The sequence below is a fragment of the Abramis brama genome, assembly GCF_963993115.1.
Source record: "Abramis brama genome assembly, chromosome: 14".
Lineage (NCBI taxonomy): Eukaryota > Metazoa > Chordata > Actinopteri > Cypriniformes > Leuciscidae > Abramis > Abramis brama.
Window position 1 is genome coordinate 8575750 of NC_139976.1, and position 72089 is coordinate 8647838.

The 72089-nt window shown below is 36.9% G+C and overlaps 5 protein-coding genes across 6 annotated transcripts in view; 1 reads left to right on the top strand and 4 right to left on the bottom strand.

Annotated features, from left to right (window-relative positions):
* The window catches only part of fbxw10 (F-box and WD repeat domain containing 10), a gene marked incomplete at both ends in the record, with an annotated part of 12396 nt that extends 9362 nt beyond the window's left edge, over window positions 1-3034 (bottom strand). The window contains 2 exons of the mRNA XM_084135362.1: window positions 1313-1540; window positions 2506-3034. Of these exons, the coding sequence (XP_083991488.1) occupies window positions 1313-1540; window positions 2506-3034 (757 nt within the window). The remainder of the gene's footprint in view (window positions 1-1312; window positions 1541-2505) is intronic.
* Window positions 3035-7475: 4441 nt separating this feature from the next.
* unc13d (unc-13 homolog D (C. elegans)) lies at window positions 7476-23522 on the top strand. The gene is made up of 34 exons (XM_084134870.1): window positions 7476-8024; window positions 9574-9618; window positions 9729-9776; window positions 10554-10610; window positions 10691-10798; window positions 10911-10970; window positions 11218-11284; window positions 11373-11550; window positions 11623-11667; window positions 11763-11834; window positions 11983-12052; window positions 12267-12371; window positions 13188-13280; window positions 13498-13598; window positions 13739-13856; window positions 15265-15386; window positions 15491-15581; window positions 15850-15906; window positions 16020-16117; window positions 16419-16470; window positions 16575-16705; window positions 16856-16976; window positions 17107-17259; window positions 17371-17466; window positions 18073-18279; window positions 19668-19742; window positions 19839-19918; window positions 20004-20109; window positions 20365-20436; window positions 20969-21052; window positions 21128-21248; window positions 21687-21810; window positions 22923-23119; window positions 23264-23522. Exons 1-34 carry the CDS (start codon window positions 7962-7964, stop codon window positions 23365-23367), a joined length of 3321 nt encoding a protein of 1106 aa, XP_083990996.1. The 5' UTR covers window positions 7476-7961; the 3' UTR covers window positions 23368-23522.
* Window positions 23509-36815, bottom strand: unk (unk zinc finger). The gene is made up of 15 exons (XM_084134871.1): window positions 36560-36815; window positions 34837-35046; window positions 34573-34749; window positions 33692-33822; window positions 33436-33571; window positions 32200-32317; window positions 30083-30167; window positions 29706-29926; window positions 29285-29350; window positions 29022-29190; window positions 28124-28222; window positions 27801-27986; window positions 26529-26713; window positions 25684-25944; window positions 23509-25053 (listed from the first exon to the last, which is right to left on the bottom strand). Exons 1-15 carry the CDS (start codon window positions 36709-36711, stop codon window positions 24916-24918), a joined length of 2334 nt encoding a protein of 777 aa, XP_083990997.1. The 5' UTR covers window positions 36712-36815; the 3' UTR covers window positions 23509-24915.
* A 747-nt stretch (window positions 36816-37562) lies between these two features.
* On the bottom strand, window positions 37563-47469 carry LOC311096335 (uncharacterized protein). 2 transcript variants are annotated; one of them, XM_084135399.1, is made up of 16 exons: window positions 47250-47469; window positions 46140-46244; window positions 45634-45709; window positions 44426-44582; window positions 44306-44351; window positions 44149-44207; window positions 43980-44015; window positions 43833-43885; window positions 43502-43634; window positions 40209-40426; window positions 40070-40115; window positions 39866-39931; window positions 39701-39760; window positions 39534-39622; window positions 38561-38655; window positions 37563-37748 (listed from the first exon to the last, which is right to left on the bottom strand). In XM_084135399.1, the coding sequence occupies exons 1-16, from the start codon at window positions 47284-47286 to the stop codon at window positions 37714-37716; spliced, it is 1311 nt and encodes a 436-aa protein (XP_083991525.1). In that variant the 5' UTR covers window positions 47287-47469; the 3' UTR covers window positions 37563-37713. The 2 variants fall into 2 exon arrangements, with proteins under 2 accessions (XP_083991525.1, XP_083991526.1); XM_084135400.1 differs by lacking the exons at window positions 37563-37748; window positions 38561-38655 and having other exon boundaries at window positions 39533-39622; window positions 39846-39931; window positions 47250-47422.
* Window positions 47470-53127: 5658 nt separating this feature from the next.
* LOC311096297 (galanin receptor 2a) lies at window positions 53128-55474 on the bottom strand (the record flags this gene model as incomplete). The annotated part of the gene is made up of 2 exons (XM_084135363.1): window positions 53128-53869; window positions 55128-55474. 2 exons carry the CDS (start codon window positions 55472-55474, stop codon window positions 53128-53130), a joined length of 1089 nt encoding a protein of 362 aa, XP_083991489.1.
* Between the last annotated feature and the right edge of the window lie 16615 nt (window positions 55475-72089).

Here is a 72089-nt window from a genome sequence, read left to right on the forward strand (position 1 = left end):
GGCGGACCGCACTCGGACACATTTCTAACCGGCATGCATCTCGCGCTGATCACCGGTGATCGATTCTGCGCAGATTTTGCTCATCTCAAACAAGCCTAATTTCTGGTTCCCGTAGTGACCGCTCACGTGGTGTTTGCATACTTTACCACAGCTGCAGTGAAATAAATGCAATATTTGCCAAATAATACACAGATGTTTCAGAGACATTTTCATTCAATACTTTTATGTACTGTTTCACACAGCGTCTGTTTGAACAAGAATAAAGTTCAACATAAGCTACTATCAATGAAGTGGAGTCTACGTTTTTTAAGCAGTTTTAATTTGATAAACATGACACAATATAACATGACAACGACACGAAAAGAGTTTTCACTGTTATAATAAACTGATTTGAGAGCTTTAGAGGAACTAAAGGTGTTCGAATAAACACGAAACACATGTGATCGTTGTCATGCGGTGAATCCGGCCAATCGTGGAACAGCTGTGTCGTCATCAGCCCTCCTGCAGCCCAGTGCAGCCGCTCTTGAGAAGCTGCGCTGGCTGAGTTCTCCGGCTACTTTCGAATCGCTCTCGCGGTATTTTGATGGCATACGTCACAGTCACGTGGCGTCGGCGCTGTATCAAGTCGGACAAAATTTCTAACCGGCATGCACTGCTTCAAGTCAGCCGCCGATCGGTCTGCGCAGAGCTGCATGAAGTCGAACAAGCCTAATGTCAATATGCAGCCATGTAGATGATGACGACAGGACGCAAGTACGTCATGAAAAGCTCGCATAATTGCAATGTGAAACCAAACCAAAACTAACCAAATGTATACAATGTATCAAAACATGAACTCTGGTTCGGACCTTGGTGTGGACTTTCAGGTGTGAAAGGGCCCTTAGGTTCAGTTGCCAGGTCTAGTACATTCTAGATAAAGTATCTTTTTGAGTCAACCTAACCCTCTTTCTTGTCCACAGGCAATAAAGTTGTTTCCATAGCAGCACAAGGCTAGACTATTTCACAGGTCTGAAAAGAACAACACAGTGACGCTTACAAATGACATGAACTAAGCATGCACTCAATATAACGACGAGTGAAACAAAGCATCTGAATCAGTCAAGCTCAACTTATAACACCTGAGAAAGAGAAAAGAAAGAGGGGGAGGCCATTGTTTCTGTTTTGAAAAAAAAAATTGTTTCACTTTTTTTATTGCTGGGAACAGTGACAGACATGCAGAATTCATGTTAGAATTAAGTCCAAAACTAATCTGTTTATACTTAATTCTCACGTTTTTTTTTTTTTTTCTCACAAGTGGGAAAACTAGACTTACCCAAAATTATCTTTGCAATGTCGACTGGCAGTCTTCGAATAAAATCTTTATGACGGCTGACCCCTGACAGAGATTTTGAAGACCTGGGGACGACGGTGAGGGCAGGATCAGGATCATCAGAATTGTCGGAGTCTGAATCTCTGCCTTTTCTTTTGTTCCAGGGGTCTAAATTCTGCATGTCCAGCTCAACCTCATGACAGATACTCTTGAGAGATTTGGCATCCATTACTGTAATAAATGGGTGACTTCAATAAATTCAACCACTTACAAATATAAATGTAATTTACTTTTAATTTAATTTAGCCTACTTTTTTAAATAAATATAAAATATCCAATAATTTATGGAAAAGTCAAGGTGCTCCTCATTTGGGAGTCACACTTGTGATCTTCGCGGTCAAAAGAAACCGAAATGTTACTTTTTCCCCCAGTAACATCAATGTAATATTATTTTAATATATTTTTTCTGAAGGATCATGTGACACTGAACACTGGAGTAATGGCTGCTGAAAATTCAGCTTTGAATCACACAGGATGAAATAAATTACATTTTGAAATACATTCAAATACAAACCAGTTATTTAAGATTTTAACAATATTTCACAATATTCCTGTTTTTGCTGTATTTTTGATGCAGCCTTGGTGAGCATAAGAGACTTCAAAAACTTTCAAAAAAATATTACCGACTTCAAACTTTTGAAAGGTGTTATATTATCATGAGCAGAATCATGGCCTGGTTTCAATTATAAATATAAAAATATTTACTTTAAAAAAAAAAAATCCAATCTGAGAGATCTGCAAAAATATCTATAATCAGGCAAGATGATGTTTAAAAGGATAGTTCTGAAAATTCATTATTTACTCACTGAACTTTTCTTCTGCTGAACACAAAGAAGATAGTTTGAAGAATGTCGTAACCAAACTGTACTTGCAGAAATAGTTGTGAACAAGTAGTGGTGAACAACTTGAGGGTGAGTAAATTATGACAGAATTTTCATTTTTGGGTGAACTGTCCCTTTAAAAACCTTCAATGCATTTGATAAGAGCTGAAGTACTGTGGTAGCCTACTTCATCTAACGTTACAAGCATTGATAGATTCATGTAAGTGCCATTTATTAAAATGCTTTTTGTTTAAATGTGATTATTGTGATGCCTTTTATTAAGATCATTGTTCAGTTGGTGATGTGCATTCTTACCAGCATTGCTGAATTGAAGAAATTTGTTTTTCTCCCAAACAATCAGGATATTCACCAAGTTTGCTAACATGTGCAATAGAGGGGTGTCACATAAAGACAAGAGACCCAGCACATACTTGGACTTGGTCCAGTCTGGGCTCTTCCTAAACCATTCCCAGGTTTCCAACATGTCCATTCCATGCAGTTTTGTGTCCAGAGCTCCAGCCATCCTCCATATGGTGTCCTCGGGTTTGATGGGCAGGGCTCTGGACCTGGAATAGGTGAAATCTTTCCCTGAAGTCACTTGTAAAACACTCTGAAGATGCTCCAGGATTTCAAGATTGTGGCACCGCACAAGGATACCAGTGAGAAACCTCCTCTGAGATACTCCTCCAGTCTTTTTCACCCACTGGCTGTAGTGGTGAAGTTTCTGAGAGAGGACACACGACTGACAGCGACCACAAATGTTGAAATCCTCACCCTTTTTTTTACAAGACCATTCGAGCACTGAGTCGCCAGCTTCTCTCCTTAAACATTTGACTTCAGTCATCTTGATAGTCTAGAAATGTGCAGATTCATTAAAATGTGTGGTTTTAAAACACGAATTAGGTAAGGAATTATAAATAATATAAATTATTCGATCCACTAAACTGCCTCAAACGTCAGTTACACCCTCATAGACACTTCAAGCAAACTTACAACTCTTGTTGCCGAGCAACAACAACAGAAGCACTTCAGTTCACAAAATGACATCCTACAAGCTAAGTTACCTTCGTTTACATTTAAGAGACGGGTTTTTATATAAACAAAAGAAATGTAAGACGGTAAAGTTAGCCAAAATGCTGCAATACAACGCTCTGAAGTTGTAGCAGTTTCACCCATAGTTCGAATTACAGGGACAGAAATATCAGTTTTGGGGGGGTCAGATAATTTTTCTGATATTGTGAAAAAAATATAATTACAGTTACAATACAAGTCAACTCCTATTTTCACTGTAGGAACATTTTAATGTAAAGCAATTTCAGACACCCCTATTGTGGACCGTACCATTTTTAACCACCGTGGCTAGAAGCAACTGAGATAGAGAACGACTTCAACTTCTCAAGCAAGTGTCAATGTTGAATGACAAAACGCTAGTTTCATAAAGTATCATTCTTTTCAACATTCCTTATTTGTATATTCAAAAATATTTAAAATAATTAATTTAATACAGTTAAATTAATACATGCCCCCGGACCCCCCTAGAGATACCGAGCTCCACCAACAGAAAAATGTGGGCATTAGGCTTTATGAAATAGGCAATAGGCTTCTTGTAAAGGTATTACTTTTACTAGTAATTAGAATGGTATTTCAGTGCACTTAACTTCTAACTTTTGGAAGTTGATCAAAACAGTTTTCTTTTGGATATATAATAACAATGCCTACTGCCTAATGCCATTCTGTAGCCTACTGATTATCAGTTTGTCGCATGTTTAGACCTTGTATGTGTGTTGCACAGCACATGTTGCACTTGGCGATCACGGTGGGGATTGATATGGTAGTGAACCATGATGGTCATAGAAGAAGTGAAGGAGCAGTACCCCCCAATTATGGTGGGGTAATTCGCACTCTGGTTTCACCAGTGTTTTAGTTTCAGCCCAGTAAGACCTAATTGTTTACTTTAGTTCCCGTGGAGTAGTGATGGGCGATACTGCAAATTTCGGTATCGATCCGATACCAAGTAAATACAGGGCCAGTATCGCCGATACCGATACCGATACCAATACTTTTTCATTTTAAAAGCATGCACTTGAACTTGTATGCACTTTCCTGTGCTAGAGCAGTGTGTCATGATTTATGAGGTGAATGCATCATTAATATGCTAAATCTGAAAACGTTTTCATGACTACTAGGCCTAAATATTTTGTGATTTGTGCTCTCAACTCGCCTGTAATTAGTCAGTGACTTTTACAAAACTACCCTAATTATAGTACTAGCCTACTAGCCTACTGTTCAAAAGTTTGGGGTCTGTAAGATTTGTAATTCTCTTCTGCATTTATTTGATCAAAAATACAGTAAAAACTGTAATATTACAATTTAGCATAGGCTATCTGTTTTCTATGCCATAGTAAAGTGTAATTTATTCATGTGATCAAAGCTGAATTTTCAGCATCATTACTCCAGTCATGATGATATTTCATTTTAATATGCTGATTTGCTGCTCAGGAAACATTTCTTATTATTATCAATGTTGAAAACAGTTTAATATTTTTGTGGAAACCATGATACATTTTATGCAGAATTATTTGATGAACAAAGTTGAAAGAACAGCATTTATATGAAGTAGATTTTTTTTTTTAACAGTGTAAAACCCTTGACTGTCACTTTTGATCAATTTAATGCATCGATCCTTGTTGAATAAAAATATAAATTTCATTAAAAAAAAGTCTTGCTTACGTCAACATTTTGAACCGTTATGTACACTTTTGGTTTGTTTATTGCAAAATAACTCCCGACTGTTTCTCTGTCATCTAAGCAAGGCTTCGTTTCCCAAACGCACTGGGCCTGTGAGCTCAGCGAAGCACCAGCATCGAACGCTCTCTCTGATTGATTGGTTTCGTCTTGTATCCAGATGACTAGAAGAAAATGTTCTATCCTACACAATTATCCGCTAACATTCGCTTATTTTTCCACTTAGAAGCTTATTTTACGCACTGAATTGCGTGCTAAATTAATAAAAAATTACTGGTAAAAAAACACACTTTTGGATCGATATTTTTATGTGAGGATCGATCCTTTTCGATACCACGTCAGTATCGAAGTATCGATACTTCAGGATCGATCCGCCCATCACTACCGTGGAGAGATTATTTGTCGATGATGGCTGTTAATAAGTGTTCGTGGAAGAGTCTCTGAGTATGAAAGGTAATCTTGTTAATTATGATTTAGCAACAATAGATAATATATGGTATTTGATAGTGGCTACCATAACCTATGATTCATCCCAGTAACGCGAATCTTTTCTTTTGAATCCCTTCACTAAAATAGATTAATTCAGAATCGTTCAGAAATACGCCATGAGGTGAAGAGGCATTGAGACTCCAGTGAACCATTAACCACAATCGAGAGTTACAAAACACTTTAGCTTTAGTTAGCTTTAACTTTTATTAAAATTCTGCTAAGACCATCAAGGAATAGTCTTTCCTTAAAAAAATGTTAAATCACATGTAATTAACTCAAATGTGTATGGTCATCAGTCATTTTACACACTTTTCCAATCCAGCTCGTTGATGAACGATGTCTCATACTGTATGTCTATGCTCATTTCAATCAGTGCCGCTCCGAGTCTCCTTTAGATTCAAAATACCGACTCGTTCAAAAACGGGTGCGTATCGGTATTGACTCAGTAACGTTAGCAATAAAATGCTCACTCACAGGACGCCCACGAGAAAAGACACCGACGGTTTGTATTCGTAAACGAGACTTAAGAAAAACAAGCGGAACATAAATGTCGTTAATAGAAAATAGACTCTATCAGCAAGCACCAGTAAGTACAGATATGTTGTTGTTGTTGTTTGTTAATAGGCCTAACGTTACTTTATCTGGTTATACAACCAGGCCTGGCAAATTCTGAAGTTTACACAGAAATTACTGCACATTGTCACGAGCCTCTTTAATATTATAGATGAGTGGGACGATATCTAGTAATATTTGTGAATTAATTCGAGGATTAATAAATTGTGCGCCGCCCGGGAATCGAACCCGGGTCGCAAGAATGGGAATCTTGCATGATACCACTACACCAGCGGCGCATACTATCAGAGGGTCAATACTTTTCTAGTGAGTCCACATTTAATTTATTTTAATTTCTATTTAATTCAATCAGGAATATATAATACTGAATTGCTCCAAACATCCAACACAATGAACAAGACAACATGCAATATGAATTTCAGTACGACTATAACACGCAATATAGTACATGCAAAACATACTACTACGACTAAGTTACTGTACCACACATTCAGGATGGAGAGATAAACATGAAATCTAAATAAAAATATACATAGTTTTATTATTATTTTTATTTAAATCAAATGTATGAATAAATAAACTGTCAAACTTTTACGCCTGGTTTTATCTTTAACTTTGTTTGTGTTTTGTATCGTGTTGTCCAGGGTACAAATTCGCATCTTTCTTAACAGCAGAAGTTCTTCATAATGACCACATGATGCCGCTATAACTCTTCGCACCGCATTGCAAACTACAACCACTGTGGAAGTGAGTGAGATTATATTATATTATATTATATTATATTATATTATATTATATTATATTATACTGGAGATTTACAACTGTAAATGAAGGAAGGGACAATGTGTTTTTGTGGTATTTTCCCATATACAAATGCAATTTGAAATTATGTGTTGGTAGAATCAATAAATAATATTAGTGACTAATAGTTTCTAAACACTAACATCACAATTCGTCCTGCAGATAATTGAGCCTAACTGAAATAGCATGCTATCTGCATGCAAAATTATGCTTAACAAAACAAATTTATGCAATTATGTCTCCCTTGGAAATAGTAAAGCATTTGTTCCCTTTAGTGTAGATAATGCAGATGGTTTTTGTTTTAAACTTTTTGTGTTTTTCTTTTTGTTGTTGCCAGGTATTTCAGTAGAGACTGAAAGAACTTGGACCATTTATGGCTTCTTTTTCCCTTTTATTTCCTTTAATTTACAGTTGCTTTTAGGATGTAAATCTACATATAGACTAGTCATGATATGCTCAGATTAATGAGCACTGTCTTTATTTTGAAAAACACATTCTCCCACTGATTCTTCCCAACAGAGAGTTTGGTACATGTTAGATTCGACACCTTTGTTCCTTTGCGGTCGAAAGCTTTTTCCTCTCCTAATGCAAATCAGTGGTGTTCTCCAATACTACTGAATGTTATCTGCTAATATTCACACAATGCAAGGGCCATTCACGCCAAATGGTGCGAAGTTAGTGTGCTGCAGCTACAGACGGGTGACACACTACAGAATGTCAAACCATGGAAAATATGAGAGCAGAGCATCCTGTTTTAACTGCACTGTGGTGGTTTAAATAGAGACTAAATATGTAAAGATGAAGAGTGAGTGGCATAGAGATGTGCATGGTGAGAGAGGAAGGAAGATGGAGTGACAGAACAACAAGAGGAGACGACGTGGTAGCAGTTTCTGCTGTATGAAGAAACAGTTCAGTTGCAGGTCCGACCTTTAACAGGAAACGGCAACTTCCGCACCCTAAATGAAACGCTGCGCTCCTAAACATGAGACGTTTCTGAAGACTCAACACTTGTGTCCATTTAAGCGTCTGACTCTTTGATAGAGCACTTAAGAAAAGCTCTCGGCATTCTTCACCTTATTACATTGCTTGTGTTTCAGAGATCTGAATAATCGGGTGAGGTGTATCTCATGTAAAGGAGTGTAGGTCAAAAACAGCCGTAAAATATGGTACCAGTCCAAGATGGGGCATCCACACAGGGGGAAAATCTACTTCTTCCTCCTAAAGAGGTTAGTAAAATGCATGGCTATTTAAAAATCTTTTATTTATTTTAATTTTTATTTTATGGGGGATGGGTGGGGTGTGTCAAAACGGTCTTCATAAATTATTTTGAGTGTAAAGCTTGATATGTTGCATTCTCACATCTTAAGTATGAAATTATTAGTTGACATGCCAAACAGTGACAGCAGTGTCCCACAGTGCTTTATTTTAAAACAAATGTAACCTTTTTAATAATACTTTTATAAGTATCGTACAGTTTTGCTGACCTCGTTTAATTGAGTGATAATATTTGTACTTCTGCAAAATAATTGATCACACTACAGGACTATTTTGAGCAATTATTAACTGCAAAAATGCCAAAAGGTGATTAAAAATGGTATATTTTAACCTAAACTTTTGATGTTAAAACACACACACACACACATGTTGGGTTTCCATGTTTTATGGGGACATTCCATAGACATAATGATTTTTATACTGTACAAACTGTATATTTTATCCTATAACCCTAAGCCCATCACAGAAATGTATGATTTATTGATTTATAAGCTGTTTTCCTTATGGGGATTGCTGGTATTGGGGACATGTTGCTGGTATATATATATATATATATATATATATATATATATATATATATATATATATATATAATATAATATAATATAATATATATATATATATATATATATATATATATATATATATATATATATATAAAACAATATATATATATATATATATTCTCAATATCACAGTTAACGGCCACAACCACTGGTTCCTTTTCCAGGGCCACACATTTGTTCCTGTATTTTTTTTTTTTTTTTTTTTTAAGGCGTCTTTACTCGCTACACACTAGAAATGTGTTCTGTCACAGAAAAACCCATGATTGCGGGTCACTGTCATCTGTCATGAGGTTTCCTTATTGCTAATAATAAGGAAGTACAGAGCACAGCAGAGACGACATGCCAATATCACATATTTGCATAGGAATTTTCCGTGTAGAGCCTGGCACTTGATAATTTATCGCATAAGGGTTTATGTGAACTTATAGATGTAATTTTATATCTTGGAATAATTAGTAACAGACAAACATATGATGTAATAACTATGTCATGATCACAGAGTCTATGAATAAAGTGTTTGAATTCATTCATTCCCATATCAGTCGTATTTGACTCTTGGTGATTCTAAGGGTCATGAGTTTTCTTGGTGATGATTTTTTTTCCGGGTCGGACACCAGGTCTTTCCCCAATCCTTCCCGTTACATGCGGGCTTGGTGTTCACACACACATTTACACCTACGGATGATTTAACATCTCCGATTCACCTATACTGCATGTTTTTGGATTGTGGACATGCAAACTTCACACAGAAAGGCCTCCTGGCTCAGCCGGGACTCGACCTTCTTGCTAAGAGGCGACAGTGCTAACCACTGTGGCGTAGTACTGTAAGAAGTACACAGAAGGACTGTATTTGGATGTTGTTTCTATATTATTTTTAACATTTTGTACATTTATTATCAATAACTTTCTTTGTTTTATATGTTTCTATCTGTAGTCCCACAATGAAAGTGCTGGGTCCACTCGGATCCGACCGAGACAGGTGAGTTTCTTTCTTTCTTTCTTTCTTTCTTTCTTTCTTTCTTTCTTTCTTTCTTTCTTTCTTTCTTTCTTTCTCATTGAATTTAATTGAAACTCTTGTTCCCCTTTCAGTCCTCCCCTGCGCGGAGAATTGGCATGACCAGAAAACTAAACAGAAAGGTAAGGAATTATTGCTTCTTTAATCATAAACCATTTTTTTTAAAGGGATTTTAAACCTGTATTGATGCCACATATTTTCAAAAGTAGGAGCAGTGCTGGGTAGATTACTTACAAATTGCAGTCTGTTACTTATTCCAAATTACAAGACAAAACTTGTAGTTAGTAATGTAATCCATTACATTACACCTTTATGGTGACATAATCAGACTACTTTTAGATTACTTTTAGATGACTTTTGACCTAACTCGTTTATCACATTGATTTGAATAGTATAATCTTGTACCATATTGATAAAAAAAAAAAATATATATATATATAAAAAATATATATTTCATTCTTTGTTATCATTATCAATAACATGAAGTGTATTTAATATTACATTACATCAGGGTTTCCCAAGCTGGGGTTTGAGATGGAACATGAGTTTAATGAAAAGCCATTAAGTAATTAAATCATAAAAATGTAAAATTAAAATGAACACTTGCTAAAAAAACGATTTTTAAAAACATTTTATTTGTTTATCTGCTTGTACTACAGTATGGAGAATCAATGAATTATGAATAATTTACTGCCATTGTGAAAATAACATGTAATCATGTAATCAATAAAAAAGTAACTGTAATCTGATTACAAGTATTTTAAAATATAATATAATATAATATAATATAATATATATTACAAGTACTTAATTTTTGGAATCTGATTACGTAATCAAGATTACATGTAATCAGTTATTTTATTATTTAAACCAATTATTATATTTGCTATATCTCCAAGGATTTCAAAGACTCAGAGAACCCAGAGGAGAGCGAAAAGAGACATAAAGAGAAGGAGGTAATGATTCATCAGAGTCAGATAACTTCAAGTAATTTCCTGTGAGCATTGTGAAATAAGTTCTATTATTGTCCCTGTAGCTCAAACCGCTGTATAAGGAACTTCTGTACACAATCAATCATAGTTTAGGAAGACCACACACAAAAGAGCGATACAGTGCCAAGCAGTTTCAAGACTATATCAGAGAGGTAATACAACACACACTTCTGGATTTATTTATTTTTTATAGTCGTGTAGTTGTTAAAGTATTGCATTTAGTATTTTTTAATAATTGTGCCTTAAATATTCATTCTCTGACAGGCATTCTCCATGACAGAGGCAGAGCATAAAACCTTGAGTGAAAAAGTCCAGAGCTCGTTGGTAAGAATAATGTCCAAAATTTGACATAAAATGATTATATAATCTCCTGTGTCACATACTGTATGTGTAATCTATAAGGCATAATGTACAGTCAGCTGGTCATTACTGATCAAGACCCCAGGAAAGTATTATGTGTTCTCATGTGAAGGGAAAAGCATCTGCAAACTTACCTCTTACCGCATACCAGTGATGTTTTTTTTAGCTTGTTGTTTGTTGTTGTTTATTATGTAAATTACTCCACGACTAGGTCCCGATGTACTGCCTCGTGGTTACAGTCAAACAAGCTAAGGGAATTCTGGGGAAGGACATTAGTGGTATGATTTGATCTGCACATTTTTAAAATAACTAATATCCAGACAACCTCTTACATGTGTCTGACCTTCTCTGCTTTTTTGATAACAGGATTCAGTGATCCGTACTGCCTGCTGTCGATCCTACATGAAGACAAGGATTCTCATGGAGCTGGATCATCCAATAAACCTCAGAAAGCAGTAGTGCGGGATTCAGCGAAGGGGCAGGTGTTGGAGACAACCATAAAGAAACAGACTCTCAACCCCATCTGGAATGAGACCTTCAAACTGTGAGTACGCAAAACGTATTTGACCGGCTGTTGATGGATCGTTTTGTCTTAACGCTTGCTCTTCTTTTACAGAGAGTTTGAAGACATCTCAAATGCCAATTTCCACATTGAGATGTGGTGAGTGAAGAGATTTTTTTAAATACTGATTGGATTGTACTGGATATGTTTTTAGTATTTTAATTCTAAATACCTCAGAAATGTTTGTTTTAAAGGGACAAAGATGAGGAGGTGTCACTGGTGCAAAAATTTGATGAGTTTCGCACAAACATCCATGGACTTAAAAGGTTTGAAACATTTAAGGCTTTAGAATTAGCTTTTAAAAGCTTTTACACATTTAAATAAATATTTTAAAATTAAAATATTTCACATAACAATTTTCCAAATGGTGCTGGCATTTAATTTAACGCTGAGTGTTCATCTGTCTCTTCACAGGATGCTAAAAGATGCAAAAAAAGAGAAAGGCCAGGATGATTTTTTGGGGTATATTGTTCTAAAACTGAAGGTATTCTGCATCACACTGGTTTATGACTGCATTATTCTGATTTTCAACATATCAGACCTGTATCAAGCCCTGTCCTACATTGTTTACAAATATTGTTTATGCAATATTTAAATAAATCTTATAATATTATAATATAAAGTACACGGAAATCTCAATCTCTCATATTTCTGTTGCATGGCATGTGCTTTACTGTATGTATGTGTGTTGTGGGCAGGACCTGCATTGCACAGAGGACACATGGTATAACCTGGAGCCCAGAACAGAGACATACCCAGACAGAGGACAGTGTCATCTTCAGCTTAAATTCATTCATAAAGAGGTGAAGGCTTTTTCTCCTGTGTGAATCAGCTGGTCATAATGTTGTCCAGTAAGGATCTTCCACTGTGTTGCAAGTACTTTTTTAAGAAGAGTCATTTGAATGTATGTTGTTGTTTTTTTAAAGTGAAGTGCAACTGTGTGAATGACCACAGCATGAGGCATTATTTTCAATTCATCTTGTAATGTTTGAGAACTGAACCTAAATATTCATGCATGATTATTTATGGCACGGTTATTATCATTGACTAAAATAAAACCAAAACTGTTAAAAAACATTGTTAATCGAAATAAAACTAAAATATAATATAAATAAGAGATGATGTAGAACTGTTGCCTTGGCAAATAACTGAAATAAATTTGAGTTGAAGCACTAAAATGACTAACTGGAAATAAATAAGAACTAAAACTGAAATAAAAATAAATTAAATCTAAAAAGTAATATTTAGAAAAAAATAACAAAAATGACAAAAGCATATAACAAAGTATAAACTAAAATTAAAATGAATGCTGAAAATATAAAAATAAATACAAATATTAATTTAAAATATGAAAAAAACTATAATAGTATATAAATACTGAAATAACAGTGATGTGTGGTATGTTATCCAAAGTGAATGACAAACAAAGTGGCAAAGCTGTAAGAGACAATTGGATAAAAGTGTAAGAAAGACTATTTCTAGACTGTTCTTTCTTGACTCCTTTGAAATAGACCAGAAATAAAGCTAAACCAGAGATGAACATTGCAACCTGTCTATTAGACTTTCAGTACACTTCATATATTGATTGTTGAATCTGATGGTTGAATTATGATTGGCAGAGAGATGAGAACCTGAGTGCTGGACGGAGTCCTTATGTGAACTACTGTGGCATCCTGCAACAATTTGTTCAAGCTCATATCGCTAAACAACAGGTACTGTAATCTTTAACAGAGAATTTATGAAAGCTTCTCTAAAAAATGATGAAATATCTTTCTAAAACGGCCACTGTTTGTGTAAGCTTCAACAACACTTCATGGTGCACTAATACTGCTTATATACTGTAAAGTTGAAACTAAGCTATTCTTTTCACAATATTTTCTGCATCTCTCTCTCTCTCTCCTTCATTCCTACTCTGCTCTCACCCCTCAGGACAGTAACCCGTGGAAGGGAGAGTTGTGTGGGGAGGGGACGGCCCTGCTCGAGTACTATGCTAACCAGAATGACATTTCACCTTTCCTCCAAGACTTGGCGTAAGAACATGTCATATATCACGCTTAACATATCTGAACTCAACGGTGTTAGTGAGCAGTTTAAATGTAATGAATGGAGTACGTGCTGACAGTTTTAAATCTATTTTGCATTTGTGTGGGTTGTTTGTGGGGTTAAACAGGAAGTGGGTAGCATACAGCAAACTTTACCAAAACCTGGAGGTGGACTCAACCGTGCTTTTCCAGCAGCTAACCAGTATAGAGTATCACTGGTGCCAACAGGAACTCCCCTACCAGCAGGTTGGTGATTCTTGTGCAGTTTTTTAGCCTATGTGATATGAAAGTTGACACATACAGATTTCAGAGTGAGTGTTGATGTACAGAATTAGAAAGTACTTTTTTACGCTGCATCACAAGCAGGAATGTTGCAACAGTGTCACATGATGTGTTCACAGTTTATCACATAAATCATCAGTGTTTTCAAATGATATCAAATCCAAGCGTCATGTTGTGGTAAAGTCGAGCTGTCTGTGCTGTCGCAAGAAATGCAAAAATGTTTCATGGCAAACATTTTTGTGCATTTCTGCTCTTTTTGTGTGTATATATAAAATACTGTATATACATAAATACATAGACTACCGTTTATTTTTTATTTTTTTAAGAAAATACTTTTATTTAGCAAAAATGCATTAAATTGATCAAAAGTGACGACAAACACATTTATAATGCTAAAAAGGATTTCTATTTCAAATACTGTCCTTTTGAACTTTCTATTCATCAAAGAATCCCGAAAAGGTTTCCACAAAAATATTGTTTTAACTGTTTTCAGTGTTGATAATAAAAATGTTTCTTGAGCAGCAAATCAGCATATTTGAATGATTTCTGAAAGAGCATGTGACTCTGAATACTGGAGTTATGATGCTGAAAATTCAGCTTTGCATCACAGGAATAAATTTAATTTGAAATTATATTAAAATAGAAAACAGTCATTTTAAATTTGAATGGGTTTTATTTTTTTAAATTTGAATATTTTTTTTAAATTTTTGATCAAATAAGACTTTAAAAACCTTACCAACTCCAGACAGGTATATGCTGTATATATAACATGATATATATTATTATATATATATATATATATATATATATATATATATATATATATATATATATATATATATATATATGTGTGTGTGTTTAATGTCCGCCTAGGAAAATTTACATCTTAACCCTTTATTAAAATATTATTAAAAATTATTTCATATTTTGTTAATTGTTTTATCTGTGATATTGCAATGAAACATGCCAAACTGAGTGGACATATTTTTTGGACAGGCAAGAAATCAGGAAAACGAGAGAACAAACAAATAATAATAACTGGTTATATTGTGGGCTTTTGTCTTCCTCTTGCATAGTAAAATAAAACTTGTAGCTGTACATGTGGTAACCTGCAATTGTTACCTTTAAGAGGTATTTGTACCTGATTTGACCCATAAAAATTGGTTTTGTTGGTATAAATTAATGCATACTGTAGGTTAGTTCAGTGTTAGGTTAGTTCAAATATTTTTGTCTTGAATAAAACCAGTTAATTTACCATTTTTAGGTTACCATTTTTAGTTTTTCCAGTGTATTTTGCCTTTTTTTTTGCCAGATAATTTGGATAATCAAGATAACCTTTACCAAGTTTAGTGTTTTGTTTGTTTGCTAACAGAAACAGGAGTTAGGTGACTCTCTGCATGGGTTTCTGCAGTATGGGCTCTGCTTAGTGTCCAAATACAGGGACATCTATGCTCCAACCCCTAAAACAACACCACGGCTACATACACTGCTCAGGTAACACACACATAACATAAGTTAACCATGGATAATTTGTTTCTGTCTATATTGTTTGTATGCAGAACTCCCATAAAGTATATTTATGTTTTGTGTTTATATAGAGTTCTTGTCCAGATTTGTAAGACCCGAGCATTTCAGAAGCTCAATCCTGCTCAATTTGACTTGCACGTTGAGGTCACAGATGCTGTTGTTGTGAGTTTATTTTATATATTCAATATATAGATCTTACATGTTACACCACAATAAAATACTTTTTGCACACCTGTCCAAAATGTTTTTCTGTGTACATGAGAACAAACAGGCCAGTTTTGGGACTTTATATGTATGACTCAATTCAAATATTAAAAATTAAACACATTTCAACTAAATATTTTAATCGCTATATTTTTAAATAATGGTTATTTATTTAAAACCTTTTAAAAAAAATTAGTCACCTAAAAGCATGTTCCTTTTCTCCCAGAATGGCACCATAGAGTGGTTTAACATCAAAAAAGGTTTACATCAGCCCATGACCAAGGTGAGAAACCATGCAGATTATTGACATTCATTCTAGATGTATATAGAAAAATATAGGCTATTATTCCAATAATTTTGTGTGAGTTTAGGTTCATGATAATTGCTCTTTGACAGGATCTGTTAGAGAAGGTCAGCGCCCTCTCTCGGTTGATTGGAGAAGTGCAAGAAGACGTTCGACTCAGTAAAGATGTCTGGAATAAAGTGTTTGTCAGGTGAGAATAATGAACTGTATATATACTATAATTTATAAGGTCGTTTTCTGTTGTAATTTAGTCAGCTCATTAACTCCCAAACATTGAATTTCTTCAGGATGTCGGTGCTGAATATATCTGCTGCTCGTTGGATATATTTGCATTATGTATACTATATTAAGCCTAATCTTCACCATTCTTAAACTTGTTTTTTGGCAATTTTTGTGCCACTTAAACAATGGTCAGTTAATTTGATAGCCATTCTTGTCCATCACATCACTGACAAGTAGTCTTTATGTAATAAAATACTCTCTGTTTCCAGTGCTGTGCAGTTGGATGTTTTCACTGTGGTTTACCAAAAACTGGACTCTCTGGTGAGAATCAAGAAATAACTACTCTGCATTTCTTCTCTGATTAGACTTTTTGTATGGTCAGTAGATTATTGGTTGTCCCTTAACGGTTGTGTGTGTGTGAACAGCTGGCTGATGAGTTGCGAGATACACTCTCTCAGTTGGAGAATCAAATGGATCAGCCGCTGGCAAACAGCTTGTTTCCTGTCTATCTCACGTTGCAAGCCATCCACAAAGACAAAGCCTTCTTACAAAAAAGGTCAGATGTTTGCCAATGTTAATATTTAATCGTAATGCATTTTGTTCATAACCTTGAGAGAACCTTACCACAACGTTAGCTAAAGTCCTAAAAATGGCTGGGGTATTTTCTGTCTTTATCACAAACATGAAGTATTGATTTCTCTTATAGAGGGAAGTTACTGCAGCTCACAAGTTTCCATGAGGATTTCAGAGATGCTCTTCCATATTGGTTAAACAAAGCCTTTAGCACCACAATGGCGAGGGTGGAAAAGGCTGTGCAAGTGGATCAGGTAAAAACTGTTTTATCGTTCTTATTAATTCACATTAAGCAAAAAATGTAAATGCCGTGATAAGTTGAACATGTTGACATGAAGCTGAAGGTACACACTCACATCGTGTCTCTCTGTGTCTCTCTTGTAGTTGCAGCCACTGCAGACTGGAGCAGTTCCCATCAAGCACAGCTCTTCTGCAGTGGACATTGCAGCATGTTTGCATCCTGTTGCCCAGCTCTGGGAACAGTTGAGCTGGCCTGACCCGGAGGAGGCCTTCATGCTTATGGTCAAACTCACAGAGGTACACACATGCATGCACAGGCATTTCATTGAACTGTGGGATACAGTGGATGTGCATTTTACAGTGTGACCAAATAGCTCTTTCTTAATTCGTGTGCATTGTGTGTTACAGGATGTGTGTAAGATTTCATCAACTTACTGTCAGATGCTGAAGGCTCGAGTGAAGGAGCTCTCTGTGAATTCGGATCGAGACAGTGCTATAAAAATGGTGAGATGTTGATGATAATAATGATGCTGTCACTCATATTCACTGTACTTGCTGCTCAAAATCCTAATCTAAATGTTTCTGTCTATGGATAGTGGTTATAAACCATGAGCCCTATTCAGAGCCCTATGTTTCACAGACATATTGTCACCCCGATTCGAAACAAAGACTTCTTTGTTTCTCTTGCTAATCCAGTACGGAATTTTTGTGATGGTTGATATTTACTTCTTTGAATATACCCTTTTTTTATTAGTAATTTGCATGCAAAAATATTTTGATATCTGGATTACCTTCACTTTTACTTTAAAATAATATAAAATAAAATAAAAAGCACATGATTATGTTTAGAAAACATATATGAATAGTGATATAGATGTCATTCTTTTAGATTTCTTTCAGATGTGCATGGAAAATTACTTATTCATTCTATATCTAGTTGTTAGCTGATATGTAGCATATTCTGTCTGGTTTATATAATAATTTGTATTAACATCTTGTTTTTCTGATAGAGTCTCTCATGTGATTATGTTTTTTAACTTTGCATGGTGTTTTAGCTTGATTTTTATGATTATCTGCATTTGGTTATAATTGTATCTCCTCATGGTTTAGCTGTGCGTGGTCGTGAACGATCTAGAGCATCTGCACACCGTGCTAACATGTCTGCCGCAGCGGCTAAACTGGGCAGGGCTCCGGGAACGCACGCAAAACGTGATTGGAGAAACTCAGTTCCAGAATACACTCCCATCACAGCTGCAACACACACAGTCCCTCCTGAACCGAGAGATCCGTTCTGCAGTCGACACGCTCGGGAAGAAGGTATCAGAACTGTGATTACATTATCAATGGCATCAGTTGAGAGATTATTTCATTTGTCATTACATAGTTTTATATAAATTTTACTATTGAGAGTACAATCAGTGTCTCCAAACTGGCATCTATACTCAGTGTTGGGTGTAACGCATTACAAGTAACGCGAGTTACGTAATCAGATTACTTTTTTAAGTAACGAGTAAAGTCATGCATAATTTTGAATTTACAACTAAATATATGAGTAACATTTTCAAATAAGTAACACAAGTGACTTTGTTTTCCCATTTATTGACTGACAGCTCTCCTCTCCCCATGTTGAGAGAAATTGTGAGTAAGGGCAGAGGTGTTGTGTGTAAACATGATGGTTATTGTAGTTCTAGACTAAATGTCAGCAGGCAGTTACTCATCTCATTTGCACAAAAACAGATTCAGTATTCCTCAAAATGAATAAAAACAGTGAAATGCAAACTCTGAATATTACACAAACCTCCAATAATTAAATGTTGAATAGCACAAATATACTTTATGTATTTAATCTCACTTTATAGACCAATGTCTTTGCTGCTTACCTTTGAGGATCCAATTCAACCATACTAATAAGCTAAAAGAACTTTTTTTTGCTAAAGTAAGTGTTGAACTTTCTTCTCCTGCGTCCTCTTCCAGAATGAAAGCACAGCTAAAAGGTTTGTTTGAGCTGCGCCCTCCGCTGTACAGGCGTGAATTTACATTTCCTTCAGCCTGAGGCTTTTTATAGAACTTTTGGTGTAAAAATAGAACCAAAAATAGAACTTTTTTGTTGTTAAAAAAAGAAAAGAACAAGCAAGGCCAGCCCAAGTGAGAAAAAAGTAATTCAAAAGTAACATAGCCCATTACTTTCCATAAAAAATTAACTTAGTAATACAATTAGTTACTTTTAGGGAGTAATGCAATATCGTACCGAATTACTTTTAAAAGTAAATTTCCCCAACACTGTCTATAGTACTGTTGTCAAAGTATGATGGGAATAACCTGCTCTAAAGCATAAAAATCAGCCTGATCTGAAAGGTTCTCATACCTTGCAGACATTTTTCATAACATGGCTATTGTTGAACAGAGCAACAAGTAGTGTTACAAACGTTCCATGAATGATGTATGGTCTTTTTGAGAACATTATTAAAGACCAGATAACTTTGAACACATGTATTATCAATATTACTGGAAGAATGTTTGTTCATAACTTTGAGTGCACCTTGCCACAGCGTTAGCTAGAACATTCCCTGTTAGATGGGAATAAGCCACTTTCCTCAGACCAAGATTAACATGCCAGTTTTTCTATAAGAATAAGAGAGTGCTCAGTGATGATTTCACAAAACAACCAGAACACATTTTATCATGTTTGTTGTCACTCTTTTTAGTTAAAGACAGACATTGAGACACATGTTCGCAACATGGCTTCGCGTCAAAGGCTTCCCTCCAGAGATACAGAGGAAGTAAGGCAATTATTTTTGAGTTTTATCAGCTAGAGGTTTAAAATGACTTTTTTTCTAATCCACTGCAATACTGAGTATTTAAATCTCTATTTTCAGGCTGTGGTTCCTTTAATGAAATATCTGGAAAAAGAGTTGCAGTATATGAATGAGAATTTGGTTCAGGAGAATTTTAACAGGTATCTTAACTTTATTTTTTTTTCTTCAGCGTGACTATATCTGTATATTTTAGCCTTCTTGATATGTTTTAATTGTCTCTTTCAGTCTTCTTACGCCATTGTGGATGAACTCAGTTAAGATTCTGCATCAGATGTCTCAGCTAGAGGACAGTCACCTGGTTTACTTTCAGAGATTACTGTACACACTGCAGGTTAGTTCAGCCTTTCAGTCTAACCCTAAATATTACACTCTGGCATGTGACTCGTTTTGCTACTTCAAAGCGTTTGGTTTGTTTCTAAACTGTCAGAATTACAATTTTCTACCCAGAACCACATATTAATACATTAAAAAAACTCAGAACGCCTTAGTAACCTCTTAGCACGGTGGAAAGTTTTGCATAGACAAATCACTTCTCCTATTTTCTTCAGAAATGCAAAAATCTAGTTTTATGTGTTTGTTTTGTCAGTGTTTAGAACAGTGTTTTTATGCTGAAGGGAATGGACTACCTAATGAAACACTACATACCGAGGAATATAAGGTCAGTGTTTTATTGTTTTTATTGTTATGTTTGTTCCCTTTCAAATATGTATACTTCTGCTCAAAAGTGGTTTTAATACTTTCGTTCAGCAAAAATGCATTACTTTGATCAAAAGTAACAGTAAAGACATTTATGATTTTACAAAAGATTTCTATTTCAAATAAATGCTGTTTGTTCGAACTTTCTATTCATCAAAGAATGACAATTTTTCATTAAAATATTATTTTTAACATTGGTAATAAAAAAGCTCCAAATCAGTATTTTAGAACGATTTCTGAAGGATCATGAGACATTGAAGACTGGAGTAATGATGCTGAATATTCAGATTTGCCATAACAGGAATTAATTACATTTTTAAATATATTCAAATAGAAAACACTTATTTTAAATTTACTTCTTATAATATTTCACAATATGACTGATTTTACTATTTTTGATCAAATAAATGCAGCCATGGTGAGCATAAGAGACTTCTTTCAAAAAAAGAAAAAAATCTTACCACGATTGTGTATCCATGATTATTTTTCCTCAGGCGTTGCGGGTAAACCTGACGCAAAACTCTTTAAGCTCTAATCAGCTGATAGAGAAGTTCTTCGAGAGGAATGTGTGGGAACAGGTGAGGTCAGAGTATGAAATTACCCATAAGATCCAGCAAAGTGTTCCTGACATGGATTTGTTTACATTCTTACAGAAAGTGTTTAATGGAGAGAAGTACGGAGCCGTCACTCTCATCACCTCGTACAAACGCTCGGAGGAGAAACTGCATGTAGAGGTTCTCAACGCTGTCAATCTAATTCCTCTCGACTCAAATGGTGAGAAGACAAACGCTCTCCTTTTATATTATGCTTGCTAATCTAAAAGAATGTGGAAATCTGATGAATCATGAGCCAGTAGGTCTTCTGTGGAACACAAAGGAAGATATTTTGAAGAATGTCTGTAACCTAACAGCTGATGGGCCCCATTGACTACCATAGATACTATGGTTTGGTTACCCACATTCTTAAAAATATCGTTTGTGTTCAGAAGAAATAAATTCATACAGGTTTGAAACAACTTGAGGGTGAATAAATGATGACAGAATTTTCATTTTTGGGTGAACTATCCCTTTAAAAATATCTGAATGTCATTGCATTAGATACATTTCAGAAGTGGCATTGGCACATAAATGATGCTGCAGCTTTTCTCAGAACGAATTTTGTGCCTCTGATCCCTGTTGATCCTTTAAAACTGGATTGTTTTGTTCATTACAGGTTCCAGTGACCCTTTTGTTCAGCTGTCTCTAGAACCAAGACACGTGTTCTCTGAAGTAGAGTCACGATCCACCAAAATCAAGAACTGTGATCTCAACCCATTGTTTGAAGAGTCCTTTGAATTGTATGTTAAACGAAGCACTCACTCTCATGGCAACAAACACCCTTACGGATTCAGTTCACTTTTAGAATCTGAAGTCATACAAAACTCCCTCTTTTCTCATTGGCTGGGTATTAAGATAAACAGATGTAGAGGATTAAAATTAATTTGAAAAAAATTATGTTTTGCAGTCTATAATAATAGACAGCCAATGTTACTCATTGAGAGGTTAATTTGTGATGAATGATCATCTAAATTTTATTGGAGCACACGCATTATGCATAGATGCTAACTATGCCACACACACACTTTCAAGCTCTCTTTTAGTAAAAGCCCCAAATTTAGGGTGTTTACAAAACAAGAATGTACTAAAAACTGAATTTTTTTACCTTTGCGATGATCCCCGTTCACACGGATTCATGAAAACGGAAAAAAAACCCGCTGTACTACGTATGCCAGGCCAGTAGTTAGCGATGTTACTTTGTAAAGATAAACTACACGCCTAGACTGAACACATCATACGGATACGCATGACGTCAACGTTTTCACAAATTCACATTTTTGTAGTTTAGACGGAGACAATAACGGTATCATTTTCAAACATTTGCAGTTTGAACCCTGTTTTCTGGCCCCCAAAACATCGTAGTTGTATAAATGAACGGCCAAAATGCATAAAAAGTTTACCTTTTTTAATTGAAAATGGCCCCTTAGGCTCTTTATAAAAGCCTTTCAGTAACCTGTATCACCTGTGTTCACTCATTAGCCCAATCTACATCATTTAGCTTAGTTTGTTGCACATCCTAACAACATTAGTAGAGGGTGACAAAGAGAAAGAACAAATACAAACTGCTAAATTGAATAGAGATGTGGGTGTCTTTAGAGCAGGGGTTCTTGACTCTGGCAGTCGAGGTCCACTTTCCTGCAGAGCTTTTCTCCAACCCTGAACAAGCTAGTCAAGGCCTTCAGCATTACTATAAAGTTACAGGCATGTGAGTTAGATCAGGGTTGAAGCTAAATTCTGCAGGAAAGTGGACCTCAAGGGCCAGAGTTGAGAACCACTGCTTTAGAGGATCCAAATATGATTGCTATTGCCGTTTTATGGTTGTAATGTGGTTTCTGTCCTCTGGGGGTAACAGTGCCGTTACATTAGAGAAGTGCCAGTCTCCAGGAGCATGTCTGCTGGTGACAGTGCTGGACCATGACACTTTGAGGAGCGATGACTTCGAAGGAGAGGCGTTTCTGTCTCTTAAGGCAGTGCCAGGAGTCGGAGGCGGACCCCACAATCCAGAGCCCGCACAGATACGCCTACCTTTGATGCACCCCAAACCCAACAGTACGTCACCTACATGCACCCCATTTAAAATAAAATGAGATTGGAATGATATAGTACACAAAATGTACTTTTTTCCCCCTTTAAGCATGTTATATGTATCATGTAGCAATTCAATATGCTCTTGTGCCATCTCTGTTTTTGCAGGTGAAAATACTTTGAGGTTACTTGAAGCCAGGAAGGGTGATAAAGAAGCTCAGGCCTTCGTTAAGTTACGCAGGCAGAGAGAAAAGAAGTCTCAGGAAGCCTGAGAGGACGTGAACATGAATCAAGACCAAATTATTATTATTTTTCACTTTTCTGTCTATTGTTATATAAAAAACATTATTTAATGCCCAACTTTTTTTAATTAATGTAATGTGTAATTATGATATTATTAAAAAAAATAAACATTTTCATCCAAAAATATACATTTATTGTCTTTTACAAAATCAGACTGAGACACTGTATATGGACAAAACTTGAGCATGTGATTTCTGAATTCACAGTGAAGTTCTGTTTCAAAGGAAGTCGTCTGTTGAGCATCCCATATAACTGTGCCTTCAAACTGAATTCAACTAAAATCATCCAAATAGATCGAAAGTCAAGCCCTCTTTTGACAGCCGTAGCTTATGACTGCTCTTATGTTTGGTAATCAGTGCACATGATTTATATTCTCCAGGTGTTCACATAAAACGCCTTTACATGAACAGAAAGCTGCAGTTGGGAACGTGCTGTTGGTTTAGTAAACTTATTAATTCAATCAATGCATTAAATAAAATATGCACATTCTAGGAATTACATAAAAAGTGTTCGCCGCCTTGCTTTTTGCCCTCCAGTTTACCATGACAAAAAAAAAAAAAAAAAAAAAAAAAACCTGAGAATGAAAAGCTGCAAAACCTTTTTTTTTTCTTTTTCTTTTTTTTCATTTTGCTGTGTAGCAGTCCCCTGGAATTTCTCCTTTAAAAAATCCTACAAAATTGTAAATTTCCTATATAGCTACCTACTATGCTAATCCGTATTAATTACGAAATCTTCCCGTCTGGTAAAAGTCGTTTAAGCTGCACTGAAGATACACAAACTGCATGTCTTCTGTAAACATTAAACATTTCAGAATGTTTTGGAAGGACATTCCACATTTCGACTTAAAGATGTTAAAAAATAAAATAAAAGGATTGTCTTACTATATACGTGTTGTATGTGTTATGCTTCTACATAAAGCATATAGGGAATATCAGAATTTGGTATGATAATCACTTAAATGGTTCCTTAATCTCTCTTAATGCGTTTCATGTAAGCACTAACTCAATTATTAGTGCTTCACAAAACCTAGACAAGGTCTGAATACTAATACAGGTTATGTTCTCATTTAAAATACATGGGAAATTATGATTACAATGAGACAGGCATATTAATATATATGTGATGTTTTGTCCCCACAATAAACATGAAAATATCACAAACTGATCATGTATGTCATTTTTTTTTTCTTTTTGAGGAAGAAAATGGTCCCACTGAGGTTTAGGACTGATTGCATGCTAGTGTAAAGGATATGGCATGGCATGTCTTCTTGATATGGTCGCTATGCATCTAACAAGATCATATTTCGCAATAAAGTCTCAGCTTTTAGCCAAGATAAGGCTGAGGTGGTTTCATTTCTTTTAGATTTGGGCTTTGTAGGATACATTTAGCCCCAGCTTTAAACCGAGAACTTCGGCAATATCCAAATGAGATCCTGTGAGGGGTCGGGGTTTATGTTTAGTGTCTGGATTATAGCATTAGAATTATGTCAGAGTTTATGACTGTGGGATGTTCATGCTCTACTGGTGTTCGGTACACAGCGGGCATTCTGTCGAGGATGCACATCGTTCGCAGTGAAGGCCATGTTGGCATGGTAACGTCACTGATCCCATCTCATCGCAAGATAGACAATACAATCTCTGCTTCCTGAACACAGCCTGAAAGAAGGAACGAGGCACAGAGAGAAGACAGATTCAAATACAGTCCAACATGCCTTATGATTAATATAATTGAGCTCTACTTGTCAGATTATTAGGTGAACCTTGAAGAAATCTCCAGGTCACATATTACCAGAATCATAACAGGAAAAAAAAGATGAAATTACATTTTCACATTATTTTTATGGCAATGAAACATGTCCCCTCTTTTATTATCACAAAAATATTGTATTTAAAATGTAAAGCACAATTGCAGGTTAACTTGATCGTAATATTTGTTGTTCAGAAATAAGAAAATAGCAAATAAAATAACCCTAAAATTAAAACTGACTACAAAAACCTAGCAAATAAATTAAATAATATAATACAACACTTGGTTAAACACTTTACAATAAGGTTTAATTTGTTAACTAACAATGAACAATACTTCTACAGCATTTATTAAAGTTAATGTTAATTTCAACATTTTTAAGATCAAAAGTTGTGCGTTAACAATAGTTAACTGCACTGTGAACTAACATGAACATTAAGATTTTTTATGAACTAATATTAACAATGGTTAATAAATGCTGTAAAAATGTATTTCTCACTGTTAGTTTCTGCGTGACAGGTGTCAGGTGTGTGAATGACCTGTTCTACGGTGCGTAAGCAGGAGCAGATCTGTGCCTGCAGGCTGCAGATGGAGCTGAGTGGAAGTCTGTGCAGTAACTGTAGCTGGTGAAACTGTAGATGTGGGTTTTCTGCGTGCCGTAGGCTCTCTAGCGCCTCCTCCAGGAGAGCTGCTTGCTGCTGCGCCTCCACTTCAGCCTGCCGCGCTCGCTCCGCCTCCCTACCCAGCTGCCCCACCACTTGACGAGCTTCCTCCGCGTCTGCTTTCAAGACGGCCAATGACTGTGGCAGTTAACAGAAAAGCTTGTTCAGAAACCGTACAGTCATGAGTGCCTTTACATATTACAGCCCAGCATGTATTTGTATTCTGAAACGTGGCATATCATGAAGAACAACAGACTGAAAATGTTGTTTACATGCAAACAGGATAGTAAATCATCACTTGCATGTGGAAGTCTTAAAGCTACAGTACCAACATCATCCTGATTATTTTTTAGAGTCAGAAAAAGGGTGGAAAATGAGGTCAAGGGGAAAAAATAAAACTCTATAAAAGTGTGAAATATGGTCCGTAAAATACAGTCTCCCATTCCTTTAAGACACACACACAAATGTTGTGTTTTCATGTTTTATGGGGACTTTCCATAGACATAATGGTTTTTATACTGTACATATTATATCCCCTTACAATAACCCTACCCATAAACCTGCACAAAAAACGTCAAAAAACATCACTTATAAGCTGTTTTCCTCATGGGGACCAAAGAATTTCCCCACAAGGACAAGGATTTCGGATACTGCCATCTTTGTGACAACATTTTGTCCCCAAAATGTAGGGTTTACCAGGCCACACACAGATGGAGTCTGACCTGAGCCATCTGTCTCCAGCTGTGGTCCCAGTGTTTCAGCACTCTGTGTGCATCCTCCACTTCCTGTTTGAGACGTGACGCCTCGGCATACATGCTCCCCGTGGAGAGCAGGGCAGGGGGGGTACCTGGCGAGCTTTGGCCTGTCGGAAAATGTTCCCAAATACTGCTGTTCATGCCATTTAAACCTACAAAAACAGAACAAAATCATGTTAGACTGGATCCACTGCATTGTCTATCCAGTTCATCACAACAAAACAAAACTGCTTTGTTTTAAAAAGACAACTGATAATTCAATCTATTGCTCCATGTGACCGTTATATACGCTGTAAACAAGAATATTGACCTAGTTATTTCACAAGAGGTCTAAACTCGTTATCAAGCAGGAGCCTTGCAAAAAAGCAGACACTGCTTAATAAGAGTTTAAGATGAAGAACACAGTTTAAAGGGATAGTTTAAAATTAGCCCATGATTCACTCACCCTGAAGCCATCCTAGGTGTACATGACATTCTTCTTTCAGATGAATACAATCAGAGATATATAAAAACAAAATGTCCTGGCTCTTCCAAGGGAGTGAATGGGCACCAAGTCCATAGAAGTGAATCATATCCATCATAAAAGTGTCCCAAACGGCTCCGAAGGGTTAATAAAGGCCTTCTGAAGCGAAGCCATGCGTTTGTTTAAGAAAAAGATCCATATTTAAAACTTAACTATAACTAGCTTCCGGGCAGACGGCCATACGCATCGATTGACGCCAAAAGAGTAACCCTTGAACTTGACACACAACGTAATGACGAACGCGGTTGCCCAGCCGTTTGTTTGAACCGTGAGAGGCATCAAAGCTTACGCTACTCCTACATCCTACATAATACATCGTCAAGTGTTACTCTTTTGGCGTAAGTCGACTTGCGCATGGCCGTCTGCCGGAAAGTAGTTATTTTGGTCGATAAAGTTTTAAATATGGAATTTTTTCTTACAAGAACGCATGGCTTCGCTTCAGAAGGACTTTATTAACCCCTCGGAGCCGTTTGGGACACTTTTATGATGGATAGATGCACTTGAATAGACTTCAAAAAAATGGTGCCCATTCACTCCCTTGGAAGAGCCAGGACATTTGTTAATATAACTCTGACTATATTCGCCTGAAAGAAGAATGTCACATACACCTAGGATGGCTTCAGTGTGAGTAAATCATGGGGTAATTTTCATTTTTGGGTGAACTATCCCTTTAACACATCATTAACCAAGTCAGCTGCCATAAAAATAACACAAACCTAAAGAACCATGGGAGGTCCCCAAAAAGCTGCTCTCTGATTGGCTGGGCTGTTGCAACTGCGTTGAGAGGAATGGCGAATGGTGAGCTCTGATTGGTGGAGAAGGTGAGGGTGATCTGAAAGACGATGGGCTACTCAGGGAGCCAGGGATGTTGACCGGTGCTGAACTCTGTAACTGACTGCCTCCTGTGGAAAAAGAATAACAAAAACAGAATTGAAGATGGATGTCAAAGCTGAATTTCTGAGGTTATGACACTACAGTTTACAGCAGCAACGCTATCCTATCATCTTTTTTTGATAAGACTGTTAAAGTCGTCACCAACCTAACATGAGGCCCATACTAGGTAGAGCCGAACCCTCCAGACTTTTCTCAAGAGCTGAGACTCCAAAGTCATTCAGGTCCAGATCATCCAGGGCAGATTCTAGTGAAGAGGAGAAATATATGTTGTTTTAAACATACAGAACATTCATAATTCTACTCAATAGTAAAGCTCAAGGTATATTTAAATGTATTTGTATGTATTGTGTGTCACAATGAGCGAGAAAGCTTGACATGGAGCAGCTAAATCTCCAACTTCTGAGGAATCACCCATTTTTAACAAACGGCAAACAGAGGAGAGTCTGCTGACAAAAAGAGAACGCGACAGAGCTCGTAATAAAACACGAACCAACATTGGCTTGGCTTTTCGGAGATGGCGAGAACTAAGGGATTTGAAATGCTGTAAAGGTGAAGCGGAGATGGTGTTTTTAGTACTCAACAGGTGAGTAATGTATTTTATTGAACAGATAAATTGTCATATGTAGCTCTCTAACAGAGTTCATTGTAAAACATTATCTAATGTGAAGGGTCATCTCATTATGCTTGTTGAAGCGCTGTATTGGAATTTATTTTCAAGGAAGGACCATGTCTATTATTGGGTAAAGCTACTGTAACATCTTCAGATCTAACATCTAGTCAGATTGTGCAGATCTCTTAAGTCTAGTAGTGAATGTTTTATGAGCAGTAGTATAATATCTCTCTCTCTCTTTTTTAGTCATGAGAAAGAACTGTATTCATCAGCACAGTCATGCAGAGCTGAAGTATAATACATGTTCTCCTGCAAAATTCATGGTTTAATTTTTTTTAAATGCTAAAAAGGCCAAAAGTTACATATTGTACCTTATATATTTAGTAACATAATTTAATTTTAGGGTGTACTATCTCCCTGACTAATCACTCACCCACTACAGACTCCACTGTGTCACTTGTAGGGTAGAAAGGAAGAGCGTTGGCGTTCATGCCTGAAGAGAGGCCGGGGGGTGCAGGGCTGGGTGGGGTGGCTGCCAGGCTGGAGGGTACGCTGGAGGACATACTGAGAGGACTGCCGACGGGCAGAAACACCAACAAATCCTGAAAACACACAATATGGAATAATACAAAAGGTGCTTGGCCTATTTGCAATTTTCATTTATGTTTGTCTGTTTTGAATCATTGTGACTAATACCTGTTTGCTATGCATGGAGGAAATATCTCTGCTGCGATGTTCCATTGAAAAACTTCTATATTTGGCCTGTATGAAAGATATGAAAATTGTTATAATAGAACAAAAAAAAAAAACTTGTTTTTCCATTTATGGAGATTTCAACTTGTTATGTGAAGCATTAATCCTTGGAATTCACTCAAATGTCATCAACTTGAACAGTAACGCATTTCTAGCCATTTAAATATTATAGAGCAGAGCAAAAATTTGACTTTGTAAACTTTGGGATGACTCATTTTTATGACTTCTCCTGGCCTGGAAATCATCATTTTTAAATTCTTGAAGTTTTCCATGACAGAGAAAACCATGTGTTTGTGCCAAGAATACCAATGCCTTCAAACTGAGGCCTTCAAATAAAAGAATTAAGAAAGTGTTATTGCTTTACCTGGTCTTCCCTCTCAAACCCAGGGGCTTTCCCATAACCCCCCTCTCCCCCTAGACAGGCATCAAGACTGGAGGACTCTTCAAACAGAACCCTTCCCAGCAGCCCTTCCTCTGTGGTGGCACTCGGGCCACTCTGGCAGAAGTCTTCAAAGGTATTGGGGCAGGAAGTTGCAAGAGGTGAACTGCATTGTGCGGCCAGCTGCTCATCACTGACACTTACTTCTGAGAAGCAAAACGGAAACGACACATTCATGATATATACCAAAATTAACTACTTCACACCATCATTCACATTTACAACAGATATAAAACATCCAATACAATGTACAATATAGTGTAAATAGTGTCATCACATAACATTCCAAAATGTATCCTTACTTTCTAAATGAGCAAAAGCGCAGAACGGCCCTCTGGGACAGTTGCCACTCTGCTGAATGTCATTGCATTTGGTGGATTTGTAGATCTGTGGAGGAAAACATTAATTATTAGGAAAATAAGAAAATGCTAGCGGTGCTTGCTTATTTAAAAGCACCAAACAAATATTGGGGAGTTGCTATGCGGTTGCTAGGGTGTTCTGGGTGGTTTGGTTTCTTCTCCAGGGTATATGCAGGAATCATAGAGATGAATTTACTACCTTTTACTACCTTTTTTACCACCTCCACAATATTTTTTACTACCAACACGACATCAAGCAGCAGCCCTTTTTGGGGGGTGTGGGGGGGTGGGAGGGGTATGCAAAGCACAACTTACTACTTACTATAAGGTATAAGTGTGACACTGTCACACCCATCATACATATTAGGTACACTAATGTTTAATTGTGATCATTAAGTATTGTCATTGTCAATTATGTTTTTTTTTGTAGTGTCGAGTTGAGTTTCAGTTGTCCTTATCTTAACCCTAACCCTTGAGTTATCCTAACCATAGCCCTTAGCCCTAATAAGGTGAATAATAACCTTGGCACTTTGTCATTGCTATCAACTCCAACTCCGAAATCTGTCATTCACTTGTCCGAGTAAAAAAGTTGCTTGTCCGGATTTTTTTTGGTGTGTGTGTGCTGTAAATATAATTTATTCTGAAGAAATATCTGTGTTCAATCATCTCTGATATATTTAAATCTGCACCTTTAAAGTTATATCTCACACCTGTTGCTGTGAGATGCGTTACGGTTCTGCTGTGATCTTTGTTTGGAACTATTTTTGCTGCTGAAACAGAACAAAAACAGGCAATATTGTGTCTAAAATGTAAGTGACTTCATTTGAACTGTTTATTGAACTGTATTGAACAAAAGCAATGTCACATTTTCAGTCGTGATGGTACTCAAGAAAACAGCACTCGTCGTGTGAGGTTGCTAAACTGTATCATATGTTAAAAATATTAGAACACATGTTGAATTGTGGCACTGGCAGTATGTTGTTAACTGAGTTTAATCTGAGTTTACATTTGTTTGGATTTCTCCTCGAGAGGCTGCGCGAGCCTCAACAGCGCAACCTTGTTACCGTCAGTAATACTTATCCACTATCGATCGCAATTTACAATAAATGATTCCCTAGTTATTTTTTTTGTTATTGACGTTTAATCAGGCTACTTGTCCGATCGGGCAAGTAAAATTCTCTTTTACTTGTCCCTTCAAAAAATCCACTTGTCCCAGACAAGCGTTAATATCGAGCCCGTCAGGTCCTGTTGTTAGCACCGTATATATTTTTTAAATTATGCTAGATGAAGTTAAAATATGGAGACACAAATATTAAGCAAAAAAATGGAAACTCATATATTGAGGTGGTGATAAAAAATTTACTACCAAGTCAAATTGCGTTTGTTACCTTTTACTACCTTTCAAGGACCTTAATTTTGGTAGATTCTTTTTACTACCGCGCGGACACCCTGTTCTCTACAATAGTGTATAATCATGGTTCTCAACAAGGGGGCCTCAGAAAGCACACAAAGAGGCATCAAGATAACTTAAAATGATTTAAAATAAGATAAAACAAGCATTAAAAAAAGTTAAAACGACAAGATTTTTTATATTTAACTTAACAACTGCCTCCTTAACAACTGTTTAAAACGCCATAGGCACTTTTATACAGAATAATCATTTTGTACATGCCAAGGTCTAAAATATTTAATTGGGTAGAATTTAAAAATATTTGTAAAAATCCTCTAAATCAGTTTCATATTAATTATAACAGCCCCACACATGACATGTGGACAAAAACGTATATCATGGCCACAAATTTGTTCTCTCATTTATTTTAGTAAGTTGTGGCCATGATTTACAAATGTATTCTCTCATTTTAGTTAAATTGTGGCCAGTCTTAAGCCAAAGGGCCAAACAAAATAGCAGCCTTAATGAGCATTACAAGCTTAGCATAATCAAATAGGCACAGTTTTATTAGATCAGGTTCATAAGTGCGCAAGAACATAAATGTCCTTGTTCATTAAGTAAATGTTGATGTTAAACAGAGTCCAGCTCCATTAGATTGAGTGTGAAATACCTCCGGGTGGAACTGCTGTTCTGTCCGCGTGTGGCAGTACTGGCAGCTTTCTCCGCTCTCACACTTACTGGGGTCTCCCCACTCGTCACTGTGCTTCACTGAGGGACACGGCAGGGCTCTTCAAGAACAAACAAACATGATTAGCATGGAAGATGTCTGCCACCATCCTACACAGCAGGAAATTAAGTTCATTAAAATGGAACTGCACACATAGCGATCAGATTTTTTAATATTTTTAAAAGGAATAGTTCAGAATAACTGTAAAATAAAAACGATCAAACTAAAATACGCTTAAATAGTTTGTTACATGTCATGTAACAGTTAACTAACATCAGTGAAATGTGAATGTGTTGTTAAATTACATACATATTAACTTAAAAGTTATTTCAAGTAAATATTTTAGGTCAAAGGAGTTCTGCTGACCAAAAAGTTTGGGAATCTAGAATAGAAACTGAAAATTCAGGATGCACTTGGCCAAAAACCAAAACCGTTTATATATATATATATATATATATATATATATATATATATATATATATATATATATATATATATATATATATATATATATATATTGGATATTATTAGACTTAATTTCATGAATGAAATAAAATTAATTAATATATAATCAAAAATGGTGTCTAGTAAAATTAATTCATACAACTTTAACAATTTATAAATCTGTTTAAAAATGTAATCAAATTTAAAACAAAAATTTGTTTCTGTCAAAAAAGGTGCTGTACAACATAACTTGTATACTATGTAAATTAAAACACGAATAAAAAAAACACCACGAGCGTCATGCGTGATTCAGTTTGTGCAGTAGGTAAAACTACGGACTTTTTAGAGACAAACATCATTGGAGAGAAACGATATTAAACGTCACTGTTTCGGCCCTCCAAAACTATTTCACCAGAAATCAAAACTGCTGTTTCTGCTGAATATTTTTGGTTATTAGAATTTCAGTGCATCACCACACTACATCATTCCAAACTTTATGATCACTTTTACATGAAACACACACAGAGAACCAAAGCTGTCAGGATCCATTTCCATTCTTTTTGAAAGCAAATGAGAGTTTTGGCAGAGGGGAAGAATATTAGGGAATAACAGCTTAAATCTAGGTCTTTTCTTCACTTGGAATATAAAATATAGCATTTCTGTCCCTTTTTCATCAGCCTGAACTGTTGTTGTATGGAAATGATTTCTATACAATGAAGTACTTGTTGTTCAGACCTGTATTTGTGCTTATGAGGGCTCCGTCTGCGGTCTTTGCTGTTGTGATAGTAGGGACATGCATAGCCCTGACGGCACAGCCGAGGAGGTTTTTTGCAAAGCTCAGTCTTGTAGTGGGAGAGCACAAAACTGTTGTCTGCATGAAGAGAAATGGGCAAAGAAGGACATGAAGAATGACACAAATGTGTAAAGTGACATTTTAGTTCATATTCAAGTCGAGTGTGTGTATGTATGTATGTATAGAGGCTGATTTTACCTTGCCAGCGTGGATCTTCACTCAGGGTCTTTTCTATGAGTGCAGTGCTGGCCACAACTCCTGACTGCCCTTCTCCAGATGTTCCCTCAACCAATCCAGTCGCAGCTTGGGCTTCTAACACCTGAACCTCTCTGAACAAGAAATTTAAAATATAAATGTCAGACCAAGAAAAAATTAGTCAGTACGATAAAAAAAAAAAAAAAAAAAAAATCTACTTTTATTCAACAAGAATGCATTAAATTGATCAAAAGTGACAGTGGCAAAAGTGACAGTAAAGATAATAATAATGTTAAAAGATTTTTATGTCAAATGAATGCTGTTCTTTTGAACTTTCTAATCAAACAAAGAATTAAAAAATCCTGAAAAAAGTATCACGGTTTCCACAATACATATTAAGCAGCACAAATGTTTTCAACATAAAAATAAATGTTTCTTGAGCACCATATTAGAATGATTTCTGAAGGATCATGTGACACTGAAGACTGGAGTAATGATGCTGACAATTTAGATTTGCCAAAGGAATAAATAACATAAAATAAAATAAAAATGATTAACATTATTTTAAAATTACTTTAGCTTGTAATAATATTTCACAATATTACTGTATTTTTTATCAAATAAACGCAGCCATGGTGAGCATAAGAGACTTTTCAAAAATATGAACAAAATCTTATCGATGCCAAAGTACATGGTTGTGAATCATAATAATAAATGTGGATGCAATACAATTAATGACTTCAATTCAAAATAACTCTTTTTTGTGAGTGTGTGTGTCACAGAAGAGAACGAATATAGGTTTTGGAACGATACGATGAATAAATGTTGACAATTTTCATATTCAGATGAACTACTGCTTTAAAAGTCAGCTCCCTGGTCCCTACCTGATGTCATAGACAGGGCTACGGAGGTCATGGGAGCCGTGAGCAAAGGCACAGTGAGGGCCGTTCTTACTGCAGTGGCCCTTCCCATCGGTCTCGTGGATGCAGGAGCCAGTCTTATAGTATCGCAGGTGATACCGCCTCTCCGTGTCTCCGGCTGTTCGGTGCAAAAACGGACACCTGGAAATAAATAAGTAAATTAGAGACAGATATCAACATAAATGCAGACACTGTGGCTTAAAAAACTGAGTATCTGCTGGTTCTTACTCATCTCCATCGGGACAACTCCCTGCGCCCTCGTCGTACTTAACGCAGTACACATCAGGGCTGTAATTAAAAGTTCCATCTCGTCTGCGAATCGGCCTCCGCCGTCTCTGGTTCAGGAAGTGCCAGTGGAAGCAGGTGAAGGGTCGGTGCTGAGTGCACTTGTGCTGCACGAATAGGGGACACTGCTCCGTCCTAAACTCCTTCAGATACCTTAAACAGAGAAAGAGGGGAAAGATTAAGGAAGATAAAGCGCAAGGACAGATTAAAGGGGTGTGGCTACAACCTGAACTGACAAAACACTGCATGACAATGTACCTAGACATGAACATGTTGGACTAACACTACTGCAAAAGATTTGCACTATATGATTTGGCCTGTTTCAGGCATCGCACAGTCATAGAAAATTGTGTAATTGTGATATATACAGTTATGTACACACTATCCGGTCAAAAACAAAGGATTTAAATAGGCAACTGCTTAAGAGTCTATGACTGGATCATTATTGTGTTTCTAGCATGTTATATGTTTGGCAACAGTTCTTAACTCTAACTGATGGAGTGTGTAGCTTTGTGAAAGAATGCTTGGGAGGGAGCATAAATGTTGTGATGTTATTTCCATCAAGAAGCGCATACATTTTTGGTTAAGATCTTGACAATGCAAGAGTCGAGCACTCCAGCACATCCCAAAGACTTTCAATGAATTTAAGGTCTGGACTCAGAGGTGCCAATTCATGTGTGAAAATGATTCTTCATGTTCCCCCCAACCATTCTTTCACAATTTGAGCCTGATGATGAATCACGATGTGTCTTTCTACATGGTTGTTTAAGAAATGAAAAGCTACACACTCCGTCAATTAGGGTTAGATGAACTGTTGCCAAACATATAACATGCCAGAAACATAATCACTGCAATATTGATCAAATCATTGACTCTCAAGCATTTGCCTATTTAAATCCAAACAGTTACGCCTACTTTTTTTTGACCGGGCAGTGTATATATATGTAAGTGTGTGTGTCTAGTTATGCTTAGCTGCAATATCTCCTCAATTTAAAAACCTTACCCAGTAATCACTCATGAAATTGTAAAATAACATGGCAATGTCATATAAACCACTATAGTGAGTGATTTATATAGTATTTATCTGGTTATGCTTGAATACTGTCCATGTCAATGGTGGTTAAAGCCCTGATGTAAATTAATAAAATCTTAAAATGTCTTTGAAAAGTCTATAGTGAATATAAATGTTTTGGTTGTGTTCAGCTATAAAAAGCTTTACCAACTAAATGTTCCTCTTTGTTCAATTTTCATTGATAATTTTGCAGTAGTAAATGACTAGGAAGTGTATGACAAAATCAGGCAAATGCGTTGGTCATAAAATGTGGGAACCTAACGTTACTTGTGTGGTGCTTCATCATCAGTTAAATGAAGCAGAGATCAAAATATCGGATGTAACTTAAACCACAATTTCACTATCCATAACATATCAGACTAAGCATTGTATAGCTTGCCTTTATTGTGTTTACAAATCACCGGACCTCTTGCCAGGATGCTCAAGTGTATCTTTCAAAACATTACACTGCTAGGCCTCCACAAAACACAACTCTTGATCCAGCTCATCACCAGAGCCCACAAATACGCATTAGAGGCGTGTAAAATTAGCGATGCATGAAATATGTGATTTGCATGTGTAATCAGGTGGGTGTAAAGGTGTTTCATTACGTACGTGTAGTGCTGGGGTTTCTCGGGCTGTGCGTGCAGCACGTTAGCGGGGGACGTCGTGCCACCTGCCGAGGGTGAGGAGCAGGAGGAGGACGATGAAGGTCCCAGGTTGGCAGCCGGACCCGAAGAACCGGGCTGAGATGGTGCTTTCGACATGATTTATCGATTTATGGCCATCAAACAGTTTAATATTGGGAGAGCTGCGAAGTCCGCATTCTTTTTCGATGTGCGCATGCGCCAGATCTGGCAAAGAGGAAATTCCGGGCCATTGTGATGACGTTTTAGTAGCGCGAGAATCGATTCTTTCGAACAGTTTGATTCGAGCACCACTAGGACTGTTCAGTTCGATGCGTACAGGAATGGTTAAGACCTATTGTGTGAACCGGCTCAACTGATTCATTGAAATGAATCAAGTCAAAAGAACGATTCGTTCTTGGTCGTAGGAGAGTGAAGTCAGAGATAATGAACAGAGGTAAATCCCCAAACCAAGAGCGAGATGTGCTTCAAATTCAAAGTCACAAATAAAGCCCACCAAACGTGATATTGATTTCTTCATAAAAATACTAACTAAATAACAAATTAAGGATGTTTGCTTTTTATTTTTACACTTAAAATATTTAAAATTTTAAAATTCTGCCTCGATGGAAGCAAAAATATTATATATTTTTTAAAATATATATATATCGAGTTTCAGTGACATACATTTACTTATTTGATTAGAGAATGTTAATTCCTTATTAATTGTATGACAATTTGTCTTTTTAAAAATCCTACAACCTTGTTTATTTCCAGGTTTAAATGCATAAATAAATACATCAAATATATTTTCGATATTCTTGGACCCCTGTGTGTGCATTTAATTTAGTGGTAATTTAAATTTCTTGTTGTTTTAAAAGTGTTTTAAAATAGTTGTGTATTATATAACAGTGACAAAGTAATAAAGGCATGAAATCTGACTGACTCTGTGTTTCATCATGTATTTCTATCAAAACAACATAGCACAAATACAGGGTATTACAATAAGGTTTTATCTATCATATATACTAATACAAACAATAAACTATATTGTTATAATACATTAGAATATAACAATACATAGCGTTAAAAACACATGATGCAAACTACAAAAGATGTCCAGTCCACTTAAGTTCTAGGGTTTCATACAAACCATTCTGTATGTTTAAACCCAGCAGCTGTGGGGGGAAAAAATACACAAATTACTTGTGATTGACGTTTGAAATACGAAACCTTTTATAACTTTAAAGGAACACTCCACCGTTTTTTGAAATAGGGCTTATTCACCTTCTTTCCTACATTTAGATAGGTGGGCAAATGCATTTTTGTCTCAGTGCATGCATTGTTTTAGTTTGACAGGGTCGGCGCTAGCTTAGCTTAGCATAATGAATGGAATCCTTTGTTGCCAGCTAGCATGTCCTGAGTAAAAGTGATATATAAAAATAAAAAAAACCACCTAATTACTTCTTGTGGCCTGCGTATTCACAACAAGTACAAATAGTGATGCAGATTAACACTAGGCGATTTCCTAGGCAGATATTGACTTGGGACTATATTAGGGGGAAGCACAGGCGAAGCACTGCTACTTGGGCGCAGAGATATCACGCCCAAGTAGCAGTGCTTCGCCTGTGCTTCCCCCTAATATAGTCCTTAATATATAAGTCAATATCTGCCTAGGAAATCGCCTAGTGTTAATCTGCATCGCTATTTGTACTTGTTGTGAATACGCAGGCCACAAGAAGTAATTAGGTGTTTTTTTTATTTTTTTATATCACTTTTACTCAGGACATGCTAGCTGGCAACAAAGGATTCCATTCATTATGCTAAGCTAAGCTAGCGCCGACCCTGTCAAACTAAAACAATGCATGCACTGAGACAAAAATGCATTTGCCCACCTATCTAAATGTAGGAAAGAAGGTGAATAAGCCCTATTTCAAAAAACGGTGGAGTGTTCCTTTAACACTGTGAATTAAGGTGGTTTCAAACTCACCTATACGGTTAACAATCTCTTCACACTCACTACTTGTGGCAGCCTGCAGGACCACACAACAGAAGCCTGTTGGTTTTCCTGCCTGTGGTGAATCCCTGAAACCAATTAAATGTTTAGTACTGAATGTCCAAGAAAATCCAAGTTCAAAAACACAAAGCCTGGAAGGAAATGGAATGCAGATAAACGGTAATCTAATACCGTAAACTCCCATACAGCAAAAAAATATACTGAAATATATTTTAAAGTGTCAAAAATATATGTGGCATATATTCCAAATACATTGAAATATATTTGCATTGTTGTTCACTTATATTTATCAATATATTCTGAAATATAACAAAAATATATGATGTTAAGTGTGAAATATATTTACATTTATAATATGTAATGTAAAATATATGACAAAATATATAGCTGTCAACTCAAAAATAGCTGAACTCAGATTTAAAATGAAATAAATAAAAATTAAAAAAAAAATTTTTTTGAAAATGTGTTGTTTGTGAAAATGTTAACTTTTTAAATTTCAAAATATATTTCAAATGAAACAATTTGCAAAAGTTAAAACATATATGAACATATATGTTGTTAGTAAATATACTGACATATAAATATATTGACATATTTAACTAAAATATATTTTCACAAAAATAAAAAATATATTTACATATATTTAACCAAAATATATTTATTGGGCCAATTTCGAATATTTGCATATATTCCAAAAATATATTTCAAAATATATTCTGAAAATATATTTCAAATATATTTCTTATGTGTATGGGCTCATAATCCGCCCGGCATTTATTCAAATTCCAACACTCTATCAAATACTGAAAGCCCGACTTTAAAAAAAGAAACATTTGATATTTCCAGAAAGAAAGCTTGACATAAAACAGCATGCCATTCATCTCATTTTAATTACTTATAAATGAATAGACATCTATTATACAACAGTTTCTCAAAGTATACTTACAATAAACAGAAAGCAAAAATGGTTAAATCAGGTTGGCTTCCAAACCTCCCAACACATGATATCTCAGGGAAGTGGTGTTGAAACAGCTCCTAATCAAAAGGAGAGACTTCGGCTTAAAATTATACACCTTACATAGTTATACAAATATAACACTGAATAATACAAACCTGCTTATTGGACTTCTCTATGCAGGTAAGATGAGTCTCCTTTACATCCAGCAGTACTTCCTGTATGACAAAATCAGAGAGAATGCATGAAAAATCATACAGATGTCACAACTAGCTTACATATATCTCTTTACATAAAACTCACTTGATTAATTGTAGATGTACCTTTCTTGCCTGTTTGCTCTCCAGAACCTCAGGAATGGCATGCTGCAGAACCTCCTTACCTCCACACTTAAGATTAAACAAAAATAACATTGATATTCAATAATCACACTATTTAGGATCACATATTGACTCAAATAATACACATGCATGGATTAAAGCGAAGCAAGAGCACCATAAAGAGAGATGTTTACACAACTACTGTACCGTTCCTATGTTTGCTTTTCCTAAGAGGTGTACAGCGTACAGGATCCTGTTAATGAAACACGATCAAACAGGCCAGACTGTTTATGGTATTTGTGACTAATACAATTGCAAACACGCGTGAAGTCTTTATTGAGAGTACCTGCCGTCTTTCATACACTGCGTCTGCCCTCTCTTCTGGCCCGCAGCTCTGTCCTGCTGAGAGGAGGGTTTTGGGCCAAACCGAAGCGAGGGTTTTTCCTGTTTGAGTTTCCGTAAGTGTTTGACCAGCGGCTGATAGATGGACCCATCTTCTCCTCTCCAACGTATAAAGTGAATGGAAAGTGGCTGACCCTTCAGCTTAGACAAAACCACACCTGCCTTTGGAGGGGGGAAAGTGTGTGGCCTGTCAGTCAGATATTGGTCTTTACAGTACCTTTGTTGATTTTTTTTTTTTTTTCATATTTGCAGAGACATATTTTAAAGTCGCGATGTGATAGAAGTAGTGACAGATCTTTTATACTATACTGTAGGGGCGTAACGATACCCTCATGTCATGATTCGATACATATCACAATACTGAACTCACGATACGATATTATTGCGATACTCCAAGACATATGATAAAAGGTTAACAAAAAAATTACTGTTTATTAAACTGATAAATTTGATATTACATTGTGTGTATAAATGAATATTCTTGGACTTGGTGCTGGAATCCCAAAGCACAGGACAATAGAGACACCAGAATAAAAATATTCATGATTCTGAAGCTGAAAATACAGAGTTATTTTAGACAAATATGTTTCTCTGTCACTGACTAGATACATTTAAAATAATGTAGGCCACTTTTTTACACAGATATTCCCCTATTGCATTATTATCAGAGGTGGACAGTAACAAAGTACATTTACTTGAGTACTGTACTTAAGTACACTTTTTGAGTATCTGTACTTTACTTGAGTATTATTTTTTCTGGAAACTTTTTACTTTAACTTCACTACATTTGAAAGACAAATATCGTACTTTTTACTCCACTACAATTCTGTCAAGGTCCTTGAGTAGAAAGTAACATCAGTCAGTGGATGATTTTGGTTGCAGGGGTTGCATTTTGGTTGGAAATGAAAGTCGGGTTGACGTCAGAACCCTGCATCTGATTGACATCAGAACCTGACGTCAGATTGACGTTGGATATTGATTGAAAATAAAAGTCGGGTTGACGTCAGAACCCGACTGATGTTGGTTTCTGACGTCAACCCGATTTTCATTTTCAACCACAATGCAACGTCTGTCCAACGTTGGAGATCAACGTCAATCTGACATTGGATTCTGACATAAACCTGATTTTCATTTTCAACGTTGGATTGGTTTTCTAAATGCGACTTTTGTCACTTTTTTGGAGCTAATCGAGTCACGAACGCCGTGCTAAGTGAGCTGGTCGATAGGAATTACGTTTGTGAAATATAACGTAGCGCGGCGTTCGTGACTCGATTAGTTGAGACTGTTTTCCAAGATGCCTGCTGCCTGTTAACGCGTAATGTACTGTCTTTATAAAGTCTCTTCTTATTAAACTGTCTGTACACTTACAAAGTTCTCAATGCTTCGGTTTGCATGTAGGGACCCTCATTATGCTACCGTGTTAGTGTGAGGCTATTTTGAGCCTTGTTAGTGGTATTAACTAGCGATTTACTTTTACTTACTCTGTGCCCCATATACTAGCGTTATAAGCTAATCTGTTTTTAGAGATAAAACTCTTTACATTCGATTTTTCATGAAAACGCATCCCAGGGAACAATCGACTCGGTAACCATGTGTTAATTACCCCTAGGTTCATTTTTCACTGGAATTGTCCTTTAAGTATTACATACAACAATGCAACAATAATAAAACAATGCATTGACATTTACTTTTTACTTTTGATACTTAAGTATTTTTAAAAACGAGTACTTCTGTACTTTTACTTGAGTAAAAATAGGTCTTTCCAACTTTTACTTGTAACGGAGTAATATTTGACCAGTAGTATCTATACTTTTACTCAAGTAAGGAAGTTGTGTACTTCGTCCACCTCTGATTATTATACATTATATTCAACATTATATATAATATTTTAATGTAGTACTGACACTAAAACTCTGAAAACTTTTATTTAAAACTTTTATATAAATTTTTTCTCACATAGTAATTTTTATTTTGGGTGAACTATTCACGATACATATTGTCACTATTCACGATACATATTGTTGCATTTTTGTATTGCGATATATTGTGACACAATATATTGTTACACCCCTACTATACTGTATTGTGATGTACATCCGAGTGATTATCGGATTATCAATTATCGACTTGGTTCTATGCATCAGTTGTCGATTGGACCTTGCGGTCGACTAAACTGATACACAATTACACAAATGATACACATACATATATGTTCACAATAAGATCAATAACAAGTATTTGGAAAATAGGGTGAATTTTCATTTCATGTCAACTTTAAAATGCTGGTGCAAATCAGATTTGAGCACTACACAACTTTAATTTTGGTCTGTCTGTCACATTAGTTGTGAAAATACTGTCATCAATTATGTTGTTCCAAACCCATAAGACTTTCGCTCATCTTCACGACACAAATGAAGATATTTTTTATGAATGATATTTAATGTCTCTCCATTGAAAGTCTAGTCACCCAAAACATTATAAAACATTCATAAAGAGATCGTAAAATAAATCCATTTGAATCAAGTAGTTTAATCCAACTCTTCTGAAGAGACACGATTGCTTTATATGAAGAACAAATTTAATTTAGGCTTTTATTCACTCACAAACTTATACATAGAGCACCCACAATTTATTTTACGATCTCTTTATGAACGTTTTGAACTGTCAGATTTCATTGAATATATATTCATTTGTTTTTCAAAGATGAACAAAAGTCTTATGGGTTTAGATGGAATGACATGAGAGTGAGTAATTGATGACTGAATAATAAAAAAAAATTGGTGAACTAACACTTATTGTACGGCCTTATAAGTCTTGGAATATAGCGCACAAATGCTATGAATCATTTGAATAACTTTAATGGTACTTTAATCATGTGCAGTTAATATTATCATTTACATTTATGCATTAGCATCCACTTCGTGGAAACCAGCAGCTTGAACATTGTACCTAACATCTCTTTTAGTGTTTCCCAGAAGAAAGAAACAAATATGTGGTTGGAACAAGTAAATGATGACAAAATTGTAATTTTTCAATTAACTTTTCCTTTAAAGCGTGATGAACGAGTATTAGAATAAGCAAACACAATGGGAACACAGAAGCTTATCATGATTATTGAATCAATTCAGGCAAAACAGAGAATATATATCAGGCTGTCTGTAGAAGCAATCTAATATATATTTATGTTGGAACGTTGGGTCATGCAGGACACATTTTATGGGTACGATTTATTCTGACCTGCCCATTGCTAGCATTCCTCAGTGATATCCCATTGATTTCATCAATGATGTCACCAGGCTCGGCAAACATATCCGCCTGAGCTTGACTACCCTGAAGCAGGTCCAGCACAAACACGCGTCCATCTAGGTACCTTTAGAAAGAAATATGGGATATGAATAGGAATACTAGACAATCAATCTAGACAATCAAAAACTTGCATTGTGTATTTGCGCACGATTTTTTCAACACAGGCAGCAAAAGGGGGGGATCAGAATGTGAACAAAAATTATTGCTAAAATGACGAACAAATGCAGCATTCAGAATTGAAAAGACATGCCGACATGCTAACCTGAGCACCATTCCCAGCTCCCGACAGGGAACAGCTTCATAGATTTGACACACCTAAAACACAAGCAAGGTTTGCAACATGCAGTTCAACATTACCTCTTCATGCACATACAGACAAATGAAGCATGTCAGAATATTAAGATTGTACCGGGAGCAGCCAGCTTTCATCCAGGAAACTGCAGTTCTGAGATTAAAGTCACAGAGAGGGAAGTTCCCAGTAAAAAACGACAAATTACAGCAACAAATCTCAAATTTAGCACATTGTATATATATTATATTATATAATATAGCGAATATACAGGCTTAGTGGTTCATACCTCAATACTGATCTTAAAGTTCATTTCTGACAACACCATAGACAGCGAAAGAAACGGTTCTGTTTGGAAACAGTTGGGATACTATTTACAGCAACAACAACAAAAACAACACAACGGCTAAAGATGGTTTAGATGGTTTGTGAAACCAAAAACTCACCTACAAACTCCTCATTTCTAAGAATAGAAATGTTAGGGCAATACCACTGCAAAGAAAAGAAATGACGTTGATTATTCTGTAAAAGACGAGATTCAGTCATCACTCTGTGTGTCCACTAACCTCGATTACTCTGTTTGTGTGCAGCAGGTGTTTTACTACATTTCCCAGGGTTCTCCTCATCAGCATGAGCCGTATGAAGAAGCGTCCTCGGCCTTGAGATGTAATGAGTTTGCTGCAGGCTGTGGTCTGTTGCACTGCCAAAGAGACTGAGCTCAACCTTCATGGGCAGACAGAACATCCTGATCATTAAGATGCACTATTTTCAAAAAAATTGTGTGTTGTGATAAATCATAAGGTGTTATTTTTTTAAATAGAGCAGGGTATTAAAATGTGAGCATTATGATGTAATATATATTGTTATTGCGATTATTAGAATAACAATTTAAGAATGACAAAAACAGCAATTTCAGATTTAAAATACCTCTTTTATTTATATTACTCCATAATGTTTTAAATGTTTCAAAATCCTACATTACTGTATATGTCCTGGATTTAAAGGTAGGGGAGGAAATTTTCAGAGAGGCTAGCAATAGCGAGCTAGCTTTGAAAGCATGGCTGCGTCCGAAAACTGATAAATGCTGCCTTCGGAGGACGCATTACAAGGTAGAAAGGCATCAAGGTCTGAATGCAATGTTAGTTGCACTTCCTGTCTCCTGAGATACCTTTATTTGATCGATTTTTGAAGGCAGCATAGATGTACCCTTAACTGCCTTTGATATCCCACAATACTGTGCTTTACATTCTGTGACATTTGAGCTACAAAAATAAAGATGGCGTCTGAAAGATGCGGCTGGTGGTCAGTTTGTGTGTAATGTACATTTGTTTTCCACTTATGGTGTCATTTCTAGCGAGAAATTACTACTGTAGTCATTAAATATTTACTTAGTTTTCACCAAAGCTCGCTCTATTTTGTTGTAGATCATTAAACTGTTACGCTGCCTCAGAAGTCTGTCCGAGGTATGGAAATAGATATGTTGACAGGCATGTGGGACATCGTATCATTGCATTCGGACCGAATACAATGATTGGACAAACATTTTATGGTCCTGTGCCTTCCACAGATGATATATAAATACATTTTAGACCACTTAACTTAGTGATTGCTATCAGGATGTGAAGAGACTTTCAACCAGCATAACAAAAAAATAAACATTTCTGGATCCCGGATCGCCTACCCTGCCTTTAATTAGACCTTGAATCCCAGATTTTCTTTCACCCTATAGTAAATTATGCTAAAAATGAGAAGCAATGAGTGCATAAAGACTCACCTGCCACATGTGTCGTGCTGTAGAAGCTGTTTGAAACAATGCCAGTAATCTCTATGTGCTAAGCTGAGAACAGGCTCTAAAAACATGAATGACATGCAGCATTCATTATATAATAATACTGTCCTTTACATGCACTTTTATTTGCTTGTATTTTTTATTTTTATCTAAGAGACAAACTGCTACTAATAATTATATAATTAAAAAAAATTAGCCTGGAATGTTTTTGCATGCACTTGCTGGATGCTTTTCCTTTCACTATCTTTGTTCTATGTTTTGTAAAGAAAAGGTTATAACGTCATGGGAAACATAAATTAAGTTAAGTGTGTCCAAATTTCTAAAGTATATTGTCAATAGACACATCCTTGTTATCTCTAAACAGCAATAAATGTCATCCTATAATGTGTGCCAGGTGTAATAATGGCTCATATTTGAGTTTGCGCCCTGTGTTTGCTGACAGGACAATGTGCAGGTGTACAGGAGAGTGTGTGTTGGTGTGTGGATCTCACGCTGTAGTCCCTTTTGCAGTATAAGTTCCAGGAGCTCACAGCAGGATGCCAGGTGTGGGTTGGAGTCAGTCACAGTTCCCTCCGATTTCAAATTCAGAATGCACACTTGGAATAAACAGGGAGGATTATGGTTAATGATTAGGTTTCTGTTTTTAACCACAAAATGTAATGAAGGTACGTGGAATAACCCTTGCATCATTAAACCAGATCAAAACAACACACACTGGCATACATGGTTGCCAGGAATATGATAAAACTAGATGGATCTGGAGCGGAGAGAGGAAATTTCTGTCGCTGCACTCATATCTGCTCCAGACTGGCTTTTGCTTTGTGTGGTTTGGTTGTTTTTAGACTAGCAGAGAGAAATGTGTTAAATATTGACAATATTCCCTATTGTAAATAAATCTCAGTTAAACGGCTTCTCGAACAAGAAAAAAATGGAGGCTGGGACTTGATTTTGTCATTGTTAATTGATCGTTGTGGTTTGCTATTGCTGCAAACTCACTTGAGTGACAGGTTGTCCCGCCCTTGCGCCATTAAACAAGTCATCAGAGAAGAGATGTTTTGGTTAAAGATTACGAGGGCACATGCATTTAACAATAATGATGTGTGCACGAATAAATCATTTATAATAGCCAAAATGCCGCAATAATAAATAAAAAAATAAGAATAGTCAATTTTGATTTCATGGTGACTTTCTCCCCTATTAGCACGGCTACTCAGTATGAATACTTATAAGACAAATAGGCTACTTAGTATACAAATGTTAGTTAAGCCACGTATTTGGCTCCCGAGATTTACAAAAAATGCAGAAAATATAACGTTAGTAACTCAGACCATATCCTAAAGAGCAGCAATCAAAACATCCTCTCCAGTGTGGCCACTTTAATATTACTTATTCAAAACGGGTGCGCAAAACAAGACAAGTATGCTAGCTAACGTTATCTATTTAAATCTCCCAACAACAGGCTCTGCTAATAGCTCTCAGACAGCCTTTCATCATCTGTTGCGAGACCAGAACAACTGATCAATAACCATAAAACAGCACATCGAAGGTCAGATACAGCCTCTAATATGCGTATATGATGATATATGGGATATGAAACCTACCTTTAAGTGTTTCGATAAGCGGGTCTTTTGATGGCATTATTGTCAACGCGCATATTCCGCCACACTTACAATGACAAGCAAATGCAAATAACCGTCATCAGAGGTTTGTTTCCTCAAGGTTGCTTCATGAGTGAAATGTGAAGCACGTTCAGTGGTGACAGTAACACCCGTCATAAATGTACATTAAACAGTTTATCGCCCCTTTATGAACCCATGTGATAGAGTATGGTGGTGAAGATGATGTCTATTGATGATATATTAATTCAATAAATCTACTTGAGTCGTTCCCAAAAGGCTCTAAACATTACTCAAACAGTGGAAGAGCTTGTTTTAAATTGTTTCACCACAACAACAAAAATAATAAGAGTAGCTTATTATATCTAAAACATAGATTTTTACACTCTCAATTGTGAGAACAATATCCTCATAAAAAAATTTTTTCTGTAGCCATGCACATATAGCCTATCCATCACATCTCAAATTATGTAGGCTATTGTGCTTGGAAATTTTATATTTTAAATATACACATATACAAAATATACAGCTCCTGTCTTGGCTAAATACACTTTCTTAATTTTTGCATAATAATAATTAAAGCCGCTTGGTTTGGAATTTATTTATTTAGTGGTGTAAATAACTCTAATTAATGTTATTTTTCTTTCTTTCATTCATTTAAATCAGTACAATATGCATTGAGAGTTTCTTTAGTGTGATGTTGGGCCTTTGTTTAACAACAGTTAACATTTCGTTTTCTTGTTATTGAGAAAGTCTTGGATCCTAATTGGACCTACTTCACTGGAGGCACAAGTCTGCTGCGAGGCAACATCTCTGTCCAATTCACTGAGCATGCTTTAACTTACAAGTTCTTCCATTAGGACTGATTGGAAACATTCGGTAAAGGACGACAACTACCTTTTACGTCCCAGTGTGGTGACTAAAATGATGGAGCTTATGAAGGCTGTTGCAGGATCTTTAAGCAGTGCTTAAAGAGATAGTTCACTCAAAAAATGAAAAATCTGCTACTTCTGTTTCATGCCAACTTTAATAATTACAGGGTTAGAGGTTTAAAAACAAACTCAGAATGTAGATCAATAAAGCACTGCATTTTAAACACTGCAATAAAAATTGCACAAGCTATAGTATAAACTAAGATGGAAACACATTGCCTCAACAGTGGATTTGATTGGATAACTGGACTAACCATTAGACCAGTTTCATTGCACAGCATCTTAAATGTTGGTTTGATCATTCTGAAAATCAGAATGACTTGATGACCTCCCAGAATTGTCTCACACGACTGTGTTCACAAACACCAGCATCCAGACACAAGGTAAGTTGACAGCGTTTATTGCGTTTCATCTGCGCGTTCTGAGACACAAGTATTTTATGATATAGGATAAAAGAACCACAGTGCTTCCATTTTATTACAGATATTTTGCACCAATTTCTCAGAAAGTGACGATTTTGTTCTCGAACACATGGGAGGCAAACAGTGCTTTGTTCATGAATGGAACAAACTTTAGATGGAAACATAGCTAATGTGAACACTGTTTACTGCTGACAACTTCCATTGAGACAACATCAACAGCTTTCATTTAAGCTGGATCTTCTCTTTCCCCTTTTGCCCCCAGAGAGACAACAAGATGAAGGAGGCAAAAACTACTAAAAACACTGTATTCTGCTGCCAGGCCATTAGATGGCGATAAAACAGTAGACTGAACGCGTAATACGCATGTGCATGACATCATCGTCTACAGAGATTCACGTTTTTTGTTGTTTACAAGGAGACCGTTTTCAAAAACTTGCACTTTGAAACCCGTTTTCTAAAGTTTACATTTTTGGGCACCCAAAACGCTGTTGTTGTGTAAATGAACGACCAAAACGCATAAAAAGTAAAAAAAAAAATTAGGTGAAAACAGTGTCGTGTAAACAGCCCCTTATAGTAGGTGAAAAATAGTATGTGACAAAACAAGTAGGTCCGAATTCACAGTACTCACAATACACACTACTTCCAGCAAGATTCTGAAGTGTGCATATAATGGACACTTTACTACCCCATGAGGCCACAGAGGGGATTTGTGAATGGTAGTGAAGCGACGCAACTGATTCTGCAAGGTCACATGGCGAATGTAGTACGTCCAGATTACGTTTATACAACACAAACATAGAACGTACTTTTATAGCAGTCATGATGTTACCAATTGTTCAAAATAAGTACCTACTCAAGAGAGTATGCGATTTCGGACACAGCCTCAGACTGAACATGACAATCTGTACACACTTAGATGTGTCATCGTTAGAGAGACACCCAGTAGCCTACCTCATATGTCAACATCAGTTAAGTTATCTCATGCCCCTGAGAGGTGAGGCAGAAGAGTGGCGCTTAATTGGTGAACTTTGACGTGTGACTACATTGTATTTTCAGGAGAAAGCCATTAAAAATGTGTTGGGGTTGGTACTGTGAAAATGACACACAAGAACAAACTAGAAGAGGCCAACTAACTGTCAGAAAGTACCATTGAGCAAAAGAACTATAGTTTCAACCTGAATACTTCACATGCTGGTTTTATTTTAGGAATGTTTTTTAATGCATAATTCTGTTTAGCAAAAGCTGATTTAATAAATCGTAAATAGTAAGAAAATATACTATTTCAGTCTTTACATTTTTTTATTCAATTTAATGTGTTACTTGCCACCTCTTTGTAATTATTTGTTCAATCGAGCATTTTTCTTAAGTGAAAATTGTTTATACACCTTTTTTTTTCAGTGTATGACTTAAAGGTGCAATAGGTGATCTGGGAAATGCTAACTTTAGCCTGCTAGCATTGAAAGCATACGAACCCACCCTCCCTGCAAATCGCCGTCCAAAGCCACACTTCCTCCGAACACGCACAGACCAGAAGCGAGACGACCAGAGACAACTTTATTGGATTACAATATCATCGGTGAGAAAACTTTAACTACCACAACAACGAACATAAACAACTGTTTGCCTGCCATTCTCGCGCTGTCTGTACACTATGACATATGATGTTTGCGTGAACAGGCTGCGCAGTGGTATGCAAACACACGTCGACTGATAGGGAACGCATGCTATCATTTCATTAGGATCGAATGTAATTATTGGATGAACATTTTATGGTCCTACACCTTCCACAGATTATATTTTTATAAAAATACATTTAAACAGCTTAACATAGGCCTAGTGATTGCTATCAGGATATGACGAGACCAGCATATCAACAAAAAAAAAATTCTGTAGAGAATCACCTATTGCACCTTTAAATCATTATGTCCAGTGATGCAGTGTTGTTATTTTTAACTGAAACTATTAAAATATTTTTATTAACTGAAATAAAATAAAAATATTAGATGAAAAACTTACAAAAATGGTATGAAAAAAATTGAAATTTGTAATAATTTAAATTAAATTACTAAAAAATATATATTAATACTGTGTGTTTTGTTTTTTTATAGACAAACCCGTTGCACTAATATGTCCAGATGCAAATGAGTTCTAAGAGCTCTGGCAGATGGGAAGAGTTTGGTCTGTTCCTCAGAGAAAGCTATCCTGGATGGATCATACAGATTTATTGTGCTTTTCTTGTAGCTTGGCTCTATAAATCACCACCCACTGCATTATTTTGCTAACAGAAGCTTGAAGGTGAGTAAATAGGAACAAAATATGATCTAACGGACAGGATTTCTTTTGGGACACACTTCTTTACTGACTGCCTTAATTTTTTAAAGAATTAAAATTAAAGACTATCAAGTCTGTTTTGTGTCAAAAGATCAGATCAATGTATGACTCCTATATAGTGAAGAGCTAAATTGGTGACTGGCTGCAATAGGACTCATGAGAGCAGAGGAGCATCATCATCATCACCATCAGTAGAGAGACAGAATTGTTTTGCCACTTCACAGCTGTCCTCTGCACATGCCAATCTGTTTGACTGCAGAGAGGCTCTTCAAGAAGAACCTTAAGTATGAGAGACACTGGCACCAAAGTCTCCTGCAAAATTACGCAGTGCATGAAGAGATTTTTAATACACATGAAGGTCAATAATATGAACATATTCACACTCAGGGACCTGTTTCTTGTAGTATTACTGAAAAAAAAAATAAATAATAATAATACTTGCCAGAATGGTAGCAGCTGCTACTTAACAGAGAAGAGGTCCTAAGAAAGATTTGCCCTCCGTCCTTTTTAGCATATAAGCAGCGTCATGGGAAGTATAATATAACCACAAATCTGGTTAAATAAAGTCGTTAAATGAGGCTGCAATGCTGGGCTTTTTCCACTGATGGAGCAAATCAGAGAGCACATATTGCCCACAAACTCACTAAGCAACAGCTGAGCCTGGAGCAGCTATACACTAGAACCAGCCAACTGGCACATTCCCAGCAAAGCCAGATCCAGGGAGAACCAAGATTAGGGGATATTCTAGTGCAGATCTGTTTGATAACAGCTTGAATGATCATTCTATATACACTGTTGCTTAGAAATCATCACAAAGACCAAGACTTATTTTCAGTTACGAATCATTTATTTATTCATTAATGGGCTTGTTAATTCTTTCTAGCATTTATGGTTGAGCCTAAGTAGAATATACATTCAAAGCTTTATCTTTCAAATTCATAACATGCTTGACCATGAGACACAAAAGAGGTAGTGGTACAGATATACTGTATGTGAGACATTTCATATAATATTGCAAACAAAGTCAACCTTTTTTCTTTCAGCTGTTGTCCATGAAAGACTGTAAATGTAAACAGTTTCAGGAAATTTGCTATAGGGGTCAATGACTCATGTTTTCAACTAAATATATTCATTTATTTAAAATACACAAAAAATGCAATTCATTCATAGAATTACTTGAAAACCACCGTTCAAATGTTTGGGGTCAGCAAGATTTTTATTTATTTATTTTTTTAAAGAAATTGAGACTTATTTCAAAATGATAAAATCTTACTGACCCCAAAACTTTTGAATTGTAGTGTACCTCTCCAATAAAGAGAATGTTTTTAATTTATGAATCAAACATATTTTTTATATTTTTAGGATATTCAAATAATATCCTCAAGAATAAAAGGGTGAATAAAAAAAATTAAATCTTATAAGTTTGGCATAATCTTTTATTTCTATTACTTTATTTCTGTTCTAAAAATGAACAAAACTGCTTATTTAGAAATATTTCATATTAAAATATTTTAAATACCAACAAAACCATGTGGTGTAACCATATATATATATATATATATATATATATATATATATATATATTGTTTATATAAACAATACAAATATTTTACAAAACCATATGACCACATGTGCTTTAAAAGACAGGTTTTCAAAGACATTTTTATTTATTTATCATAGACACTCTTATATATCATTGACCCATACAACAGATCCTGTGTAGCAATAACCCAAAAGGAGATGAGAATGGCAGAGGAATACTGTATTAAGGTGACATAAATTCTAAAAATATGTTCCAATATGATCAAATTGTTATGAAAGTTCGCCATGTGAACGTTTGAACCAAACAAATTGATGCCGGCACTTTTCTCTGATAATTGAATCTATTCGTACCTCTGGAAAACCTTACTATGAGTCAGTCACAAAACACATAGCACAGTGACGAAAGCTGCCAACATTGACAAAACACAGACACGAGAGATTTTACATTTTAAACATCAGTCACTGTCGTCGTCGAGAACACAAAAAGCACTGCTTTCTCTCTACCTGACAACCTGTGCCTATATGACAACTTTTTTTTATGTAATCACAGCGCAAATGCTGTTAAAAGCCACCGGAAAAGAAGAGTTTTATACTTTGGTGAGCACTGATTTGACAGCGGGTGAGAGTGTAAGTGGATTATGTCACATTAAATGTCATGAAGGCACTTGTCATCATCTTCTTGCTACTTTTGCTCCAGAGACGACCCCGAGTTGACCCGTCACTATGATTGGATCCTTCGCACGTGGCAGCTTCCATCAGGCTCACCGTCTGTGCCGGCTGCACGTTGTGGATCCGGTTTACGATCCGGCTTGGGAACGCACAGCCAAACACCTTCTTGAAGCCCTTGCGGAAGTGCTTAGACACCAGGGCGTACACGATGGGGTTCAGGCAGGAGTTGGTGTACGCCACCAGGTGAGAGAGAATGCGGATGACGTAGGTTGTGTGGTTGAGCGGGAAGTGGCCGAACAACATGCACAAGATAACCAGGTGATGCGGCAACCAACATAAACAGAAGAGCACAGCCACAATGATTATCATCTTGGTCACCTTGCGCTTGGCCTTGCGGGATTCCGACATGTCCTGCATGGGGTCCACGGAGGTCCACAGGTAGCGAATGGTGCGGGCGTACGTGATGCCGAGAATGAGGACTGGGATGAGGTAGCCGAATATGAAGGTGCAGACGTCCATGGCTCGACGATGATGGATGTTCCACGCCGGGATGCAAACGGTGGTCCCGTCTAGATCCATCTGCTGGTAGTAGCTGAGATAAGGACTGGAGAAGAACAGCGATAGCGCCCACACCAGGCTAATGGAGGTCAGAGCATTACGGGGTGTTCTCGTCTCTCTTGAGCGCAAGGGGTACCGAATGGCGAGATATCTGTTGAGAAAATGCAATCACAATACATCAATAATAATTTAAAATTTTTTATATTGCAGTGTTAATTTTTTTCATTATCATTCTTTTTTTTCATGTTCCCTCGTAATCAAAATAACTGCCCTTCCCTCTTGCATTAAACTTTAATTTAATTTAATTTTCATTTTTGGGTGAACTATTCCTTTAAGGAATAGTTCACCCAAAAATGAAAATTAGCCCATGATTTACTCACCCTCAAGTCATCCTAGGTGTATATGACATTCTTCTTTCAGACGAATACAGTCGGAGTTATATTTAAAAAAAAATGTCCTGGCTCTTCCAAACTTTACAATGGCAGTAAATTTCTGTTATTAATAAGCTAGTTATTTTAAAGTTTTAAATATGGATATTTTTCTTACACAAACGCATGGCTTCACTTCAGAAGGCCTTTGTCAACCGCCCGGAGCCGTGTGGGACACTTTTATGATGGATATGATGCACTTGTATGGACTTCAAAAAAATGGTGCCCATTCACTCCCTTGGAAGAGCCAGGACATTTTTTAATATAACTCCGATTGTATTCGTCTGAAAGAAGAATGTCATATACACCTAGGATGACTTGAGGGTGAGTAAATCATGAGCTAATTTTCATTTTTGGGTGAACTATCCCTTTAAGGTCTCTTCTTTTCTCTGATGACGTGTTTACTGGCACGAGGGCGGGACAACCTCACTTGCATGAGATCACAGCAATAGCAAACCACAATGATCCAATCAATTCCTGATGGGCAAAATCAAGTCCCACACCACATTTTATTCTGATTTGAGCTGTTTGACTCGGATGTAGGCTACGTCACAATAGGAAAGAATACAAAAAAAATAAAATAAGCAATAAACAAAAAACATTGCAATTCAGCCATTATTTTGTACAAATAGGCTATCCTTCACAGTAGAATGTTATGATTATATTAATCATTTCATTTTAAAAGTGCTTAACATATGTCAATCCCTAAAATGCATTATTAATTGCATTGTTTTCAAAAAAAAAAAAAAAAAAAAGAATTAAAAATGATAATTATATTTGTATCACAGACCGTCAAATAGCAGTTAACGTTTCTTTCTGCACTATTCTGATTAAGTGCCGTGCATGCTAGCACTGTCCTCTTACAATTATTTATTGCATATTACTGGCTATTATAACATCTCAATCAATTACGCGTTTCACGATTCGCTGAACTGGAAAGAAAAGCGCGCGCTGTTTGTGCACAACAGGAGAGGAACGAACCTGTCCAGAGACACAGCTGTCAGAGTAAAGATGCTCGCGTACATGGTCAGATAGATGATAAAGTGCACAGCTTTGCACACGAAGGGTCCAAATACCCACTCGTCCATGGTGTAGATGGTAGCCTGGAAAGGCACGCAGAAGACGATGAAGCAGAGGTCCGCCAGCCCGAGGTTCAGGATGAACAGGTTGGTGCTCTTTGTGTTCATCTGGCCGTTGCGGATGAGAACTGCGAGCACAAGACAGTTCCCCACGGTACCAACCAAAAATATGATAGAGAAAATGACAGAAATTATTACCGACTCAACTTTCCAGTTGGGGGAGAAGTGAATCCCTTGAGATGCGTTCATCTTTCATACAGTGAAACGTCTAAAAAGCTTCAACGTTGCATAGGCACCATTTGGGCACGCATAAAGAACATTACATTGACATTTTTGCGCTTTAAGTCCTATAAAATAGACTACTCAAAGTCAAACACAACGAGAAAAGAAAAGCATCTTCCATCCGTTTTCACGCAGGTAGCCTACAGATGAGGTGGATGTGATTGAAGAACGTGTGATCATCACCATGCCTCCTCCCCTTATCCTCAACTATTTATCAAGAACTTTTTTGTTTCTTATAGGCTATAATGCAAAACATTAATAAAATAAAATAAAATAATACATATTTTAAAACTATATATCAAGTCCCACACTTGATACATATGATTATATGAATATATTCTTCATTTATATACATATTTGTGCTCGCACTCGTGCACACGTAACGTATAGAAGAGACTGAACGTGATGTAAGGCCCCGATAAATTTACTGGGTCGTTCTTCTCTTAAATAAGTTGGAAATACCTTTGACATACTGTTAAAGGGATAGTTCACCCAAAAATGAAAATTCTGTCATCATTTACCCACAACTTTTTCCAAACCTGTATGAATTTATTTCTTCTGCTGAACACAAAAGAAGATATTTAGAAGAATATGGTTAACCAAACAGTTGTTGGACCTGATTCACTTCCATATATGAAAATAATATGGAAGATAATTGGGCCCATGTTTGGTTACCAACATTCTTCAGAATATCGTCGTCCATGTTCAGCAGAAGAAATAAATTCATACATGTTTGGAACAACTTGAGGGTGAGTAAATGATGACACAATTTTCATTTTTGGCTGAACTATCCCTTTAATGTACATCCGGATGCCGTCCGTGCTGTTGAGAGCGACTTTTAGATGAATATGTAAATGTGTTGCACGCTTCCTCTCAATAACAAAGGAAACACACAACAAAAATGACAGCGGTGAGAACACAGCAGTTAAGAAAGCATCTGATCTTGGCGATCTGTGAATATGTTTGCACCAGTTCTGCAAATCCGGCATCATGTCGACAGATGAGGTAGCCTATTGAGACAATATAGTGTTGGCACTTTAGTTGACTCTTCTTTGCATGACTCATTGACATTATAATAAAGAAAGGCTCTTTCGGCATTATCCACACTGTAATAGTTTAAGCATTAATTGTATGTGTCATTGAACAGAAGAGGCTCGGGATCGCACGTAAATGTCACATCCTTTTGTTTTCCCGGCGAAAATGTCCCGAGTCCTTCACATAAAAACAGCAGGCTTTCACAGAGAACCTAGGACGTTGGGGAAGGTGTCGTTTTTTTAAGTTTCGTTACAAGCTGTTCATACATTGGCAATAAAATGCGATTAACTTTAATGGCTGACTCCATTGACAACTTCCCCATATAGTGTGATAATATAGGCTACCCCACTACTGGAGCATGTTATCACAAAATGTCAACATGTCTTAGATGAAATGCATCTTCTTTTTTTTCTGAGCAATAAAGGTTGAAATGTTCAATGGTATTCACCACTGAAACTTAAAAAAAAAGAAAAAGAAGAAGAAGCCTACACTATAGAAATATTAAACAGAGTAATAGGTGTGCCAGCCCAGCTCTCCACTTACAGTAATTTAAGGAGAATGGATGACTCAATGACTTAGCAAATCAAATGCTGCTTCTGATTAGTTTAATCAGCAACCATAAGAGAAACTATGAGCAGTAGAAACTTTCTGACTGAAAGTTTCTATATTATGATCATGCCAATTTAAGATTGGTCTCCTGTCGTTTTAAAATGAGAGTTCACACTCACAGACATCGTTTATCTATTGTGGATTCCAGACCTGCATCTGACATCTTGTTATCATGGTGGTGCTGCTGCTTTACTAATCCTCAATTCATCCCCATTATCTCTCTCGTGTTCCTGCAACAGATCACATGTCATTTAATACTGCTGATATCTAGCTAATGTAAACTATAAGATATAGTGATGATGTATGTGTACCAAACACATGCAGTGAGGCTTTACCTTTTGGGGTTAAAGGAGAACTCCGGTCATTTTTTTGTAAATTTGGAGTGCTGTCAGTACAGAGAACAACGACAAAAATCGGTGTTGCCTACACCGTGTTATCCTCTTTTTAAAATTTGCACCCTGTTGACTTAAATGGGGCAAGTTTTAAACCTGCTTTTAGCCTCTTAACATCCTTGATGTGTCATTACAAGTGCCCAGCCATGTTAGATGATTCCTTCAGAGTGAACACGGTGAATCTGACTGCAGTAGATGTGAAAGATATGAATAAAAGTGATGTTAATTCAGCCAGCGCACATACCTGTATTTACATCCTGTTTTCGGTCGAAGTCCACAGTAGTCGATTGTCGAGTTCATGCGAACGTTTAGTTACCTATGATCACGCGCGTGAACTCGACAATCGACTACTGTGGACTTCGACCGAAAACAGGAAGTAAATACAGGTATGTGCGCTGGCTGAATTAACATCACTTTTATTCATATCTTTCACATCTACTGCAGTCAGATTCACCCGTGTTCACTCTGAAGGAATCATCTAACATGGCTGTGCACTTGTAATGACACATCAAGGATGTTAAGAGGCTAAAAGCAGGTTTAAAACTTGCCCCATTTAAGTCAACAGGGTGCAAATTTTAAAAAGAGGATAACACGGTGTAGGCAACACCGATTTTTGTCGTTGTTCTCTGTACTGACAGCACTCCAAATTTACAAAAAAAATTAGCTCAATGTTAAAATTGACCGGAGTTCTCCTTTAAGGGTGTTTTTAGCATGCTTGGAGTACTGACCAATCAGCATCAAGAAACTAGAATAATTGTTTATAATTTAAAAAAATAAGCTAAAGGCCGAGCTATATTGTGAATATCAGTCCTAAAGTGGAATCTTTACAACCCTTTTTGCCATTCACAATTCAGCAGAATTAAGCACATTATTGCTTCAATACAATAGTGAAAATATTAAGAACATTAAAATATTATTTATTACATAAATGTATTAATTGGATCTTTTCATAATGATTAGAAGATATAGTCCCGGAAAAATACCTAGCGTTAAGGTTAATACTTAACATCGCTAGTGTTTTGTGTTATAGCTCTTATGTGTTTACTGTAATACTGAATTTATTATAATAAAAATAAAAAACACTCTTAAAAATAAAGCTTTCAAAAGGGGGGTTTCACAGTGATGCCATAGAAGAACCATTTGAATATTTCAAGGAAAAGTTTTTCTTAGTGTGAAGAACATTTTAATAATCTAAAGAAACGTTTTTCCCTTTAAAGAACCTTTTGTGTGATAGAAAGGGATGTTAAAGGTTATTCATGGAATCACAGATGCTAATAAAGAACCTTTATTTTTTAAGATAAATATACAATATTTAGCATTAAATGCATTTTTTTTTTAAAGTATTAAATATTCTATTCTATTCCGTTTTATTCTATTCTGTCCTCTGATCGCCCTCTAGAGGTAAATAAACAGAGTGACTTTCTTTTTTTTTACTACAAGAAAGTTCATTCAGTACAATCACATCAGATAGGAATACCTTTGCATATTGAATAAATCTATGCATCTATGTGTGATATCTGCAGTGCCGTTCCATGACATACATACAACAATGTCATAATATCTGTTAATATACCACATATCTGTTTCTATGCTTATTGGAGCTCAAACCACGATGTCACCAATTAGTCACAAGACTCAAAGGCATTGCTGTAAATGACAGAAGCTAAATCTGTAGGTCTGGTACAAGCAGAACCAATATATCCTACAGTATCCCTTTCATTTTACCGTTCATCTCATCCTGGACCCAGAGACTTGACCCAGTTCCCTCAGAAGAACCCCATTCAGCCAGACCTGCCCCTGTTGAACCCCACCATCCTTACAGTGTGAGTCACGTTTTTCCACATACGCATACACTAAGTTTAACCACTGCTTTTTATACCGAGGGATATCCAGGGGACAAAGCTGTGCTATTGGTTTCCTTCTAGATTCAGTGGCATTATAACAAGAGTTTCAATTGCCGGTACCTGATCGGGTACGAGTTTCAGAAAATTTTAAATGGATGTGACTTACACTATTATTCCTGATATTGCATAGCCAAGTCACAGAAAACGCACTGGATCCAAGAAAACATTTAATTACAAAATTATGTATTTATAGAGTTACTTTCTGCATATAAAGATTTTTTTTTCTGAATTGTAATATTAGTTTTTTGTCCTTGTGTTTTGCAGGAATATGTACCACACAAGTGTACCACCAGAGGGCAACACTATCACAAAAGATGATACAACTGTGGCACTGGTTCCACACAAAACTGATGCTTGAGCAGTTTTAAGCCACACAGAACTATCCACCTGTTGGCATGATTCAGTTTGAACATATCTTACATATTGGCATTAACAAAATAGGAAGGTATCAAATCATAATGAAGTTCCCAAACATATAATGTTGCAAAGGACAAACTACACATTTTGAAATGTATAAATCAGGACACTTCATCATAGAGGTTGCAGTAAAATGAACCAAAACAGAAGAAACATTCACACTCAATGCACATTCTTCCTTACCTGCTTATGGACTTTTTATGGTATTTAAGGTAGTAAGGACATGAATAATAATCAAATAATAATACTTACCATTTATTAATATTATTAGTTATGTATGCATAATTAATTTTTCATTATTTCAATACATCATTTAACTCTTTCCCCGCCAGCGTTTTTTTAAAAAGTTGCCAGCGCCAGCATTTTTGATAATTTTCACAAAAATGTCATGGCCCTGTCATGAGTCTGGTTCTTCTCTCTGTCTTTTCCTTTCCTTTTCCCCCCTCTGCTGGTCACCACCTCTCTCTTTCCCTTCTTCCCTCTTCAGCTGATTCTCATTAGCTGTTATCACGCTTATTCATTTCACCTGTTCTTTCCTCTAGCCGGCTAGCCATTTAATGTTCTCTGTTCCCTTGCCATTTGCCAGATTATTTTGTGAGAGTATTATGCTGGTGGCTATTTACAAACCCTGCTGTACCCGTCTTGTCTTGTCGTGTCCCAGTCCTGTCAACAGTCTGGTTCAGGTCAGCTAATTTATTCAACTTTCTATTAATCATCTCTTCTACACGGTGTCCAGCCCTCCCGCTGTCGACGAACGCCCTGTGCTGTGTTCATTGCATTGCTGCCGCTCTGTACGTGGAGACGAGAGGTCTGAAGTCTACTGGCCGGTCTCCCTGATTTTCTGCTGCACCCCAGCCTACGAGCGAGAGTTGTGAGAGAGCTGCTGACCCGTTTAAAGGGGACCTTCTACTGAGTCCGTCCTGTTTTCCTTTCTAAAGACTTTTCTGCATAACCTGCAAGCTACCTGTGTTCCTGTTTGAAGAAGCTATTTGTTTTTGCTCTCTCAATAAACTCTGACTATCGTTCGCATTTGGATCCCATCTCTTCTTTACGACAGGCCCCCAGAATATTTTGCATTATATCAAAAGAAAGAACAGAGCCTCTGCTTAAATCTGCTTAAACCACTCAACTGAATGTGGATGTGGGTACACTTCATTAAAAAAAAGCTAAATTTGGAACAAAAAGCTGAGAAAATTGATGTTCACTTCATTTTACATGTGCATGAGCTCTGGAGCTTTTATGTCCAAAATCACATACTCTCTTGAGTAGGTAGGCTACTTATTTTGAAAAAGTTATTACTTCAGGACCGCTAAAAAAGTATGTTTTATATAGCATGATTGTTTGTGTAGTATGAATGTAATCTGGACATACTACATTCGCCATTCTGTCATGATCACGTGATCTACCAGCGTCAGTTGCGTCACAAATCCTCTCCCGCTTCACTGCTTCACAAATCCTCTCCCGTCGCCTCATGGGATGGTAAAGTGTCCATTGTTTGCACACTTCAGAATATTACTGGAAGTAGTAGGTCATCCAGGTACTTTTTGCCTACTCTTTTATGAGTACTGTGAATTCAGACATACTACTTTTGTCTCATACTGTTTTTCATCCACTATTATAGTAGGGGAGTATGGAGTTTCAGATGCAACCAATGCCTTTATCGCTTGTTTCTGCTTTTTTTTCGCCTGTGTTTTGATCAGGGGATTCTGTACTCTTTCAGACGATGCGTAATAGCGCCCCCTACCGTATAACAGTGAAAACACTGATTGCCTGAGAATTCTGTCAATGGTGGGGAAGCGTTGTGTCATAAATGACTGAAAATTCCATCAATTGCAGGGAAAGAGTTCATTTTCAATGTGTTGTAATACTGACATAACATTGAAAAATGTCTTTCTAAAAAAGTGGTGACCAAAAAAGAAAACACCTTCCAAAGCCTTGTATTAAAAAAAAAAAAAGAAGAAAGAAAAAAAGAGTAGGCTACATGGTGTCCATTCACGCTGAAGGTCGATTCTCTCCAGACTCTTTGCTGGTTGGTTACTACTTCTGAAAGAAATGCCTGAAATATCTGAGTGTTGAAAGTGGCCTAGGATGCCTCTGTAATGACTTTTCCACCCTTCTGTTGGTGGGTTACTGTCAAAATAATGACTACTGCTTTCGAAGTCAACTAAACAGAACTCCATTCATTCGGAGAAAGCGAAGAAAAACAGAGGAAAAGGACATTTTTCCCTTCCTTTCCTCTGACCATTTATCACTCTCTTGTATGTTCTTTACGTCACACAGTCGTTTTCTGAATGCTCGCTGTCTGTTTTTGGCTAGGGTTTTGCGGTGGCCTCCAAGTCCCAGTGATCCTTGAAGAATTGAGGGTTCTATATTTTCCGTTGGTCATAAATTGGTGCCTGCTTACACAACTGTTACTGCAACGAGGCTCTGGTATCAGGTGAGTCTGGCCTGAATGACCCCTTTCTGTGCATTCTCACTAGCGGAAATGACACAATAGGCTGTGAACTTGTTGCTCTGGTAGGCTCGGTGTGTTCAAAGCTGCTGGGTGATATTGGGGTAACAAGAGCTGACAGCTTCATGCTGGCCACACATGGGAATATTTTGGGGCCCAAATGTGTGTTGGCTGGGTGGCTAAGAAAAGAGACACAATGGGAAGTGTAAACTCTGCACATCTAGGGCCAGATTTACTAACAGCTTGTACCAAACTCTCTTTTGGAGTTAAAAAAACTACTGTCAGGATTTACTAAAGACACGCGGTGAAAAATTATCGCTTAAAGGAGTGGACAAAGTTATTTTTGCAGCTGACCTTATTGCACATGCATTTGTAGAAGTTTCCCTTTCAGATGTAAAATTTATGGAATAAGAGTATTTAAATTAATAACGCCACTCGATTTTAGAAGGTTTGCGCTAGTCAGTTTACTGGTATTTGTGCCATTTTTTACCGCCCAAAAAAGCATGTCTTAAACCAGGCACTAATTTGCGCTGCTCTTGGTAGATTGCGTTGGTTATTATGAAAATGATCTGACTGCGTCTGTGTTCTTTCATTTGCATGTTGTCAGTAGATCACGCGCAGAACTTTCCACTCCCATAAAATACTGATTCTAAAAATCGCAAAAATATTAATTTTTTTTGTTTTTTTTTCAGGAGAATTGCATTGACGCTACTGAATCTACGCCACTGTTAAAGGTGCTCTAGGTAACTTTTTAACCTTAACTGAACAGCTTTGGAGTCAGTGGAATGGTTATATTACTTATTTTGAGTTGAATGGTGGTGGTTTCGCACCCCCCTGGTGCCCGAGAGCGGAAAAAACTCACTTGCAACTTTGGGCCGGCGGGTCGGCGTCAGGAAGTATCACGTGATATCAGATCTCGCGATGTAACAAATTGCTTGATGGCACTGCACATGTACACACCCCCATTCAAGCACCGGCTAGCTATAAGCAAAGGGCAACGATAGATTGAGTTATGGCTGAGGCTGTAAAAAAGATGCAGAAAGCTAGGAAATCTTTGTCGGAGGACCAATGAAAGAGGAAACGGGAGACTGACCGAGCAAGAAGTCAGACTCGAGTAAATATCGGACCGGCTTTTTCAGAATGGGGAGAACTGAGAGAAACAGAAGCCTGCAAAACGGATGCTGATCCTGCTGTTGCACTTGTAAGTATCTTTGGAATAAACTGTGTTTAATATTTAAATTTCAAGTAATTGCGACCTCAGGATGTTTGCTATTGTCTGTAAAGGTTTTTATTATGATCACTGTCTGTTACGGGCTTACTAGTACGCTAGATACTATAACTTTGATGTTAGCATTGTCATTAGCAAACACGTTTGATTTCTGTAGTTGTTTGGCCGTTCCTCTGTCGGTTTTATTTGTGTAACTTACACTTTTATTTTATGTCACTAAGTCAACGCTTCTGATAATAGGCAATAAACATGTTGCACATATCATGATCGAGCTAGAAAAAACGTTCTGATGTTTTCTTAGACAAGCAAAGGTAAACCGTCATTCTACCAGATTAACTTATAGACCTTACTAATATAACTTTAGACAAATATTAGCCTCCGATATATATATATATATTTATGCTCATGCCCATTCTCCAAAAAACAAACAAACACCAAAGCAGTAGTTCGCCTCGTTCATATCGTTCGTTCCCGGTAAAAATAATAGTATGCATGACAACACCAAAAAAAAAAAAAAAAAAAAAATCGCCATCAGTTGGAAAGAAAATATTGCTTTACTTGCCTCGGTAGACCTAACTGGTTTTGAAATAGCCTGTTCCTCTGCTCAGCTGGGTTGCTCGTGGCGAGGGGGGGAGGGACAACAGTTCGTTTTTACGACAGAGTGTTTGAAAGCATTTACTACCAGACACTAGGGGGAGCTTCATAGAGAAAAAACACTCAGACTTGCCTGGTGTCCCTTTAAAGCTACAATATGTTATTTTTTTCGCCGCTAAGGTCGCTAACCTCTTACAATAACAAAGGCGTAGATCATTGACGCAGTGAATAAGCGGAATCATGGAACTTGTTGTCATGCCGATGGATCCAATAATGTTTATGGATGAGTGAATACATTCATGTTTTTTTAACATGACTGTGGTGTGAAGCAGGTCGCAATTGCTAATGATAGACAGATATCAGCGGCACACGTGAGTCCCGCGGATATAAAGGAATGAGGACATTTCATTCTACCCAACTACCTGCAAGTGCTGAATTAATACTCAAACTGGTCAGTTTATGTAACAAATGAAAAATTTTCAAGTTCTAACGTTATTCTATGTGTTAGTTTGTTGGCTGTATGAGACTAGGAGTAAGCTAGATCAACATTAGAATAACATACTGATCATATTCTAACATTTCATCATGTTGAGCTATATAACATTGATTAATTTTATGTACATTTGCTCACCTGTCTAATAAAGTACATAGAAGAGCGACGTCTCTGTCAAGTCGTGAAGCTCTGTCAAGTCCAAGTTTGTCGCGAAGCTCTCGGCATCTCTAAAACGCCACGCCGATATTAATCCTCGTTTTATTTCTCCTTTTGTCCCAAAGACATCCGAAACAACAGCGTGAGCGTGCCGCTAGACATTACGCAGTTGTCCACGTCTGTCGCTGGTTACTATGGCAGTACAAGCGGAAACCAGGGATAACGCGGATATTACGTCATTGGCAGGTGACAAGTGGCAAGAGAATTTCTCTGAAAATGTTTGGATAATGCAAGTACACAATTGAAGTTGTGAATGGTTTTTGGATATTTTGATACAAAATTCATACATATTGTACCTTTAATGTGCGTACCATGACATAATGGCAAGAAAACATGCAACAATAACATACAGTAGTGTGACCAGTGTAGTTCACAAAGAAATGACTCTTTTGAGTCTGTCTTTTTAATGAATCCAGAGCTTGTTGAGGAAATCAGAGACGCTTTTAAATCTAATGCACGATATTTTATTCTTTCTATGAGGTTGTGCTATTTTTCTGCATGCCTTGCATCTTAGGAAGTGCATAACAAGGGCTGCATAATAGTCACTGTCAGACTCTAAGTAATGGTTTGTGTGGGTTGAGGCTGTGCGCTCTGTGCAGGAAGTTTTATTTCATCAATGGCTTTTTCATGGAGGCCCGCCAGAGCTGAAGCGGTACGGACATGTACGGACGTGTCCATAATTGTAACCTCATTTAGATTGATTCAAAACACCTGAGAACCGGCTTCAATGCATCCCCTTTAACTGGGCAAAAGTGTCAGTCTTCTGTATCAATGTAATATTTAAGAAACCAAGAAAGTTATGCACGTTTTTTTTCTTTCACAAACCTGGGTTTCGTAAGGCTCAAATTCTCTTCATCCCCTGAAATGCCTCTTTCCATTCGTGATAGCCTCACATGTTATGAATAGCGTGCGTTTCTAATATGTGTGTGTGTGTGTGTGTGTCTAGTGGATAGCGTCACTGCTTTGGGAAGGGGGCTAAAGGAGTGTTTCATTATAAACCTGTGCCATTAAAAAGCTGCTGGCGAGATCTGGCTTTTGGCTCCTTCTCAAACTTTCTTCCTTTTATACATATTTAGTGTGTGAGACTGCTTAAGGACCCCTAAGTGAGACCATTACGCTACGACCTGATAAGAAATGAATTAATCAGTTTGTAGTGCTCTCGTTAAGCGTCGTAAATCAACGAGCACTGTGAATCGACCAAAGCTTGTTGACGAAGTGCATTTGTAATGGAAAAAACATGTATGAATTATTGCGGTAAGATATCACAAAAAGCATTCGGTCGAGACGCAGATGATCACGGGTCAGAGTCTCAATGTGCTTTTATTATTTCAATCTGGAGTTCGTCTGAAATGTGCACAAGAGAGGGTGAAGTAAGAGCTAAACTTAGATGTTTGTCACACTTTTCTCTCAGCGTCTGTCTTTTTCACCCTTATCTTGTTCGGAGGGTTCCCAGAAGTTCAAAGGTCGCGGAGGTCAGGTGGCGGTGCGTGCAGGTGCTTCTGGGAGTTTGGGAGAAGAAAGGGGGAGCGTGTGCAGGCAGCAGAGCCACAATCACGCAAGCTGCGTGTGGTTTGGCAATGGCAGCCAAGACCTCTCACTCTGCGCGTCTCAGACTTTCTCCCAGGGCTATCCAATCTTTTCTCCATCCTTCCACTCGCTCCGCCGGCTGCTGCCCTCCCCTGACTCCCAACCACACACAAATGGTTTGAATAAAGGACCGGCATGACTGGGCCATGTCTTCTGAAGAAATCCCAAAGAGTAATAGTTTACTTAGCCTAAATACCCCCGATTAGACGAATTGAAACATTGTTGTTATGCGGTGGAAATTCAAGGACCCATTGGCCGAGTCTTTTAACCCCATTCCGGAAAGAACCCACTGCAATTTCCTGTCATAGGTGAACCACAGGTTCTGGTGAACTTCAAACATACAAAAGAAACAACAAAAAAAAATATTCCAAAAGGAACGGCAGCATCAACGAATCACGTCAACTAAACTCCAAAACATGGATGGTGGAAAAAGGCACAAGTTACACAATACAACAACTGGCCAGTACTGAGTGTCACTGAGGTGAGCATCTCATAATATTTTCATCCCATATTTACAGTACAATTCCTTCACAATGTTAAGCAAAACACATCCAAGTTACACAAAACAACAACTGTCCGGAACTGCCTTACTGAGCTGAATATTACTCACATATTTACAATGCATTCAGAAGGAATGTTACATCTCTAATGCTTCCTGAAATTCAAGGAATAAACTCTCTGACTGTCACGAACAGCTTCAGTTCTTGGAGGAGGATTAGATAAACCGGAGATCGGCATTTGACTCTAATAACTAAGCATTATACCTGTTTGTAAGGAAGTACTGTGTTTTGAGGCATTTTGCCCTTATTTACAGGATGTGTGGAGTGCAGACTGAAAATAGAGGTAGGATCAGGACCTGACCCAGGTCAGACTCAAACTTGAGTCTCAGCTCTTATACATGTTTTTTGAGATCAGTGTATCACAGACATTTTTCCTTTTTATCTCTATCATGTGAATGATGTTTTCTGGTTAATGCAGGGTAATCATGTTATTGGTCTGCCATCAGCAGCTTTTAAAAGGGCTAAACATCTAACTACCGTTCAAACATATGATTTATTATTTTTTAGAAATGAATACTTCTATACAGCAAGGATGCATTAAATTGACCAGAACTGTTTAATTAAATGCTGTTCTTTTGAATTGTGCTGTTCTCTTTATATTCAGAATCCTTTAAAAAGCATCACGGCCTACATAAAAATATTAAGCAGTGATATTGAGTGTTTTTTTTGTTTTGTTTTTAAACATTGATAATATTAGGAGATGTTTCTTGAGCACCAAAATCAGCATATTAGAATAATTTCTGAAGGATCATGTGATCTGAAGACTGGAGTAATGATGCTGAAAATTCAGCTTTGCCATCACAAGACTAAACTATAATTTAAATAGGAATAGAGTTTGTTGAATGTGCATTGAACAGACCAGCCAGAAAACTTTTACCAATTAACAACGCAGTACATCTTTAAATGGAAAATCCATTTAAAGTGCATGTCTTCCATTGACGTCCAACAATTTAAGCACTAAATGAAATGCAGACAAGAATTACACAATGTGCTACTAAATGTGCAAAAAAACTCAAAACACTCCAACTACAAAACATTTAACTTTATATCGTTTTGATTTATCTAGTGCTATTCATCTGCAACTGTCCACACATTACCAAGACAGGCCAAGATCCATAAGGAATGACCAGGTTAATACATCCAGCCATCCTGGAATTCACTTTTCAAGAATACCCATCTCCCATCTGCACAGCTGCAGATGCCGCAGACAAGAGGTCATTTTCTCCCCAATCAAGGTGATTGAGGTTCTATTTCCAGACAGCAGGGCTTTGAACTCTGGATACCATGGCTTGAGGGCACGCTCTGCCGCTGCGCTCAGCCAGCTAAACACTCTCGTTTAGGTACGTTTGGCTGCCAAGGCCGAAGCTGGAAAAATGCTACAACGCATCTCATATATTTAAAGGGAGAGTGGTTGGAAAGAGCACCTGGATACAGCACATGTTGTCAAGGCCTGGCGAAGCTCGCAGGCATTTTGGGCCCTTCTGTGCCATTAACCACCCTTTGCATCTCCAGAGACATGAGGGCATTTGAATTCCTTCTTTGCATGAAGGTCCACAGGCTGTTTGTAAAAGAATTACGTCACTTGGGAAATACTTAGTTCAAGCCACATTGTTGTCGCTATGCTGGCCATTACCAGAGAATCCAATATAAAGAATGCAGAGCCTCTTATAGTGATGTACCAAGTCCGCTACAATGGACCTTTATTCAAATCTATATTATAAATCTCTCTCTCTCTCTATATATATATATATATAAGGATTGTGATTTCACGCTTTTAATAACTTTTAATCTTATAATCAAAAATGTTTTATTCTGAGGCAAAAAAGGCTTCCATATTCTTTGTAATAGGCAAATTTTAGGAATATTTTCCCCACTAAGTTCTCATATCACACCTTTGAAGTAAAAAAGAACAGACACACACACACACACACACACAGTCACACACACAAAATCTGAGTTTGATAGCAATGCATAACTCTCGTTTTATACAAAGCAAATGAAAAGACAGCCAATCCCATTAGTTGCTAGTGAAAACAGAACTTTCACTGCACACATATTTAAGATAAAAATAAATAATCTTGACTAATCTGAGGTACTAATCATTTTCATATTTTACATGCACACTGTCCTTACGTCTTTGTAAATGTGTGAGATGGATGCAACAGCTATGACAGCACCTTACTAAAGGTTATGGATGCATAATGTAAATCATATCATACTAGATGAAAAGTTTCCATCAGGGGTGGTTTGTTTTTCATTAACACTATAACAGTGTAAATAAATAGTGCTTGCACGCTATGACAAACGTAGAAAAGTTCAGTTCATCTCTAAGAAGAAATGCTGAGCAGTATGTCTATAGTCAAACTGATTTGAAACAAAATTGCCATTCGTTTCTGTATATTTCTGGCCCTGTTTACACCTGCTATAAGATGCGTTTTGGTCGATCAGATCACAAGTAAACAAGGGAGACACATACCCATTTACACCTGGTGTTTTAATCCGTCTCTTTTGTCCACTTTCAACCACTTCTGTCCTGATTTATTGGAGGGAAGGGTCTATTGGGCGGGTAAATGTATGGGTTTTACCCGCCCAATAGTAATGGTGAGAGAACATTGTGCTTGGTACGTTTTTCGTCTTCAAACCAAACTTGGGTCTCCAGCCAACAGAGCTTAAATCCTGTCTGGCTAGCGCGCTTTCCATAATGTTCACGCATTAGGTCAGTAGGCAGAGAGCAGGCGGTCTTTTGGAGCTGTTCGAACACATGAGCGTTTACACTACGAAAGCAATCCGGTCGAATGCATTTTCAACTCCGGAATTGGTCGAAAGTGGACAAGCTCAAAACATTTTAGACCCCGTTTACACCTGTATTTAGCATCGTCCACTTGTTTATCAACCTTGAAGCTTGGTTCAAGCTTGGACCCATCAAGACTGTCACTTCACCTGAGCCAGACTAAAATGAATCTATTAACCACATTCTAAGAGCTCTCCAGAGCCTCTAATATAGATTGAGAGAGCCCTTTGCATGCCTTAATTTCCTCGAGGGGAAGCGGGGCTTAAAGTCCCGACAGACGCAGAATGATTTTCCACTGGTTTAATGAGAATGACAGAGAGAGAGGGAGACCACGAAAGGGGTATTTATAGAAACAGCTGGAATGTGAAGGGCTAATTGTGCTTAGTCTATTGCTCCCTTCATAGTCTGTTCACCATTACAGTGTTTTTCAACAGTAAATGCCGAGAGAAGAGATACCTAGAAGAAAGGTATGACCTATTTTCACCCACACTGACAGAAAAAAAACAAAACATGGTCTGGTCTTGAGGTGGGCTATATTTCTTGCAAGAGGTTACAGGTTCAGAACTCACTCGACCGATAAATTTAGGCCTGGGTTAAAATAAAGATTTTTTGATTTCATGATTTTCATTTTGAGCAATTTTGATATTGACTCATAAATCCGATGATCGATCTATTACTTTTGAGCAGTGAATCTACTGAATCTATGTCGCTGCCGCTGAATCTACAACCCATCAGCAAAACAAGTTATTTTACCTGAGATTGCAGTCTGAAGTGAATGAGTTCACAAACAGCAAAAGGTAAGCACTGCAAAGTTGTGTCTTTGCAGTGTAGTCCAATTTATGAACAAATTACTTGTGTGAACCAGTTCTTTTTAGTGAATCAGAAACATAAAGTGCAACCATGTTGTCTGATTCATGAAAAAAAATGATCTTTTGTGCCAGTTCTATTAATGGATTTACAAATAGCCTCTGAATCAGTCAGAATCCTATTGAATCAACATCAAGTTTTCAATACTTTATACTTCAGTCTTTATGAATTAAAACGCGTATTCAGAAATAAATCAAGCGAGTGAGTGGTTGAATCATTCTCTCAACCAATGTGTTGAAAAATTGTTGAAAGAGTCATGCAGGGACGCATTGGTGGAACAAAAACAGAAAAAGTAACTAGCAATATTATGTCTAAAATATAAATTACTCAATATTAACATGTTGTTTATTTAACTGTTGTATAAAACCAAAATACGAGGCTGAAGGGCTAAATGTGTCTAAAAGCATGTCAGTGTTTCCACTGTGTGCAATATTACGGAGGAGCAAAAGAGACAAACACTCACTGTTTTAAAAAGTATATTTATTTTAATTCTACTTTATTAATATGTGTTATTGTTATATTGTATATTTATTTTTCTTGTCATTATTTGTTTTGTGTAATAATGCTTTAATTGAAATATTGTATGAACACACAATCATGCCAATAAAATACTTTAAATAAACTAATTAATTTACTTAGAAGATCAATGGCCCCCTTAACTCTCTTTAAAAGTGGGAAACATGCACTAATTGAACACACTTTCCTAGAAATCACCAAATCAGTTGCAGTGCACAGTGTCATGTTTTCTGTTTGTTGTCACTAAACGCAATCTGATTTCAGTTTTTGGGGTTATTTGGTGTGTGCATATAAGGGTCATATGAGTTTAAACTCTAGTAGGAGAACCTGGGTGCAGAGATGTTGGAAGGGCATCCAAAGAAAAAAATTGCACTTTAAAATGTGGACGTAATCCGTTGCAATATGTGTCATGCATTACATGCGGAGCAATCAGTTGATCTACCATGTATACGTTAGAGCAAAAATCGACATGGAAATAGCGTGGCGTAAAATGTGATCCCAAGGAGCATGCGCACACGCAGCCTCGGTTCACTTAGCATGCAATAGAGCGTTCGCTCGCAGCCCACATCTGTGCAGCACAACTCCGCTCCGCACAGGGCCAAACACCAAGCGGTCTTTTGTTTGCATTTCTCGATGTTGACAGTGCTCTGACCTGATGTGAGGGAAGGCCATACTTTAAATAGCACATCCGCACATTAGGCTACCATGTGCAGCGAACTGGCGCAAAAGGTGCCGTTACCCTTCCCCCAAACCCAGTGAAGATGTTTACAGTCAACAGATTATTTATTTCAAAGGTTGTTTCTATCAAAACAGATTGGGCTCCAAAAAATGAACAAACTGTTTAGCAAATAACATACAGGCAAGCACCTGTTAACGTCCCGCTTAAACTGTGCCGTTTTTTTTTTTTAGTCCCACAATAAA

Excerpts from the sequence above, each read along its gene's own strand:
- unc13d (XM_084134870.1), top strand. The coding sequence starts at position 7,962 with ATGGTACCAGTCCAAGATGGGGCATCCACACAGGGGGAAAATCTACTT. Across the intron at positions 16,977-17,106 it reads AGGCTGTGCAAGTGGATCAG|TTGCAGCCACTGCAGACTGG; the intron begins GTAAAAACTGTT and ends TCTCTCTTGTAG. Across the intron at positions 19,743-19,838 it reads CCTCCAGAGATACAGAGGAA|GCTGTGGTTCCTTTAATGAA; the intron begins GTAAGGCAATTA and ends CTCTATTTTCAG.
- LOC311096335 (XM_084135399.1), bottom strand. The coding sequence starts at position 47,286 with ATGCCATCAAAAGACCCGCTTATCGAAACACTTAAAG. Across the intron at positions 46,245-47,249 it reads GCTTATCGAAACACTTAAAG|TGTGCATTCTGAATTTGAAA; the intron begins GTAGGTTTCATA and ends GTTTATTCCAAG. Across the intron at positions 38,656-39,533 it reads ATTTTTGCTTTCTGTTTATT|GGATTCACCACAGGCAGGAA; the intron begins GTAAGTATACTT and ends AATTGGTTTCAG.
- unk (XM_084134871.1), bottom strand. The coding sequence starts at position 36,711 with ATGTCGAAAGCACCATCTCAGCCCGGTTCTTCGGGTCCGGCTGCCAAC. Across the intron at positions 35,047-36,559 it reads GAGAAACCCCAGCACTACAC|GTATCTGAAGGAGTTTAGGA; the intron begins GTACGTAATGAA and ends TCTCTGTTTAAG. Across the intron at positions 33,572-33,691 it reads TGAAGATCCACGCTGGCAAG|ACAACAGTTTTGTGCTCTCC; the intron begins GTAAAATCAGCC and ends CTCTTCATGCAG.